Source organism: Hyla sarda, chromosome 8, assembly GCF_029499605.1.
Source record: "Hyla sarda isolate aHylSar1 chromosome 8, aHylSar1.hap1, whole genome shotgun sequence".
NCBI classification, from domain to species: domain Eukaryota; kingdom Metazoa; phylum Chordata; class Amphibia; order Anura; family Hylidae; genus Hyla; species Hyla sarda.
This window is the reverse complement of record NC_079196.1, coordinates 184,183,272-184,255,360: the sequence shown is the minus strand read 5'-3', so window position 1 is coordinate 184,255,360 and position 72,089 is coordinate 184,183,272. Positions and strand designations below refer to the sequence as shown.

At 44.1% G+C, this 72,089-nt stretch overlaps 1 protein-coding gene across 1 annotated transcript; it reads right to left on the bottom strand.

Annotated features, from left to right (window-relative positions):
• Positions 1 to 45,033: 45,033 nt before the first annotated feature.
• Positions 45,034 to 64,341, bottom strand: RMI2 (RecQ mediated genome instability 2). Its single transcript, XM_056534542.1, has 2 exons — positions 63,957 to 64,341; positions 45,034 to 45,433 (listed from the first exon to the last, which is right to left on the bottom strand). The coding sequence occupies exons 1-2, from the start codon at positions 64,231 to 64,233 to the stop codon at positions 45,279 to 45,281; spliced, it is 432 nt and encodes a 143-aa protein (XP_056390517.1). The 5' UTR covers positions 64,234 to 64,341; the 3' UTR covers positions 45,034 to 45,278.
• Positions 64,342 to 72,089: the final 7,748 nt, after the last annotated feature.

The window sequence follows — 72,089 nt, the reverse complement described above, 5'->3', positions numbered from 1 at the left end:
CAAATTTCAAACATTGTGTGGTTTATTATTTTTGAGAAGAATGTCTTTTGGTGGTCCACCATCCTGCATTATAGAGTCATCTGAACTGCTGTATATGCGCTTGTTTTAAAAAAACAGGTATTTTGTCAGACAATTTCAATAAAATTTTGCGTTTTTTTGGGGTGGATTGTGAAGCCCGGGTGTGTACTCGTGCATCAGCCAACTCCAGGCTGTGTCTTTCAGGCAATCTATGGGTTCCTGATGCCGCAGAGGTGGGGCCTGGGTGTGGGAATTAAACGTTTTTGGATTGCGGGTGCTACCAAAAAAGATGGACACACCCTAATCCGTTCAGTGGAGCGCGCCTGCGGCCCCGGACATCTGGGGGCATAACACACCTGTTATTGCTTGATCTCAGGAGAAGGGGGGTTCATCATCAGGAGAAGAGAGTTGCAGGTTGCCCTTGAGTCAGCAAGGCGGTAGCACAGTTGGCAGTCAGCATGGTGTGGCAGTAGTGGAAATTCTGGAGCCAAACGTGCCTGGGGGAGACCACCTGCTTGCGGCAGCTTACCTTTCCGGGAGTTATCGGGTTACCAGCACCGGTCGATGAAAGATAGACACGCTAATCCATTCAGTGGAGCGCGCCTGCGGCCCCGGAAATCTGAGGGCATAACACACTTGGTATTGCTCGATCTCGCAATTGATCGTGCAAAGGTAGGGGGTTATTAAAGCCTCTTGGGTACTGCTGAGGCCTACTCCTGACTGCTCCTGGTGTAATGTATGGGGTAATTAAAAACTCTTGGGTAGTGTTTTTTTTTTTAATTTACTGATAATTTTATCGGTAATAAAATTGAATTTTCCAGAATGCTAATCGTTACACAACGGAACGCTTGTTGCGTGTGATTTTTTAATGAAAATAAAAAAAAATAAAAAATACAGACAGGGATTAACTCTGCTTCATGATTTTGGGCAAAAAAAGTCCTTTGGTGATCTGATCTTTTGGAGACAGATGCGCTTACACACATATTGAATTAGTTTTTGTAAAAAAATTTAATATATTGTGTTGTTTTTTTGGGGGGGATTGTGAAGCACTGGTGTGTAGTGTACTAGTGCATCAGCCAACTGCACGCTGTGCCATTCAGCCACTATATGGTCTCCTCATGCTGCCAACACCTCCACGCTGTGCCATTCAGCCACTATATGGTGTCCTCATGCTGCCAACACCTCCACGCTGTGCCATTCAGCCACTATATGGTATCCTCATGCTGCCAACACCTCCACGCTGTGCCATTCAGCCACTATATTTTTTAATAGAAGTAATTTACAAATCTGTTTAACTTTCTGGCACCAGTTGATTTAAAAAAAAAAGTTTTTCACCGGTGTACCCCTTTAACCTCTTAAGGACCCAGGACGTACGGGGACGTCCCCGCACCCTGGGCTTTAAGGACCCAGGACTTCCCCGTACGTCCTGGCATTTTCTGGTCCCTGCCACGCGCCGGGCAGAGATCGGAAGCGAATGCCTGCTGAAATGCGAGGGGGGCCGAGGGGGGCCGCAAATCGCGAGGGAAATTGCCCTTGCGATCTGCGGCGATACCGGGCTGATCGGGTCTCTGGGACCTGACCGCCCGGTAATTTTGCATGATCCCGGTTGTCACAGACAGCAAGGACCATGCTGGAGTATAGGAGCGAGGTTGCAAGCCGGCCACCTCCTCCTATTCCCTGCGATCTGTCGGTTAGTTAACCGACCAATCGCAGGGGGGGCGGTTACTTCCTCCCGTCCTGCCCGGCCCCTGGAAGTCCAGAGAGGACGGGAGGAAGACCGGAGGACGTGGCGGGGGACGGGGGAGCGCTGGGGACCGGCCCCGATACTTACCTCGTCCCTGAAGACCCGGATCCCGGCAATGAAGACGGCGGCGGCGAAAGGTGAGTTCCTCTTCAGCCGCGGTCGGGCCCTTTACAGCAATGCATGTCGCCGTAAAGCGACATGCATTGCTGCATTGGGACCCTGTATACTACAACTCCCAGCATGCCCAGACAGCCCTTGGCGTTTGGGCATGCTGGGAGTTGCAGTTTTGCAACTTCTGGAGGTCCACAGTTTTGGACCACTGTGCCCTTCCAGATGTTGCAAAACTACACATCCTCAGCATGCCCTTACTGTCCAGGCATGCTGGGAGTTGCAGTTCTGTAACATCTGGCCCCTCAGATATTGCAGAACTACAACTCCCAGCATGCCTGGACAGTTTTGGCATACTGGGAGTTGTAGTTTTGCAACATCTGGAAGGGCACAGATTGGAAACCACTGTATTAGTGGTCTGCAAACTGTAGTCCTCCAGATGTTGCAAAACTACAACTCCAAGCATGCTGGGAGTTGTAGTTCGGCAACATCTGGCTCTAAAGATGTTGCCGAACTACTACTTCCAGCATGCCTGAGAATGTTTGGGAGTTGTGGTTTTGCAACAACTGGAGGCACCCTGGAAGGGGAAACATTGTCTGTTTCCTAACTCAGTGTTTCCCAACCCGTGTGCCTCCAGCTGTTGCAAAACTATAACTACCAGCATGCATTGATAGATTGTGCATGCTGGGAGTTGTAGTTTTGCAACAGCTGGAGGTCCCCCCCCCCCCCTGTGAATGTACAGGGTACATTCAAATGGGCAGGGGGCTTACAGTGAGTATCAGGCTGCAAGTTTGCAATGCAGCAAATTTTGCGCGGCACATATGGGGTATCGCCGTACTCGGGAGAAATTGCCTAACAAATTTTGGGGGGCTTTTTCTCCTTTCACCCCTTATGAAAAGGTGAAGTTGGGGTCTACACCAGCATGTTAGTGTAACTAACATGCTGGTGTTGCCCTATACTTTTCATTTTGACAAGAGGTAAAAGGGAAAAAAGCCCCCCAAAATTTGTAATGCAATTTCTCCCGACTACGGAGATACCCCATATGTGGGCGCAAAGTGCTCTGGGGGTGCACAACAAGGCCCAGAAGGGAGAGTGCACCATGTACATTTGAGGTGATTTGCACAGGGGTGGCTGATTGTTACAGCGGTTTTGACAAACGCAGAAAAAAAAAAAAAACACATGTGACCCAATTTCGGAAACTACACCCCTCACGGAATGTAATGAGGGGTGCAGTGAGAATTTACAACCCACTGGTGTCTGACAGATCTTTGGAACAGTGGGCTGTGCAAATTAAAAATTTTGTACAGCCCACTGTTCCAAAGATCTGACAGACACCAGTGGGGGGGGGGGGGGGTGGTGAATGCTCACTTTACGCCTTATTACGTTCCTCAAGGGGTCTAGTTTCCAAAATGGTATGCCATGTGGGGGTTATTTTGCTGTCCTGGCACCATAGGGGCTTCCTAAATGCGACATGCCCCCCGAGCAAAATTTGCTCTCAAAAAGCCAAATATGACTCCTTCTCTTCTGAGCATTGTAGTTCGCCCGTAGTGCACTTCAGGTCCACTTATGGGGTACCTCCATACTCAGAATAGATGGGGTTACAAATTTTGGGGGGTATTTTTTGCTATTAACCCTTGAAAAAATTTGAAATTTGGGGGGGAACACACATTTTAGTGATTATTTTTTTTTTTACGTCTGCAAAAGTTGTGAAACCCCTGTGGGGTATTATGGCTCACTTTATTTCTTGTTACGATCCTCAAGGGGTCTAGTTTCCAAAATGGTATGGCATGTGTTTTTTTTTTGCTATCCTGGCACCATAGGGGCTTCCTAAATGCGACATGCACCCGAGCAAGGTTTGCTCTCAAAAAGCCAAATGTGACTCCTTCTCTTCTGAGCATTGTAGTTCGCCCGTAGTACACTTCAGGTCAACTTATGGGTTACCTTCATACTCAGAAGAGATGGGGTTACACATTTTGGGGGGTATTTTCTGCTATTAACCCTTGCAAAAATGTGAAATTTGGGGGGAAACACACATTTTAGTGACATTTAATTTTTTTTTTTTTTTACATATGTAAAAGTCGTGAAACACCTATGGGGTTTTAAGGCTCACTTTATTAATTGTTACGTACCTCAAGGGGTCTAGTTTCCAAAATGGTATTCCATGTGGATTTTTTTTGCTGTTCTGGCACCATAGGGGCTTCGTAAATGTAACATGCCCCCCAAAAACCATTTCAGAAAAACGTACTCTCCAAAATTCCCTTTCTCGCTCCTTCGCTTCTGAGCCCTCTACTGCGCGCACCGAACACTTAACATAGACATATGAGGTATGTGCTTACTCGAGAGAAATTGGGCTACAAATATAAGTATAAATTTTCTCCTTTTACCCCTTGTAAAAATTCAAAAATTAGGTCTACAAGAACATGCGAGTGTAAAAAATGGAGATTATGAATTTTCTCCTTCACTTTGCTGCTATTCCTGTGAAACACCTAAAGGGTTAAAACGCTGACTGAATGTCATTTTGAATACTTTGGGGGGTGCAGTTTTTATAATGGGGTCATTTGTGGGGTATTTCTAATATGAAGACCCTTCGAATCCACTTCAAACCTGAACTGGTCCCTGAAAAATTGTGAGTTTGGAAATTTTGTGAAAAATTGGAAAATTGCTGCTGAACTTTGAAGCCCTCTGGTGTCTTCCAAAAGTAAAAACACGTAAATTTTATGATGCAAACATAAAGTGGACATATTGTATATGTGAATAAAAATTTTTGGGGGGGAATATCAATTTTCCTTACAAGCAGAGAGCTTCAAAGTTAGAAAAATGCTAAATTTTCAAATTTTTCATCACATTTTGGGATTTTTCACCAAGAAAGGATACCACAAAATTTTACCACTATGTTAAAGAAAAATATGACACCAAAAAACAATTTTGGAATCAGAATGATAACTAAAAGCATTCCAGAGTTATTAATGTTTAGAGTGACAGTGGTCAGATGTGCAAAAAATGGCCGGGTCCTAAGGTGTAAAATGGCTGGGTCCTTAAGGGGTTAAAGAGACAAGTTAGAGTTTAAAATGTGGGCCAGGTCATTTAGGTAAAAATTTAAAAAAAGTTTTCCACGGGAGTACCCCTTTAACCCCTTAAGGACGCAGGACGTAAATGTACGTCCTGGTGAGATGGTACTTAACGCACCAGGACGTACATTTACATCCTGTGCATAACCGCGGGCATCGGAGCGATGCCCGTGTCATGCGCGGCTGATCCCGGCTGCTGATCGCAGCCAGGGACCCGCCGGCAATGGCCGACGCCCGCGATCTCGCGGGCGTCCGCCATTAACCCCTCAGGTGCTGGGATCAATACAGATCCCGGCATCTGCGGCAGTGCGCGATTTGAATGAATGATCGGATCGCCCGCAGCGCTGCTGCGGGGATTCGATCATTCATAACGCCGCACGGAGGTCCCCTCTCCTGCCTCCGTCCGGCTCCTGGCGTCTCCTGCTCTGGTCTGTGATCAAGCAGACCAGAGCAGAAGATCACCGAAAACACTGATCTGTTCTATGTCCTATACATAGAACAGATCAGTATTAGCAATCATGGTATTGCTATGAATAGTCCCCTATGGGGACTATTCAAGTGTAAAAAAAAATGTAAAAAAATGTTAAAGTAAAAGTAAAAAAAAAAGTGAAAAATTCCCTCCCCCAATAAAAAAGTAAAACGTCCGTTTTTTCCTATTTTACCCCCAAAAAGCGTAATTTTTTTTTTATAGACATATTTGGTATCGCCGTGTGCGTAAATGTCGGAACTATTAAAATAAAATGTTAATGATCCCATACGGTGAATGGCGTGAACGAAAAAAAAAAAAGTCCAAAATTCCTACTTTTTTAATACATTTTATTTAAAAAAAAATTATAAAAAATGTATTAAAAGTTTTTTATATGCAAATGTGGTATCAAAAAAAAGTACAGATCATGGCGCAAAAAATGAGCCCCCATACCGCCGCTTATACTGAAAAATAAAAAAGTTAGAGGTCATCAAATTAAAGGGATTATAAACGTACTAATTTGGTTAAAAAGTTTGTGATTTTTTTTAAGCGCAACAATAATATAAAAGTATGTAATCATGGGTATCATTTTAATTGTATTGACCCTCAGAATAAAGAAGACACGTCATTTTTACCCTAAATTGTACGGCATGAAAATGAAACCTTCCAAAATTAGCAAAATTGCGTTTTTTCGTTTTAATTTCCCCACAAAAATAGTGTTTTTTGGTTGCGCCATACATTTTATGATATAATGAGGTATGTCATTACAAAGGACAACTGGTCGCGCAAAAAACAAGCCCTCATACTAGTCTGTGGATGAAAATATAAAAGAGTTATGATTTTTAGAAGGCGAGGAGGAAAAAATGAAAACGTAAAAATTAAATTGTCTGAGTCCTTAAGGCCAAAATGGGCTGAGTCCTTAAGGGGTTAATACAGCTAAAAGCTGTTTGGACATGCTGGGAGTTGTAGCTTTGCATGGGTCAGGGAACACTAGTCTAAACCTGTGGTCTCCAAATTGTGGCTGCCCGGGTTAGGAAACACTAGTCTAAATCAGTGGTCTTCAAATTGTGGCCCCAAGATTTTGCTAAACTACAACTACCAGCGTGCCCGGACAGCCGTTGGCTGTCCGGGCACGCTGGTAGTTGTAGTTTTGCAACATCTGGAAGCCTACAGTTTGTGGGGACCTCTGGTCAAGATGAACATGTGCCAGATTTCTCCTTTGTGAGTTTCTTTACATGATGATGGTAAATGTTATTTTTGAGGTGAGGTCTATCATGGTATCACAGATCAGATGGATAACGCTTCCATAGACTTCACAGCAGTAAGGAGAGACGTTAGACCTCCCATGTTTCGCTGTATGTTTTGATCCCGCCACAGAGATTATTTGGATGGGAGCTGGATTTCCAGTTCCTGAGAACTGTTCTACTAATGGACTTCTCGCGAACACTTCTAAGTGAGCCGTCAGTGTAAATGTTTACCGTAAAAACAGGGATTTATCTTTTTGATAAGGAATATAAAACAGTAAATCCGTCCACAGAAATAAATTCTCTCCTCCAACTGCTGATGCTTCAAACAAGGATTAGTCTGCATTCAAATGAGAAGAAAAAGTTTCAAAGGGTTTTGCAGTTTACCATTAAAGGGGTACTCAAGTGGAAAACATTTTTTTTTATTTTATTTTTTTTAAATCAACTGGTATCAGAAAGTTAACCAGATTTTTAAATTACTTCTATTTAAAAATCTTAATCATTCCAGTATTTATTTGCAGCTGTAAACTCCACAGGAAGTAGTTTTCTTTTTGAATTTCTTTTCAGTCTGACCACAGTGCTCTCTGCTGACACCTCTCAGGAACTGTCCAGAGCAGGAGAGGTTTGCTATGAGGATTTTCTCCTGCTCTGGACAGTTCCTGACAGGGACGGAGGTGTCAGCTGAGAGCACTGTGGTCAGACAGAAAATAAATTAAAAAAGAAAAGAACTGGTAAGTACTGGAAGGATTATGATTTTTAAATAGAAGCAATTTACAAATCTGTTTAACTTTCTGGCACCAGTTGATTTAAAAAATAAATTGTTTTCCTCTGAAGTACCCCTTTAACCTCTTAAGGACCCAGGACGTACGAGGATGTCCCCGCACCCTGGGCTTTAAGGACCCAGGACATCCTTGTACGTCCTGGCGTTTTCCGGTCCCTGCCGCGTGCCAGGCAGAGATCGGAAGCGGGTGCCTGCTGAAATGCTTCAGCAGGCATCCAGGGCATACGCCGAGGGGGGCCATGTCTGCCCCCCATGTCGGCGATCGTCGCAAATCGCGAGGTAAATCACCCTTGCGATCTGCGGCGATACCGGGCTGATCGGGTCTCTGGTACCCAACCGCCCGGTAATTTTGCATGATCCCGGTTGTCTCAGACAGCCAGGACCATGCTGAAGTATAGGAGCGAGGTGGCAAGCCTGCCACCTCCTCCTATCCCCTGCGATCCGTCGGTTAGCTAACCGACCAATCGCAGGGGGGGGGGCTGTTACTTCCTCCTGCCCGGCCACTGGAAGTCCGGAGAGAATGGGAGGAAGACCGGAGGACGCGGCGGGGGACGGGGGAGTGCTGGGGCCCGGCCCCGGAACTTACCTCGTCCCTGAAGACCCGGATCCCGGTGGCGGAGGCGGCAGGTGAGTTGACTTCGACGGCGTCGCTGGACCTTTGCAGCAGTCCAGACCGCCGTAAAGCGATCTGGACTGCTCCATCTGGTCCCCTTACACTACAACTCCCAGCATGCCCAGACAGCCCTTGGCATCTGGGCATGCTGGGAGTTGCAGTTTTGCAACATCTGGAGGTCCACAGTTTGGGACCACTGTGCCCTTCCAGATGTTGCAAAACTACACATCCTCAGCATGCCCTTACTGTCCAGGCATGCTGGGAGTTGTAGTTCTGTAACATCTGGCCCTTCAGATGTTGCAGAACTACAACTCCCAGCATGCCTGGACAGTTTTGGCATACTGGGAGTTGTAGTTTTGCAACATCTGGAAGGGCACAGATTGGGAACCACTGTATTAGTGGTCTGCAAACTGTAGTCCTCCAGATGTTGCAAAACTACAACTCCAAGCATGTTGGGAGTTGTAGTTCGGCAACATCTGGCTCTAAAGATGTTGCCGAACTACTACTTCCAGCATGCCTGAGAATGTTTGGGAGTTGTGGTTTTGCAACAACTGGAGGCACACTGGTTGGGAAACATTGTCTGTTTCCTAACTCAGTGTTTCCCAACCCGTGTGCCTCCGGCTGGTGCAAGACTATAACTACCAGCATGCACTGATAGACTGTGCATGCTGGGAGTTGTAGTATTGCAACAGCTGGAGGTCCCCCCCCTGTGAATGTACAGGGTACATTCACATGGGCAGGGGGCTTACAGTGAGTATCAGGCTGCAAGTTTGCGATGCAGCAAATTTTGTGCTGCAGCTCAAACTCGCAGCGGGAAACTCGCTGTAATCCCCCGCCCGTGTGACTGTATCCTAAAAACACTACACTACACTACACTAACACAAAATAAAAAGTAAAAAACACTACATATACACATACTCCTACACAGCCCCCCTCCCCTCCCCAATAAAAATGAAAAACGTCAGGTACGGCAGTGTTTCCAAAATGGAGCCTCCCGCTGTTGCAAAACAACAACTCCCAGTATTGCCGTACAGCCGTTGACTGTCCAAGCATGCTGGGAGTTTTGCAACAGTTGGAGGCACCCTGTTTGGGAATCACTGGCATAGAATACCCCTATGTCCACCCCTCTGCAAATTCCTAATTCAGGCCTCAAATGCGCATGGTGCTCTCTCACTTCGGAGCCCTGTCGTATTTCAAGGCAACAGTTTAGGGCCACATATGGGGCATTTCCATACTTGGGAGAAATTGCCTAACAAATTTTGGGGGGATTTTTCTCCTTTCACCCATTATGAAAAGGTGAAGTTGGGGTCTACACCAGCATGTTAGTGTAAAAAAATTAATTTTTTACACTAACATGCTGGTGTTGCCCTATACTTTTCATTTTGACAAGAGGTAAAAGGGAAAATAGCCCTCCAAAATTTGTAATGCAATTTCTCCCGACTACGGAGATACCCCATATGTGGGCGCAAAGTGCTCTGGGGGCGTACAACAAGGCCCAGAAGGGAGAGTGCGCCATGTACATTTGAGGTGATTTGCACAGGGGTGGCTGATTGTTACAGCGGTTTTGACAAACGCAAAAAAAAAACCCTCACGGAATGTAATGAGGGGTGCAGTGAGAATTTACACCCCACTGGGGTCTGACAGATCTTTGGAACAGTGGGCTGTGCAAATTAAAAATTTTGTACAGCCCACTGTTCCAAAGATCTGACAGACACCAGTGGGGGTAAATGCTCACTGTACCCCTTGTTAGGTTCCTCAAGGGATCTAGTTTCCAAAATGGTATGCCATGTGGGTATTTTTTGCTGTCCTGGCACCATAGGGGCTTCCTAAATGTGACATGCCCCCGAGCAAAATTTGCTCTCAAAAAGCCAAATATGACTCCTTCTCTTCTGAGCATTGTAGTTCGCCCGTAGTGCACTTCAGGTCAACTTATGGGGTACCTCCATACTCAGAAGAGATGGGGTTACAAATTTTGGGGGGTATTTTCTGCTATTAACCCTTGCATAAATGTGAAATTTGGGGGGAAACACACATTTTAGTGAAAATGTATTTTTATTCTTTTACATATGCAAAAGTCGTGAAACACCTGTGGGGTATTAAGGCTCACTTTATTCCTTGTTACATTCCTCAAGGGGTCTAGTTTCCAAAATGGTATGCCATGTGTTTTTTTTTTTTTTTGCTGTTCTGGCAAATGCAACATGCAACATGCCCCCCAAAAACCATTTCAGAAAAACGTACTCTCCAAAATCCCCTTGTCGCCCCTTCCCTTCTGAGCCCTCTGCTGCGCCCGCCGAACACTTTACATAGACATATGTGCTTACTCGAGAGAAATTGGGCTACAAATATAAGTATAAATTTTCTCCTTTTACCCCTTGTAAAAATGCAAAAATAAAGATTGTGAATTTTCTCCTTCACTTTGCTGCTATTCCTGTGAAACACCTAAAGGGTTAAAACGCTGACTGGATGTCATTTTGAATACTTTGGGGGGTGCAGTTTTTATAATGGGGTCATTTGTGGGGTATTTCTAAGATGAAGGCCCTTCAAATCCACTTCAAACCTGAACTGGTCCCTGAAAAATTGTGAGCTTGGATATTTTGTGAAAAATTGGAAAATTGCTGCTGAACTTTGAAGCCCTCTGGTGTCTTTCAAAAGTAAAAACACATCAATTTTATGATGCAAACATAAAGTGGACATATTGTATATGTGAATAAAAAATTTTTTTGGGGAATATCCATTTTCCTTATAAGCAGAGAGCTTCAAAGTTAGAAAAATGCTAAATTTACAAATTTTTCATCAAATTTTGGGATTTTTCACCAAGAAAGGATGCAAGTTACCTCAAAATGTTACCACTATGTTAAAGTAGAATATTTCACGAAAAAACAATCTTGGAATCAGAACGATAACTAAAAGCATTCCAGAGTTATTAATGTTTAAAGTGACAGTGGTAAGATGTGCAAAAATGGCCGGGTCCTAAGGTGTAAAATGGCTGGGTCCTTAAGGGGTTAAAGAGGTTCTCAGGCAGTAGAGTGTTTTTTTTTTAATATGACCATTCTGCCAGCTATAAAAAAAAAAAATTACTTGCCTCCCATGTTCCCCCGGTGTTCTTGTATCACTGTTCCAGCACCAATTCAATCCTCTTCACAGTCACAGTGTAGCACACTGAATCGCTGGCCGCAGTGGTGTCCTGTGGTGGCTAAGCGGCAATGTGAACCATTGAACTCCAGCACTAGGAAGAGGATCGCATCAGAGGCACCAGGTGAGTGTGGAAGGCAAGTACATTTTTATCTCTTTTTATAAGAATCATGGCTTATTAAAAAAGAAAAGAAAAAGACCACTAGGGGTCCCCATACCATCCAGAATATAATCCTGTCAGGCTAAAGCATCATCTTTGTCCCAGCGGAAGCACAGGCTGAGACGAAGTCCAGGAAGGAGGGGCGGGACTAGCACTCCTCTGTGCTCACGCCTGTCCTGTCTATCAGACTCCTGTCTGAAAACACAGGGAATAGGGTTACAGAGCAGCCTGCAGTGATTGGAAGAAGAGATCTTGCCCAGAATAGCAGATGCAGGGAGGAAGTAAATGCCGAGTAAGGATGGGCTTAGGACTTGCCTCAGACACGCCTCTTCCAGAGCAGTGGATGTCAGAATGAGTGAGCAGCAGAACAGAAGGATTTGTGAGCCAAATACTGAAGCTAGACACATAAAAAGGCATGAAAAGCACCTGCATGACATCGTAAGTAACATATATACAGTATAAGCATTATTATTTTCTGTTATATGACTGGTACGCAGGATATAAGAATGATAAAGAATGTTAAAGAACACAAATCAGACTAGTATGGTTTATGAAAAGTAGAGTGTGGCTCCTTGAGTGTGCAGGAAAGTAGAGTGTGGCTCCTTGAGTGTGCAGGAAAGTAGAGTGTGGCCCCGTTGAAGTGAAAGGTTTTATATTTCCATTGGTTCTGACAGGTGCATCCTCATGTCCCTCCTTAAAACTCTATCTTATTTACATTGTTTAGGCCAGTTCTAACAGATAAGTTACCGCTTAGATATGAGATCACACATCTTTGTAGAACATTAGCCTGACCTTTTAGACCATTTATGAACAGACTAAGAATTTGACTGTCTTACACAATTTACATTTGTTCCCCAGAAGGTGGCAGTGTTCACAAGTCTGGGCTCCATATACTAATGCAGCCAGATATTGTCTGAATTGCCCATAGCAACTAATTTGATGGTGTCTTGTCTTCCATTTTCCAATATGCTGTAACAAGAATACAGATTGGTAACTGACAGCAATGCTGTCCACCTTTGGAGAATACCAAGACATAATCTGACATAATCCCTGTTCACATTTAATTAAGGTTAAAGCATATTTCCTATTATTTGTAAGTTTTTTTTTTATAGGGATATGCCTCATATTCCACCCCACTCCCAACTCCCTTTTACATATATCAGTAATATATGTCGACAAATGTTTCTTAACCAGTGTGCCTCAAATTACTACAAAACTACAACTCCCAGCATGCTCAGACATCCATTGGCTGTCTGGGCATGCTGGTAGTTGTAGTTTTGCAACAGCTGGAGGCACCCTGGTTGGAAAACACTGGAGTATAGGAATCTTCATGTTCCAACAGCCTGCATCTCCATTACACTCTGCCCATTTTGAAGGGCCTCTATCTCTATAAAAATTTCTAAGAATTCCATTTTGTTCTTTCTGTGTGAACAGACACTAATTTCTTCAAATTATAATAGACCAATCCTGTGGCTTGACTACAATACTATGTGGACTATACGTGTGAACAATACAGTGCTACAGATGGGAGTGATGATGAAATGATGTGCTTATTTAATTGCAAGCAGTGATTAAAGGGGTACTCCAGAGGAAAAATAGGTTTTCAAATCAACTGGTGTCAGAAAGTTATACAGATTTGTAAATTACTTTTATTTAAAAATCTTAATCTTTCCAGTACTTATCAGCTGCTGTGAGCTCCACATAAAGTTCTTTTCTTTTTTAAATTATTTTCTGTCTAACCACAGTGCTCTATCCTGACACCTCTGTCTGTTTCAGGAACTGCCCAGATGTGCTATGGGGATTTGCTCCTATTCTGGACAGTTCAGGACATGGACAGAGGTGTCAGAAGAGAGCACTGTGGTCAGACAGAAAATAGATTTAAAAAGAAAATAACTTCTTGTGGAGCATACAGCAGCTGATCAGTACTGGAAGGATAAAGATTTTTATATAGAAGTAATTTACAAATCTGTTTAACCTTTCTGGCACCAGTTCATTAAAAAAAAATATATTGTTTACCACCGGAGTACCCCTTTAAGGAGTTAAAAAATCTTAATCCTCCCAATACTCATCAGCTGCTGTATACTACATAGAAAGTTGTGTATTTCTCTTCCTTTTGACCAATGTGCTCTCTGCTGACACCTCTGTCTGTGTCAGGAACTGTCTGGAGCAGGAGAGGTTTGCTATGGGGATTTTCTCCTTTCTCCTACAGTTCCTGACATGGACAGAGGTGTCAGCAGAGAGCACTTTGGTCAGAATGGAAAAAAAAACTTCACAACTTCCTCTGGAGCATAAGGCAGCTGATAAGTACTGGAATATGTCATTTACAAATCTTTCTGGTACCAGTTGATGTAAAAAAAAATTCTTTTCTCCGGAGTACCCCTTTAAATGGAGGCGACCTGAATGATATCAAGACAGTTACAGTTACAAATTGCCAAAGTGTAATAAGTTGGCACTTTAGTAGATGCGGGTGCACGTGGATCAAGTGTATCCAGTAGAGGTAAAGTAAATCCCAGCACTCTCAATTGCTTAAAACGAGAAATCTTTATTCAAGCATTCACTGCAGACAATTTAGGACTCCTGCTGGCCTGGCAGCAGTCCAACTGCATAGGTAACACACAGAACTGGCGCACTATTACATACATTAAAGTCACATATAATGTACGTCATCATTACTCCCACGTGGACCCGCTCCCGTTAACCAAAACAAAAACAAAAAACACATGGCTAACTCAATGAATGAGACGGTGCAGATGCAATACGGGAGGTGGCATCTCATGTCTGGCGCAGAGAGTTCAATGGTAAGAGAGAATCATACTACATAGCACATTACTGTAACAAACTAGATAGCTCATACTCTCGATTTAACCCTCTTGGTTCCAGAGTACCCAACTTGTGGATCCAATAGGCCTCTTTGCGTGCCAGGAGTTTTTTTTACATCACCACCCCGTCTGGGTGGAATCACTTCAATTACCTGAAATTTGAGTTGCGCATTACACCCTGTTCCAAACTATTATGCAAATTATATTTTTCTCATTTACCTAAATAATTGATGTAGATAATAGTTGGTAACATAAGAATTATGCTGACTGTTAAGAGTACAATTCAAATTTTATTGAACAAACCTCCTAATGATAACAGAATTTTTTTTTAAACATAAAAATTTCCAATGCATTGTTCCAAATTACGCACAGTAAGTTTCCAAACACTTTATAGGTTGTAAAGAACTGAAAATTGTTATTTGTTGTGTTTGCAGCATATTTACTGAAATTAAACTTCTACCAACATTTTAACTTTTTAAACAATGTAACAGGTCAATGTAACATAGGACCCCTTACTTGATAGCAGCTTAGCAAGTCTTGCATCCATTAAACTTGTGAGTTTTTGTACAGTTTCTGCTTGAATTTGTTTGCAAGATGTCAGAATCGCCTCCCAGAGCTGCTGTTTGGATGTAAACTGCCCCCCACCCTCATAGATCTTTTGCTTGAGGATGCTCAAAAGGTTTTTAATAGGATTGAGGTCAGGGGAGAATGGAGGCCACACCATGACTTTCTTTCCTTTCCTATGCAGAGGTATTCTCTGCAGCATGAGATGGTGCATTGTCATGCATGAAGATGATTTTATTACAGAAAGCATGGTTTTTCCTTCTGAACCAGGGAAGAAAGTGGTCAGTCAGAAACTCCACATTCTTTGCAGAGGTCATCTATACACCTTCAGAGACTCTAAAGGGGCCGACCAGCTCTCTTTCTATGTTTCCGGCCCAAAACATGACTCCACCACTGCCTTGCTGATGTCACAGCCTTGTTGGAACAGGGTGGCAGTCCACCAACCATCCACTACTCCCATCCATCTGGACCATCCAGGCTTGCACGGCACTCATCAGTGAACAGGACTGTGTGAAAAAAATGTTCATGTATTTTTCTGCCCAATGCAGACGTTTCTGCTTCTGAGCATTGGTTAGTGGTGGCCAAATAGAAGGTTTCTGCACAGTTGCAAGACTCTGTAGGACTCTACAACTTGATGCCCGAGGGACTCCAGAGGCACCAGCAGCTTTAAATATATGTTTTCTGCTGTGTAATGGTATTTTAGCAGCTGCTCTCTTGATCCGATGCATGGATCTTGCAGAAATCTTCCTCAATGTGCCTTTATCTGCACAAACCCGTCTGTGCTCTGAATCAGCCACAAAGCTCTTTTTAGTGCGATGATCACGCTTAAGTTTTCGTGAAATATCTAATGTTTTCATACCTCATCCAAGACATTGAACTATTTCACTCTTCGGCAGCAGAGAGATCCTTTTTCTTCCCCATATTGCTTGAAATTGGTGCTCTGCTTAATAATGTGGAACACCTAGAGAAGTGTGAATGTGTTATTTTATTACTCTTAAAAGGACATTGCTGCATTGAGCGCAATTCAAACAGGGGAAGGTAACAATTTTCTGTGTACTTAAAAACCTTTGTAATGTTTTATTATTGTTGCTACTCATGTCAGCCCGGATCAATTTATCTTAAATTTAGCGCTTTTATTGCAAATGAATGGGGCATTAAAAAAATTCCTCAATCCCAGGATAAGCTTTTTCCAAGATTTGCCAGTGACTTTTGACAATTCTATTAATCTTGTAGCTCAGGGGCTGGAAAGTTCTCACAAACGGAATCAGTTTTTGCTAAGATCTCGGTGTTCTATTGAGACTGTCTGCGGGACGTGGAGCCAGCGCACTTGGGGATACCCTCTCTCTCGCTCTGAACTTAGCATCAAGTTCTTTTAACCTAAGATGACTTGCTACAGGGTCCTTTACAATCCTGGAAACCTTTTGTCGCTGGGAAAATGGAATGGACCTTTTGACATAGTAATTATTCTTTGTCAGTGGGTTTCTCATACAAATCTGTCTTTAACCCCTTCAGGACCAAGCCCATTTTGTCCTTAAGGACCGGAGCGTTTTTTGCACATCTGACCACTGTCACTTTAAACATTAATAACTCTGGAATGCTTTTACTTATCATTCTGATTCAGAGATTGTTTTTTCATGACATATTCTACTTTAACATAGTGGTAAATTTTGGTCGATGCATCCTTTCTTGGTGAAAAATCCGTAAATTTGATGAAAAATGTGAAAATTTTGCATTTTTCTAACTTTGAAGCTTTCTGCTTGTAAGGAAAATGGATATTACGAATACATTTTTTTGTGTCACATATACAATATGTCTACTTTATGTTTGCATCATAAAATTGATGAGTTTTTACTTTTGGAAGACACCAGAGGGCTTCAAAGTTCGGTAGCAATTTTCCAATTTTCCACAAAATTTTCAAACTCGATATTTTTCAGGGACCAGTTCAGGTTTGAAGTGGATTTGAAGGGTCTTCATATTATAAATACCCCATAAATGACCCCATTATAAAAACTGCACCCCCCCCCCCCCCCCCCCCCCCGAAGTATTCAAAATGACATTCAGTAAGTGTTTTAACCCTTTAGGTGTCTCACAGGAAAAGCAGCAAAGTGAAGGAGAAAATTCAAAATCTTAATTTTTTACACTCGCATGTTCTTGTAGACCCAGTTTTTGAATTTTTACAAGGGGTAAAAGGAGAAAATTTATACTTGAATTTGTAGCCCAATTTCTCTTGAGTAAGTACATACCTCATATGTCTATGTAAATTGTTCGGCGGGCGCAGTAGAGGGCTCAGAAGCGAAGGAGCGACAAGGGGATTTTGGAGAGTACGTTTTTCTGAAATGGTTTTTGGGGGGCATGTTGCATTTAGGAAGCCCCTATGGTGCCAAAACAGCAAAAAAAAAAAAAAAAAAAACAGGGCATACCATTTTGGAAACTAGACCCCTTGAGGAACGTAACAAGGAATTAAGTGAGCCTTAATACCCCACAGGTGTTTCACAACTTTTGCATATGTAAAAAAAAAAAAATTCCACTAAAATGTGTGTTTCCCCCCAAATTTCACATTTTTGCAAGGGTTAATAGCAGAAAATACCCCCCAAAATGTGTAACCCCATCTCTAATGAGTATGGAGGTACCCCATAAGTTGACCTGAAGTGCACTACGGGCGAACTACAATGCTCAGAAGAGAAGGAGTCATATTTGGCTTTTTGAGAGCAAATTTTGCTCGGGGGGCATGAGCATTTAGGAAGCCCCTATGGTGCCCGGACAGCAAAAAAAAAAAAAAAACACTTGGCATACCATTTTGGAAACTAGACCCCTTGAGGCACGTAACAAGGGAAAAGTGAACCTTAATACCCCACAGGTGTTTCACGACTTTTGCATATGTAAAAAAAAAAAAAAAATTACACTAAAATGCTTGTTTTCCCCCAAATTTTAATTTTTTTTTACAAGGGATAATAGCAGAAAATACCCCCCGCCCCAAAATTTGTAACCCCATCTCTTCTGAGTATGGAAATACCCCACAAGTGGACGTGAAGTGCACGGGGGGCGAACTACAATGCTCAGAAGAGAAGGAGCATCATTGAGCTTTTGGAGAGAGAATTTGGCCATGTGCATTTACAAAGCCCCCCGTGGTGCCAGAACAGTGGACCCCCCCCCCCACATGTGACCCCATTTTTAAAACTACACCCCTCACGGAATGTAATGATGGGTGCAGGGAGAATTTACAAATTTACACCCCACTGGCATTTGACGGATCTTTGGAACAGTGGGCTGTGCAAATTAAAAATGTTATCTTTCAATTTCACAGACCCCTTTTTCAAAGATCTGTCAGACACCTGTGAGATGTAAATGCTCACTATACCCCTTGTTACATTCCGTGAGGGGTGTAGTTTCCAAAATGGGGTCACATGTGGGTATTTATTGTTTTGCACTTATGTCAGAACCGCTGTAAAATCAGCCATCCCTGTGCAAATCACCAATTTAGACCTCAAATGTACATGGTGCACTCTCCCTTCTGAGCCTTGTTGTGCGCCCACAGAGCACTTTGCACCCACATATGGGGTATCTCCGTACTCAGGAAAAAATTGCTTTACAAATTTTGGGGGCTTTTTTTTTCTTTTACCGTTTGTGTAGTGTTTTTAGGCTACATTCACACTGGCGGCGGATTACACTGAATCTCCCGCTAGGAGTTTGAGCTGCGGTGGAAAATTTGCCGCAGCTCAAGCTTGAAGCGGGGAACTCACTGTAATCCGCCGCCAGTGTGAATGTAACCTGTACATTCATATGGGAGGGGGGGGGGCAAAACTACAACTCCCAGCATGCACTGACAAAACGTGCATGCTGGGAGTTGTAGTTTTGCAACAGCTGGAGGTACACTGGTTGGAAAATACTGAGAGAACCTATTACCTAACTCGGTATTTTCCAAACAGTGTGCCTACAGCTGTTGTAGAACTACAACTCTCAGCATGTACTGATTGCCAAAGGGAATGCTGGGAGATGTGGTTTTGCAACAGCTGGAGGCACACAAGTACAACTCCCAGCATGCCGAGACAGCCTTTTGCTGTTCCTGAATGCTGGGAGTTGTAGTTTTGCAAGATTTAGAGGGGTTCAGGCTAGAGATCACTGACAGTGGTCCCTAAACTGTAGCCCTCCAGATATTGCAAAACTACAAATCTCAGCATGCTAAGACAGTAAACTGCTGTCTGGGCATGCTGGGAGTTGTAGTTTTGTAACATCTGGAGGGCTACAGTTTAGAGACCACTGTCAGAGATCTCTAGTCTGAACCCCATCTTGCAAAACTACAAATCCCAGCATGCCAACACAGCAAACAGCCGCCATACTCACCTCCACCGCCGCCATGATCACAGCCGCCGCCGTCATCTGAAGCTCCGCCGCCGGGTAAGTGACAACTGCCGCCGCCGCTACTACACGGTTCCCCCCGCTGTGCCCGGACACCGATGGGTGGGCATAGCGGGGGGGAACCGAACTTTAACCCCCCCGCCCCCAGTCTGCTATTGGTTGGTCGCTGCGCCGATCAATAGCAGGGATAGGAGGGGGTGGCACCCCTGCCACCTCACTCCTAACTCTTCACGGGGATCGAGGGTGTCTTGGACATCCCCGATACCCCTTATTTTATCGCGGCTCCCCCTGCAAACACCATAGATGCCGTGATCAGAGCTGATCACGGCATCTATGGGGTTAATGCTGCTGCTGCTGAGCAGGAGATCGCTTGGACGTATGCATACGTCCATTTACGCGAACGTGTAGTTCGCCTGGACGTATGCATACGTCCAATAGCGGGAAGGGGTTAAACATAAGCCCCGCCCCTGGCAAATGGGGGTGAGTAAGGGTTAAATTACCTATCCTATGTTTGTTGTTGACATATAAGTAACATGTGTGCCAAGTTTCATGTTAATATCTTTAGCGGTTTGGACGTGATGCTGGAACATACACACATACATACATACATACATACACACACACGTTGAGTTTTATATATATAGATTATCCCCATTTCACTGTATTTCACAATTAATGATGAAATCAATGTTTGGATGAAAGGCAGTGGATCTTTGTCCACTCTCAAGTATGTATCGCTGTCTGCCAGCTACCGCATAATTTCCTTTTGTATTTTATGGTATCCTTCACCACTATAGAACCGCCCTTATCTGCTGGTCATACTGTAACACTGCTGTCGGCAGACAGCGATTCCACAGCCTGTCTCTCTAGCACAGACATATTATTGAGTTAGCCATGTGTTTTTTGTTTTTGTTTTTGTTAATGGGAGCTGGTCTACATGGGAGTAATGATGACATATATTATATGTGACTTTGATGTATATAAAAGTGTGCTAGTTCCATGTGTTACCTATGCAGTTGATAAAGGCTTATGCCGGAACGCGTGCTGCTAAATTGTATGCAGTGAATGCTCGAGTAAAGAATTATCGTTTTCAGAAATTGAGAGTGCCGGGATTTACTTTACCTCTACTGGATACACTTGATCCACGTGCACCCGCATCTACTACAGTGACAACCTATTACACCTTGCATATATTTACAATTGGTCACTTGCGTGACCACTAATTCCTGGTTTTACTATCCACAATTGTATTAAGACTTAACTTTTATTCCCTCTTTATAATTAAAAATGCTCCACCACTTCACTTTCAAAAATGTGTACTTTTTGTGCAAGATATACTTGCTACAAGGAATATGGCGGTACTGTGGCTGCAGTCCACGTAATACCTTTACTAATCAGTGATGGTGGAGTATATTTAAAAACATTGACACCATCACCCGTCCAACGTTTCACCACATCAGTGACTTTGTCAAGGACTAGGGGTATTACACCTTGGACTGTTTATACTAAGGTACGAGCACGTAGGTGGCCTTAAGGTCTTCAATACTTTCATATAGTGAAGACGAATCATCGAGGATTATCTCCCAGACAACCACGTCAGCAGATTTCCTACTAACGCCTGCTAATGAATTAAAAAGACATGCTTTGGAAGGAGAATCTCAGTGACTTCTGTCATATGAGTGGCATTATATGACTTTAGCAGAATATCATCACACAGAGAGGATCCTTCAAGGACTTCGTGTGAATCTGATACCTACCCTCTTTTCAGAGGACATGGATTACTGTAAGGACTTTGAATGGATTTTTAATAAATTCTTAATTTGATAACATTGTACTTATTGTGGGTCGACTTCAGAAGGCTATACGTGATACTAAGAAAGAAATTTATACCATTAAATTACAGCTTCAAGACTCGCTAAAATCGGAGACTTTTGCTACTCTAAAAAATAATCTCAATAAACAACTGGAGGATCTGCGTAAAGACCTAGAGGAACGCAAAAGAAAGACATTTTTGTGGGACACAGAGGACTATTTGGCACATTGCGTATACCGATGGCGGAACTCTGACGCCTCTTCACGGCTCTTCCCTTGCAGAATCATGGCAGATATTCATCTTCAAATTCAAGCAAAGATTTTCCTAACCTCCCGCCAAGACAGACGCACTCCTTTTTTACACTGAAAAAGAGGATGCCAGGGAGGAGAGGCACCCGCCATCATCAGGGAATCTGGGCCTCCGGTGATCACAAGATCACAGGTAGGACTGAGTCAATAGTCACCAATATTTCCTTCAGATGTCTATCCTCGGTGGAAATAGCTGTGCTCCAAAATGGTCTAACTTTTAGTCCAGTAAATAAGATGGACGCATTCCAACCGGATATTGATTTGGAAAGACTGTTTCGTCTTGTTAGACTCAAAGCACAGTTTTCCACAGAAAGTCTTAAACATGATGTGGTTCCAACTTCTAAGTTAAGCGAGGATGTAATGACTTGGAAACATGCAATTTGAGATTACCAAATCGATTTAATCCACCAAATATATACCACCCTGTTAAAACTTTTGCATGTCTGGTTAGAAAGAATATAGAGAAAGTAAGGAAGGAAATTGATAGAGGTGAACATCATGCATTTAATAATAATATGTCTGTGCTAGAAAGACAGGCTGTGGAATCGCTCTCTGCCAACCAGCAGATAATGGTGGTTCTATAGTGGTGATGGATACCATAAAATACAAAAAGGAAATTATGCGGCAGCTGGCAGAAATGGGGGTTATTGAGGAAAAACTTGCCAGGTATTTACATAAAGAACATCCTATTATGCAGTTTTTTTTTATATTCTGCCAAAAATCCACATACGGTTGGTTGACCCCCTGGTCGCCCTCAATAGTGGCATCAGCAGAATCGGTCTTATCCCCTTTCTATAATTCTTGAGAAATCCTTGACACCGTTAGTAAAGATCATTCCCTCTTTCTTATTAGATACATCAGACTTCGTCCAGACATGAACTACAGTGACAGGGGTGACACAGGAGACGCTATTAGTCACCATAGATGTTGTTAGTTTGTATACATCAATCGATCACGACAAAGGAATTGCAGCCACTAAATGGTTACTTGACTATAGTGACTAAACAAAAATCGTTCTTGACTGAAATGCTGGACATAGTATTGCGCAGAATTGTTTTCTTTTTGAGGACTCTTTTTATCAACAATGTTCAGTGATGGGGGCGAACATGGCCCCCCCCCCCCTTATGCTAATGCATACATGGCACACTTTGAAAATCAATACCTCTATTCACATGAATTATGTCAGAACATGCCAAAATATGGTGGCGATATATAGACTATATTTTGTGCATATGGTAGGGACCAGGTTTGTTCCTACAGATGTTTTTGGAATATTTGAACACTGTCAGGAGTGAGCTACAATTTACATTGACATGTGAAGAGGAACGTGTTTTTTGGACACCTTATTAATGAAAGACAGAAAGGGAGGTTTACAGACTGATTTATATAAGAAACCCACAAACAAGAATAGTTTACTCCACTGGTTTACGCCCACCCACTGTCGGTCAAAAGGTCCATTCCATTTTACCAGCGACAAAGGGTTTCCAGGATTGTAAAGGAACCTGGAGCAAGGGATCTTAGGTTAAAAGAACTTGATGCTATGTTCAGAGAGAGAGAGGGTATCCCACAAGTGCTCTGGCTCCACGTCCCCGAAACAATTGCAATAGAACCCTGAGATCTCCGTAAAAACTGAGAACTTTTGTGAGAACGTACCGCCCCCTCAGCTATAAGATTGATAGAATTGTCAAAAGTCACTGGCAAATCTTGGAAAAAGCTTATCCTGGGATTGAGGAATTTTCTAATGCCCCATTGATTTGCAATAAAAGAGTGCAAAATTTAAAAGATAAATTGATTTGGGCTGATGTGGGTAGCTACATAAAAAAAAACAACAAAGGTTTTTAACCCCTTAAGGACCACAGGTTTTTCTGCTTTTGCAATTTTGTATTTTCCACCTAGAAACATAGAATCTGTTGGCAGATAAGAACCATTTGGCCCATCTAGTCTGCCCAATAATCTGAATACTATGAATATTCCCTCACATTCTAAAAATCATAACGCTTAAAATTTTGCACCTACAGACCCATATGAGGGCTTATGTTTTGTGCCACAAATTGTACTTTGTAATGCCATCAATCAAAAATATTTGTGGGGCAAAATTGGGGAAAAAAAGCCATTTTGTAAATTTTGGGGGCTGCCGATTCTACGCAGTGCACTTTTTGGTGAAAATGACACATCTTTATTCTGTAGGTCCATACGGTTACAAGGATACCTGATTTATATAGGTTTTATTCAATTTTACTACTTAAAAAAAAATAACTACATGCACCAAAATTTGTATGTGTAAAATTGTCATCTTCTGACCTCTATAACTTTATTTTTCTGCATACAGGGCGGTATGAGGGCTAATTTTTTTGCACCGTGATCTGAGTATGCCATTGACCGTGCAGTTTCTTTAACATTATATTTTTATAGTTCGGACATTTAAGCACGCGGCGATACCACATGTTTATATTTATTTTAAATAGGGGTTAAATCACATTTATTAATATTTTTATTTATTTATTTATTTTTACACATTTAAAGCCCCCATAGGGGACTATAACATGCAATCTTCTGATTGCATATACTTATCAATGCTATGCCATAGCATAGCATTGATCAGTGTTATCAGCGCTCCATTGCTCCAGCCTGGATCTCAGGCATGGAGCATTCGAGCGATGATCGGACGCGGAGGAGGAAGGTAGGGATCCTACTCGTGTATCCTCAGCTGATCGGGACACCCCAATGATCACGATCAGCCTGACTGAACTGCCGGGAAGCATCTATTTACATTTTAGATGCGGCAATCAACTTTGATTGCCGCGTTTTAAGAGTTAATGCCAGACATCTGCCTGAATGGCGAAGTCCGGCATTAGCCACGGGTCCTGGCTGCTAATAGCAGCCGGGATCGTGCGGGTATGATGTGAGCTCAGCTCCTGAGCTCGCTTCATAAATCTGTTATGCCGCAGTGCCGTTTATGAACAGCGTTCTGCGGCAAGGGGTTAAGTACACAGAAAACTGGTACCTTCCCCTGTTTGAATTGCGCTTAATGCAGCAATGTCCTTATTAAAATAAAATAACACATCCACACTCAAGTAAAACCTTTGCCATTAACAAAATCTTTAACCTGTTAAGGACCAATGATGTAACATTACGTCATGAGTCCGCTCCCAATCTATAACGCGGGGCCACGGCGTGGCCCCGCGTCATAGCGGGTCGGGCCCGTCCTCTAACAACGGCCGGGACCGCCGCGTCTAAAGTGAAAGTAAAACCATGCCGGTTAGCTCAGGGAGCTGTTCGGGATCGTCGTGGCGTAATCACGGCATCCCGAACAGCTGCAGGACACGAGGAGGGTCCCCTACCTTGCCTCCTGGTGTCCGATCGTCGAATGACTGCTGAGTGCCTGAGATCCAGGCATGAGATGTCAAGCGGCAAAATCATTAATCAATGGTTTCCTATAAGAAAGCATTGAACAATGTAAAAGATCAGTGTGTGCAGTGTTATAGGCCCCTATGGAAGCTATAACACTGCAAAAAAAAAGTGAAAAAAAAGTGAATAAAGATCATTTAACCCCTTCCCTATTGAAAGTTTGAATCACCCCCCTTTTCCCCTTTAAAAAAAAAAAGTGTAAAAAAAATAAACATATGTGGTATCCCCACGTGTGTAAATGTCCGAACTCTAAAAATATATCATTAATTAAACCACACGGACAATGGCGTACGCGCAAAAAAAAATTTCTAAGTCCAAAATAGTGTATTTTTGGTCACTTTTTATATCATGTAAAAATGAATAAAAAGCAATCAATAAGTCCGATCAATACAAAAATGGTACCGCAAAAAACTTCAGATCACAGCGCAAAAAATTTGTCCTCATACCGTCCCATACACGGAAAAATAAAAAAGTTATAGGGGTCAGAAGATGACAATTTTAAACGTATAAATTTTCCTGCATGTAGTTATGCTTTTTCCAGAAGTATGACAAAATCAAACCTATATAAGTAGGGTATCATTTTAACCGTATAGACCTACAGAATAAAGAGAATATGTCATTTTTACCGAAAAATTTACTGTGTAGAAATGGAAGCCCCCAAAAGTTACAAAATTGAGGGTTTTTTTTCCAATTTTGTCTCACAATGATTTTTTTCTCGTTTCGCTGTAGATTTTTGGGTAAAATGACTGATGTCATTACAAAATAGAATTGGTGGCGTAAAAAATAAGCCATCATATGGATTTTTATGTGCAAAATTGAAGGAGTTATGATTTCTTAAAGGTAAGGAGCAAAAAATGAAAATGCAAAAATGGAAAAAACCCCGGTCCTTAAGGGGATAAATGCCAAGCAAGAAATGTAGTCTACCTGATTAAATGTCCATGCGGTCTCCTATGCGTGGGGGAAACCACCCAGCGTATAGGAGACTGCATAAACTGACACAAATCCAGCATCTGTTGCAAAAACGTACTATTACCGATACCCTGTCACTTTCACAATAGATGACATTCTATTGCGCAACTTAAATTTCAGGTAAGTGATTCCACCAAGATGGGGTGATGATGTCAAGAAACTCCTGACTAGCAAAGAAGCCTATTGGATTCACAAGTTGGCTACTCTGGAACCAAGAGGGTTAAATTGAGAGTATGAGCTATCCAGTTTGTTACAGTAATGTGCTATGTAGTATGACTCTCTCTTACCATTGAACTCTCTGCGCCAGACATGAGATGCCACCTCCCGTATTGCATCTGCACCGTCTCATTCATTGAGTTAGCCCCGTTTTTTGTTTTTATTTTACGGGAGCAAGTCAATGTGGAAGTAATGATGACGTACATTATATGTGACTTTGATGTCTATAAAAGTGCGCCAGTTTTGTGTGTTACCTATGCAGGTGATAAAGGCTTATGCCGGAACGCGTGCTGCTAAATTATATGCAGTGAATGGTTGAATAAAGAATTCTCGTTTTCAGCAAGTGAGAGTGGCGGGATTTACTTTACCTTTACAGCTACAACTGGAACCTGCATTGCTATCATTGTGACATATGAGAGCCCAGGGTTCCCCAGACGTTCTCTTCAGGATTTGAAGATTCATCATGGCAGACATTTGTGCTAATGTCTCTTAGCTTACAATTAGTGTCAATAAACAGGAGGGCCACTTGGCTTGTGTATCTAGAAAGCTTGTATGGATTGGTTTTATGTATACACAACTGTTGTGTTCATACATGTGGTTATTTATAGTGAACTGAGAATATGTACAGCACCTAGTTCTCAGTAGCTTAGCGGTGAAAAACTTCCCTATCTCATGGGTATCTTCACATGTAACTCAGGAAATTTCTGTAACATCCTACTTACACCAAAATAAAAATGTTCTCTCATTGGGGTATCGGTGGACAAGAAATACAAAATAAATGTTATCTTAGATCAAACAATGTAAGACTGGAAATAAGCTGTTTAGAAAGCACTTTGCACAAGAAATATTTTTTTACTACTATATAATTAATTATATTATATATACATATACATATATATATACACACACTATATTAACACACACAAAGAAACTATATATATATATATATATATATATATATATATATATTACACACACACACATACACACTCCTCAAAAAAATAAAGGGAACACTAAGATAACACATCCTAGGATCCTAGGATATGGAGTCACACTCAAAATCAAAGTGGAAAACCACACTAAGGGCAACTTTGATGTAATGTCCTTAAAACAAGTAAAAATGAGGCTCAGTAGTGTGTTTGGCCTCCACCTGCCCGTATGACCTCCCTACAATGCCTGGGCCTGCTCCTGATGAGGTGGCGGATGGTCTCCTGAGGGATGTCCTCCCAGTCCTGGGCTAAAGCATCCGCCAACTCTTGGACAGTCTGTGGTGCAACGTGGCATTGGTGGATGGAGCAAGACAGAATGTCCCAGATGTGCTCAATTGGATTCAGGTCTGGGGGACGGGTGGGCCAGTCCATAGCATCAATGCTTTCCTCTTGCAGGAACTGCTGACACACTCCAGCCACATGAGGTCTAGCATTGTCTTGCATTAGGAGGAACCCAGGGCCAAGCGCACCAGCATATGGTCTCACAAAAGGGTCTGAGAATCTAATCTCGGTACCTTATGGCAGTCAGGCTACCTCTGGCAAGCATATGGAGGGCTATGCAGCCCCCCAAAGAAATGCCACCCCACACCATTACTGACCCACCACCAAACCGGTCATGCTGGTGGATGTTGCAGGCAGCAGAACGTTCTCCACGGCGTCTCCAGACTCTGTTACATGTGCTCAGTGTGAACCTGCTTTTATCTGTGAAGAGCACAGGGCGCCAGTGACCGTTTGTGTGGACACATGCACATCCGTTGCCTGCTGCAGGTCATTTTGCAGGGCTCTGGCAGTGCTCCTCCTTGCACAAAGGAGGAGGTAGCAGTCCTGCTGCTGGGTTGTTGCCCTCCTACGGCGTCCTCCACAGCTCCTGATGTACTGGCCTGTGTCCTGGTAGCACCTCCATGCTCTGGACACTACGCTGACAGACACAGCAAACCTTCTTGCCACAGCTCGCATTGATGTGCCATCCCGGATGAGCTGCACTAACTGAGCCCCTTGTGTGGATTGTAGACTTCGTCTCATGCTACCACTAGAGTGAAAGCACCACCAGTATTCAAAAGTGACCAAAACATCAGCCAGGAAGCATAGGAACTGAGAAGTGGTCTGTGGTGCCTGGCTGTGTGCTTCTCACAAGGACCCCTTTACAGCCACCTTGCTGTCTTCTGGGGAGAGCCTAGATCTGTTTCCTTTCCTTATAGGCAGACTTACCACACTTCTTCTGGCCTCATTAATTAAGCACCTAGTGAGCATCTCTGCTAGCTCACCTAGGATAAAGGACTGGGAAAAACACCCTTTCATTGCCCTCAAACCTGCCTCCATGCCACAATATTATATATTATAAATGTATATATATATATATTATTCAATTTAATTAATTATTTATGGATCATTGAGAGAGATTTTTCTACTTCCTTGTATTGGTATCCAGTCCACTTGCATTTGAAATCCACTAAATGTTCTTATTGTGTTTCCGGTGAAGATGATCAATGATGGCAAAATCTAATTCTGAGTCTGCAAAACTAAAAATGTTAACATTTGTTTAGGAAGAATTTTAAGGGTAGGTTAAACGTGCCATATTTTCCAATCCATTGATGTTACTGGGTAGCAAAATACGTGTCTGATTTTGCTAACCATTGACTTCAATGCGTAGGAAAATATGCAGCAAAATATGGCACATGTGACCCTACCCTAAAGCATGTTTAGTATTATTTGTAAGTTTTGTGTGGGGATATGTCACAAATTCTGAGTATTTTGACCCCACATATCGAACTCTACTTGTTCATTAATCAGTAATAAATGTCAGTATAGCAGTGTTTACCAACCAGTGTGCCTCAAGTTTTTGCAAAACTACAACTCCCAGCATGCCTGGACAGCCGTTGGCTGAGTTGTAATTTTGCAACAGCTGGAGGTACACTTGTTGGAAAACACTGGAGAATAGGAATCTTCATGTTCCAAAAGCCTGCAGCTCCATTGCTCTTTGCCCATTTGGAGGTGCCTCAATAAAAATGTCATTTTAGGGTAAGCTCTTGCAGGGTGGATAGGTTGCGAACTGTCTGCAGCAGAAATTTCTTAAATACTCAATACTTTAACATTTGTTTAGGAAAAAATGTTCACGCTGTCTTCTTCTAGCCCAACTACACATAGCCTGCATTGCCAATCATGTTCCATACTGTGCTACTACTGAGCACCAATGTATTCTATGTGTGGTCTGACTAGTGATGTGTACATTGGTAGAATTATTTCCTTGTCATGGGCATCTATGCCCCTATTGATGCACTCCATGATTTTATTTGCCTTGGCAGCTGCTGCCCGACACTGGTCACTACAGCTAAATTTACTATTAATTAAGACTTCCAAGTCCTTTTCCATGTCAGTCATCCCAAGTGTTCTCCCATTTAATACATAATCCCTCCCCATGTGCACTACCTTACATTGATCAGTTTTGAACCTCATTTGCCTCTTCCCCACCCAAGCCTCCAACCTATCAAGATCCATTTGTAACAGTGCACTGTCCTCTATAGTGTTTACCGCTTTACAGAGTTTTGTATCATCTGCAAAGATTGCTACTTTACTATTCCACCCCTCTACAAGGTCATTAATAAATATATTAAATAGGACAGGACCGAAGAATGACCCCTGTGGTACCCCCACTAGTAACAGTCACCCAATCAGAATAAGTACCATTAATAACCATCCTCTGTTTCCTATCACTGAGCCATTTACTTACCCACTTACACACATTCTGCCCCACCCCAATCCTTTTCATTTTATGCACCAACCTTTTATGTGGCACCGTATCAAATGCTTTGGTAAAATCCAGATATACGTCATCCAGTGATTGCCCCTGGTCCAGTCTGGAGCTCAACTCCTCATAAAAGCTGATCAGGCTAGTTTGACAGGACCGATCCCTCATAAATCCATGCAGATACGGGGTCATACATTTATTTTTATCAAGATACTCCAAAATAGCATCACTTAGAAAACCCTCAAACAATTTACATACAACGGAGGTTAAACTAACAGGCCTATAATTCCCGGGAGTCACCTTTTGACCCCTTTTTAAATACTGGAACCACATTTGCCATGCACCAGTCCTGGGGAACAGTCCCTGTTACTATAGAGTCCCTGAATATAAAAAATAGGGATATATATATATATATATATATATATATATATATATATATATATCCTAAGAGACCTTAGAGAGTCATACTAGACTTTTTAGGGCATGTTTGATTAGGACCGAGTTAATTCAGACTGAATCTGACCGCTGATTTTAAAGGAAAACTCAAGCCAAAAGTAACTTTTCCCATGGTACAGGCATCTGTGAGGTTCTGAGGTGGGCCGTGCACACCGGCATAATTGTGACGCTCAGCCCGCCTCCAAACCTCACTGCACACAGGGAAAGCTCCTAGCACACACTCAGTATATTTGCAGCAGCCCGGCAGATTTCTCAGTGTCAAATATGCTGCGTATGCGCTGTGTGTGACCTTACCCTATAAGGCTAAAAAAGAAAAGTTATTGAGACACTAAAAGGTGCAGTGATCCAGCTATATGAGCGGACAATGTTTTTCTTTTTCTAATTTTGGCCACATAGATATCAATATTATACAACTTTTTTTTTTTTGTAAGTAGAAAAAAAAATAAATTGGGGTTCATATTCAAAACTCTTCATGTCAAAATTTGCGTGTTTCGTGCAAAAATCAGATATTCAAAGTGTTTTACATGAAAATGATCCAAGGTTTACACTAATCACACCTGTTTTGCTAACATGGGCGTGGTTATGTAAATTTCATGTTTTACAAAAGGAGAAAATGGAGAGTCCACTTTACATAATAAAAAAAACTAAATCACAGGGCGTGGCCTGGACATGGCGCTGTGAGGACGCTGTTTGCTTGAGCTACCAGTCGGCACCACTCATACTCGGCACCAGGACGTGATCAACCCTGTACCTGTACGTCCTGAGTCCGCTCCCATTCTATAACACGGGGCCACAGCAGCGTCATAGCGGGTCAGGCCAGGCCTCTAACAACGGCCGGGACCCGTGGCTAATAGCACGCGGCACTGATCGCGGTGCCGCGCCCTATTAACCCTTTAGATGAAGTTCAAATTTGAATGCTGCGTCTAAAGTGAAAGTAAAACATTGCCGGCTAGCTCAGGGGGCTGTTCAGGATCACTGTGGTGAAATCGAGGCATCCAGAACAGCTGTAGGACAGCAGGAGGGTCCCTACCTGCCTCCTGGTGTCCAATCGCCGAATGACTGCTCATGCCTGAGATCCAGGCATGAGCAGTCAAGCGGCAGAATCCTTGATCAATGGTTTCCTATGAGAAACCATTGATCAATCTAAAAGATCAGTGTGTGCAGTGTTATAGCCCCCTATGGGAGCTATAACACTGCAAAAAAAAGTGAAAAAAAAAGTGAATAAAGATCATTTAACCCCTTCCCTAATAAAAGTTTGAATCACCCCCATTTTCCCATAAAAAAAAAACTGTGTAAATAAAAATAAACATATATGGTATCGCCGCATGCAGAAATGTCCGAATTATAAAAAATATATCATTAATTAAACTGCACGGTCAATGGTGTACGCGCAAAAAAATTCCAAGGTCCAAAATCGTGCATTTTTTGGTCACTTTTTATATCATGAAAAAATGACGATCAACAAGTCCGATCAATACAAAAAAGGGAACCTCTAAAAACTTCAGATCACAGCGCAAAAAATGAGCCCCCATCCCGCCCCATACACGGAAAAATAAAAAAGTTATAGGGGTCAGCAGATGACAATTTTAATCGTATAAATTTTCCTGCATGTAGTTATGATTTTTTCAGAAGTACGACAAAATCAAACCTATATAAGTAGGGTATCATTTTAATTGTATGGACCTACAGAATAAAGAGAAGGTGTAATTTTCACCAAAAAATTGACTGTGTAGGCCTCCCTTCACTTGATGCCTGACTACCCCACATCTCTCACCGCACTTGCCTGAACATGCCCTCCGTCGAACCGGGTGTCCTGGATATCCGAGCGCAGCTCCCCCATGAGGTGAGTTCACACTTTCTTTATCTCTTTTGTCTCTACTTCTCTACTTGCCTCTCTAGACCTCTGTACCATCTTTCACCAATCCTTCTTCCCCCACTTCCTCTGTCCCCCATGCCTATCCCTCCCCCCCCCCCCTATTACCTTTCCCTCCGGCAGCTCTTAATCTCCAGTCTGATTAATGTTTATGACATAAATAATCTGATGCAAGCCCCTACACGGCCAATAAGTATCCCTTTTTTGCTGGTTGCCATCTCTGCGCCATGCTTGTACGCTAACAATGATTGAGCTAAGTATTGTTGCACCACTTGTATTTACCTCGCCACTTGTTGATTGTATATCCACTGTTCTGGACTATTGTTTTACCTCCCATGTTTACAGAACGCTGGGGTCCTCCCCCCCATTTCTTGTTTCCACCTTTGTTTTGTATTGCATTAAAAACTAATAAACTTATACTTTGAAAAAATAAAATAAAGAAAGAAAAATGTACTGTGTAGAAACATAAGCCCCCAAAAGTAACAAAATGGTGTTTTTTCTTCAATTGTGTTGCACAATCATTTTTTTTTCCATTTTGCTGTAGATTTTTTGGGTAAAATGACTGATGTCATTACAAAGTAGAATTGGTGGTGCAAAAAATAAGCCATCATATGGAATTTTAGGTACAAAATTGAAAGAATTATGATTTTTTAAAGGTAAGGAGGCAAAAACGAAAGTGCAAAAACGGAAAAACCTTAAAGGGGTACTCCGCCCCTAGACATCTTATCCCCTATCCAAAGGATAGGGGATAAGATGTCAGATCGCCGGGGTCCCACTGCGAGGGACCCTGGGGATCGCTGCTGCGGCACACCGCTATCATTACTGCGCAGAGCGAGATCGCTCTGCACGTAATGACGGGCAATACAGGGGCCGGAGCATTGTTACGTCACGGCTCCGCCCCTCGTGACGTCTCGGCCCACCCCCATCAATACAAGACTTGCATTAAGGGGATGGGCCGTGATGTCATGAGGGGCGGAGCCATGACGTCACGCTGCTCCGGCCACTGTATCGCCCGTCATTACGCACAGAGCGAACTCGCTCTGTGCAGTAATGATGGCGGGGTGCCGCAGCGGCGATCTAACATCTTATCCCCTATCCTTTGGATAGGGGATACGATGCCAGGGGCGGAGTACCCCTTTAAGGGGTTAAATGGGCAGAACTGCCCGATCCTTAAAGAAGAAGGCCTCCTCAGGTCTCCCACCATCCCAGAGAGCCCTCTCCAGTTATTTTATGCACTTCCAGCCGGGGAGCAGCAGAACCCAGCAAGGCCGCAAGATGGCCGCTGCACCTCCGGGACGAACTGCTCCTTCCACAGCCCCTTCCACAGTGCGGGCTTCCACCCAGGACACTCCTACCTTCCCTCCACATGGCAAGTCCCCTCCGCCCACTCCTACTGGTGGACTGATCGCTCCAGACCGCACAGAGCCCCGTGCCAGTCCCCTGCATTTTCCTCCTCGCGGCAGGACGCAACTCCAGATAGCGGGTGGCGCTCTACAGCACCCGTGCTGTGCGCGGCTCCTGCTCTGCCAGCCAGTGCACCCGGCCATCTACAGCTCTGCCTCTCCTGCTGCCCTCATGGACACAGCACTCTCCGCCAACTCTGCTCATCGCGGCATGGAGGTAAGCTCCAGCCCGGCCAGTCTGGCTCTGCCTGACGCCACTGCCCTTGCGGCAGTTCAGCCCCAGACAGCCACATCTGAGGCACAGTGCTCCCTTGGTCCCCAGGCAGAATCCCCACCTGCCTCTGGCCTTGCTAGACTTGTTGATGGAAGAGGGCTTCTGCTGTCCTGCACCCTGCATGCTATCCCCCTCTGCTCGACTCTCTCCCCATTCCTCCCCAGGAACTGTGTGCTTGTTCTCCTCTTGCTGGGCCCCTGCTCCGCAGCCATATCCCCCCACATCCGCAGTGCTCCTTCTCCTACTGCTCCCCCATCCCCTCAGTTGTCTGTTGGCTCCTCCTGTGTGCCCTCACCCCCACAGTTGGATGTGCACCAGGGGGCTGCTAGCTCTCCCCCTCCCATGGTCCCCCCAAGCCTAGCGGGCACTCCTCCACTGTTCTAGCCACTGCTCACCTGAGGGCTTCTCCGGTCACCACTGACAACATGGTTGCCCCTAACATTGACACCTCTGTATCCTCACAAGAAAATCGTCCAGTGACCCCCTAGCGGATCTACTCTCCATGATGCTGTCACTAACCACAAAAGAGGACTTCTCCTCCTTAGCTAAACAAGTGGTTGCTGAATGCAAGCTCAAGTTTACCTCACTTCGTTATGACACATCAGCTTTGTCTGCCAGAGTAGATGCCGTGGAGCCCGCACACGACTCTACTTCCATCTCTGTCTAAGAGCTACAGAAAATTGTGCAACAGCATACGGACTAGCTATTCACACTGTAAAAACATCTGGACGATTTAGAAAATCGCAAGACGGAATAATATCCGTGTCTGAGTACGCATATCGAACTGGATCGAGCCCCAAGGGCCCTCCTTCTTCTGATGACCAGCGTCCACGGAATGTCATTTGCCGTGTCCACTTCTATGCCATCAAAGAGGAAACGACGCCACATTCTCTTTAAAGATGTTCCCGGTCCAGTTGTTCCCAGACCTCTCACAGCACACACTCGCCCAATGGGCCGCTCTTAAACCTGTCCTGAAGATTCTTTGTGATCGGGACATTCCCTATCGGTGAGGCTTACCCTTTGCCCTTATCATCTGGAAGAATGGCCACAGTGTTACTGTTTGCTCTCCTGATGACATACCCGGCTTCCTGCAAGAACTTGACATGCCAGCTGTTACCCTGCCTGACTGGCCATCCCTCTCCTCTGGTTCCCCCAAATGGCCACTGCAGCGGGCTCCCCTCCCACGCTCCAAGTCGCCTCACCTGGGACTCCCGCCACAGAGTTCTCGTGGCAGAGGCTCATCACCAGATGGAAGACAGAGCCTTCCACCTCCGCTTATGGGACTAAAGTATTTGATTGTGTTTACCCCTCGCTGTGGTACCCCGATTGTTTTTTGAGGATGTCCCTTACATAGTTGTTCCTATACTTACTGCTGTAGTGGGTTCCCCTGTCCAGATGTGTGATGCCACCTCCCTGCCCATGTGTCCCTGTCTCCCTCCCGGCCCCTGTCCTTACCTTCCTGCCCTGGTTGGTTTCCCTCCAACCGGATTTACTGGTTCTCGGGGTCCTCACTTGGTAGGGAGTATAGCCTCACGCAAGGGTCCCCCTCCTCTTAGTTAGCTCCTGGGTCCCTCTGCTTCTCTCCCCTCCTCCCCCCGCTCGACTTAGTCTCTCTCGAACTCTCTCTGTCCTGGTTACCTCCTTCCTCTCTGTCTCCTCGCTATGAGCCTTCTGGAGCTCGGTTCCCTGTTGCCTGTCCTACACTTTCCCCCAATAGGTTGGTTGCCCCACTGGGACTTTGTCTTAGGTAGTGCTACCCTTGTGGACACTTGTCCATGTTTAGTCCCTGCTGCGGCAGATTCTCAGGTGCCATTGCCTTTTGTGTGTTTGTTGTGGTCTCGTGTGTTCCTTCTCCTTGTTTTCTTTTCCCCCTCTTTTTGTTGTTGTACATTTCCTGTTTATCTCTTAGTCCCGTCTAGGTTTCTCTGCCTTTCCACCTCCTCTTGGTGTTCGGTCTAGTTCCCCCCCCCCCCCCCCCTTTCCTTCTCTCTTTCCCCCTGACCAGGAGATCTTCGACTGTTCCTGCACGCTCCTGGTGTCTGCCATACCGTCCAGCTCCTGCTCTGGGATGGCAGATCTGAACATCATGTCCTTAAACACTAAGGGGCTGAACAACCCCACCAAGAGGGCTCAGATTCTTCATCAATTCCACAGCCATAAAGGTACATGTGATTTGTTTTCAGGAAGCCCATTTCAAATCTGGCTTAATAACAATCTTTACCCTACCTGGTACTGCGCCAACAACCCTGATGCCCGTACCAAAGGGGTAGCCATTGCCATCCACAAGTCTCTAGCTCACCATGTCTTGGTTGTTCATGGTTACCCCACTGCCACATACCTGGTACTTGCGATCATACTGGGTGGGAAGGAATTCACTCTAGTTAACTCCTATGCCCCAATGGTAAGCCTAAATTTCTATCCACTTTAGTGAATGATATCTTACCCATGACACGAGGAACTGTTATCCTTTGCGGGGATCTCAATTTAACCCAGAACCCCACACTTGATAACTCCTCCATTCGGTCTAGTCTTTCCTACGCAACCATAAAAAAAGGTGAAGGAAACATACCGTGGTCGGACCACCGAACTATCTTTTGCTCTTTCTCTGTTCCCTTGACTCGTGGTCCTGGAGGTTGAAGGAATCATTGCCCCAGGACATGGTTTGTCTAGCGCATCTCACTCAGACTGTTTCCAACTTTGTATCTGATCATTGCTCAGATACTACCTCTCCCATGTTCCGCTGAGAAGCTCTCAAATACATCCTTCGAGGCACCCTGCTGGAGGTGTGGGGCTGCCGGGGGCACGATGACGCACATCTGGTGGAGTTGCCCAGCCCTGTCATCATTCTGGGATGCGGTCTTCCGGACTGTGCTGGAGGTTACAGGTTTCAGAATCCCCCATGACCCGGGTGCTGTCCTACTCTTCATGTTTCCCATGGCCATTTCCAGATTCAAGAAATCCCTGGTGCGCCACCTCCTTCAAGCAGCCAAGACTGTTATCCCATGCCACTGGTGCTCCCCTGAGGCCCCCACATTCAATGAATGAGTAACTGAAGTGGCCCAGACAACGTATGGAGGAGCTTCTTGCAGTCGCTCTGCAGGATGTCGACCAACTTACCGTGACATGGCTCCCTTGGATGGAGTTCTGCTTGTCCCCCACGCCCCTCCTCTTTATATTTCCTTCCCTCCCAATCTCCCCCCCCCCCCCCCCTCAGTGTCACACGGGCTGGTTTGCAGCGAGTTTCCTGCTTCAAGCTGAGCTGTGGCAAATTTTCCACCGCAGCTCAAACTCCTAGCGGGAAACTCACCGTAAACCCGTCCGTGTGACTGTACCCTAAAAACACTACACTACACAAAATAGTGGGTAAAACACTCCATATACACCTCCTTACACTTCCCCCCCCCCCATTAAAAATGAAAAATGTATCGTACAGCAGTGTTTCCAAAAACGGAGCCTCCAGCTGTTGCAAAACAACAACTCCCAGCATTTCCGGACAGCCATTGACTTTCCAGGCAGGCTGGGAGTTTAGCCACAGCTGGAGGCACCCTGTTTGGGAATCACTGGCATAGAATATTTTTGATAGCGGAGCCAATTGTAACGCTTGCATCCAAGTCCACAACTATGCAAATCCCTAATTTGGTCCTCAAATGCGCATGGCGCTCTCTCAATTCGGAGCCCTGTCATATTTCAAAGAAACACTTTAGGGCCACATATGGGGTATTTCTGTACTCAGGAGCATTTGCTTTACAAATTTGGGGGGGGGCTTTTTCTCATTTTACCCCATATGAAAAGGAAAAGTTGGGGTCCACACCAGCATGTTAGTGTAAATGTTTTTAATTTTTTACACTAACATGCTGGTGTTGCCCCATACTTTTCATTTTCACAAGAGTACGGAAATACCCCATATATGGACGTAAAATGCTCTGCTTGCGCACAACATGGCTCAGGAGTGAGCGCGCACTGTGTACATTTGAGGCCTAAATTGGTGATTTGCATCGGGGTGTCTGATTTTACAGCGGTTCTGACATAAACGCAAAAAAAATAAATATACACCACCACAATGGATTTGAAATTAAACAAACAAGATGATTAACTGCAGACTGTTCACTTTAATTTGAGGGTATTTACATTCAAATCAGGTAAACGGTGAAGGAATTACAAGTTTGTATATGTGCCTCCCACTTGTAATTGGACAATTGGCTTTTCAGCTGTTCAATGGCCAGGTGTGTTATTCCCTCATTATGCCAATTACAATGAGCAGATAAAAGGTCCAGAGTTCATTTCAAGTGCGCTATTTGCATTGGAATCTGTTGCTGTCAACTCTCAAGATGAGGTCCAAAGAACTGTCACTATCAGTGAAGCAAGCCCTCATTAGGCTGAAAAAACAAAACAAACCCATCAGAGAGAGATAGCCAAAACATTAGGCGTGACCAAAAGACCCAGAAGAACAAGGAAAACAACTGTGGTGGATGACTGAAGAATTCTTTCCCTGGTGAAGAAAATCCCCTTTACAACAGTTGGTCAGATCAAGAACACTCTCCAGGAGGTAGGTGTATGTGTGTCAAAGTCAACAATCAAGAGAAGACTTCACCAGAGTGAATACAGAGGGTTTACCACAAGATGTAAACCATTGGTGAGCCTCAAAAACAGATTAGAGTTTGTCAAACGACATCTAAAAAAATCCTTCACAGTTTCGGGCAGTATTATCTACTCATAGTCAGCAAAATGCTTCAGAACTCATTGGGCAGCGCTTCACAGTGCAATGACCCAAAGCATACTGCAAAAGCAACCAGAGTTTTTTAAGGAAAAGAAGTGGAATGTTATGCAATGGCCAAGTCAATTACCTGACCAGAATCCGATTGAGCATGCACTTCAATTGCTGAAGACAAAACTGAAGGGAAAATGCCCCAAGAACAAGCAAGAACTGAAGACAGTTGCAGTAGAGGCCTGGCAGAGTTTCACCAGGGATGAAACTCAGCATCTGGTGATGTTTATGCATTCCAGACTTCAGGCTGCAATTGACGGCAAAGGATTTGCAGCCAAGTATTAAAGTGAAAGTTTGATTTATGATTATTCTGTCCATTACTTTTTGTCCCTTAACAAGTGGGAGGCACATATGCAAACTGTTGCAATTCCTACACCGTTCACCTGATTTGGATGTAAATACCCTCAAATTAAAGCTAACAATCTGCAGCTAAAGCACATCTTTAGAATCAGAATGGTGTCAATGTCCCAATATTTATGGACCTGACTATATGTATACATATTTTTTTTTCTTTTTTCCTTGGTCACTGGACCTTCACTCACATTTAACCCCTGGTCATGTTTTATTTATAAAGTTATCACTTGTAAGGGCACCAATAATCATCGAATATTATGTGAGATGCTTCCTCAAGAATAATAAACTCTCACGTATTTTCGCAGCAGCACAACAGACATCATCACATGTGCTCTTCTGTAAGGGTAGGGTTACACACAGCGCATTATATTACATATTTTATTTCAGTCAAAACACATTAACATCTGTCTAAAAGATGAAAAGTTGACGTAAAACCTGCAGCTGCACCAACATGTGATTTAATCAGATTACACAGACATCTTGACAGTTTGGGTGTAACAATATTACTGTTCGTCGATATCTTATCTTTGGCATTTAAAAAAATAAAAATAAAAAAAATGATCTGACACCAGAGATAAACTCAAGAGAGTTATTGAAGGAACATGCAGATATGAACACATTTGTCTATTGTTAGTGGGGAAGGGCAGGGAAACAGCAGACAACAATGCAGAAGCCATGTATGTATCTTCTTGTCTTATGTGGCCACAATATACAAGGTGACTGAGGACAGAAGTGTGTATGACCTTTACTCATCACTGACAGCTTTAAAGGGGAACTCCCGTGAAAATCTTTTAAATTTTTTTTTATCAACTGGTACCAGAAAGTTAAACAGATTTGTAAATTACTTTAAATTTACTGTTAAATTCTTAATCCTTCCAGTACTTTTTAGGGGCTGTATATTACAGAGGAAATTATTTTCTTTTTGGATTTCTTTGATGTCATGACCACAGTGCTCTCTGCTGATCTCTGCTGTCCATTTTAGGAACTGTCCAGAGCAGCATATGTTTGCTATGGGGATTTTCTCCTGCTCTGGACAGTTCCTAAAATGGACAGCAGGGGTCAGCAGAGAGCACTGTGGTCATGACATCAGAGAAATTCAAAAAGAAAATAATTTCCTCTCTTAGTATATAGCCCCTAAAAAGTACTGGAAGAATTAAGAATTTTTAATAGAAGTAATTTACAAATCTGTTTAACTTTCTGGCACCTGTTGATTTTTTTTTTAAAAAATTCCACGGGAGTACCCCTTTAATATTGGTTTTGTAAAACATTTTATTCTTTAAAACAAAAACTGTGCAGTCTGTATTAAGCAATTTTAATCTCTAAATGACCCAGGAAATTTCATTTTTGTATTTTCTGTTTTTTTTTTTCTCCTCTCCTAAGAGCCATTTACAGAGTCATATGAGGGATTATTTTTTGTGAGACCAATTGTATTTTGTAATTACTAGTGTTGAGCAAATTTACAGCTCTGCCATTGATTGCTTAAGGCTAAGTTCCCACTTGTTTTTTTTTCTGGCAGTTTTTGGAATACTGCCACTGCAGTTCTTGAGCCAAAGCCAGAAATGTATTCCAAAGGAATAGGACATATAAAGGAAGGACTTACACTTCTCCTTCCTTATGGATCCACTTCTGACTTTGGCGCAAAAACTGCAGTGGCAGATATCCAAAAACTGCCAGAAAAAAACAAAAAAAAAACAAAGTGGAAACTTAGCCTGAGGCTAGGACTCCACTGAGATTTTTGCCCTGCGATTTTTGTGGCATAAAAGCGCCAGAAAAAACACCACAGTTTTCCCGTGTTTTTTCTGGCGTTTTTACCTTTGTGTGGAATTTGCCTTTTTTGCCCCCTTTTGCGTTTTTTTAATAAAATAGTTGGGTACCAAAAAAAAAAAAAAAAAAAAAGATGCAGTAAGGATGTAAAAATTTATTTAACTAAATGTTTAATAATTTTTTTTTATAAAGTATGTGTGTTTAACTTTTTTTTCTCATTTTTTATGTGGTACTACTACGCCCAGCATGGAACACACTGTTCCATGATGAGAGTAGTAGTACCTGTGCTATAGACATATCGCCCCGGGTGTCAGTCTGACACCCGATGCGATTGTTCATAATATAGCAGAGATGTGGCTGTATACAGTGCTCACATCTCTGCTCTATTCACATAACTCATTCATATTTTCCGTCCAGAGCTGTGATTGGCCGGATGGTGGCAGCCAATCACAGCTCTGAGGAAAAGATGAATGAATGAGTGGCCGGCCCAGAGTATAGTGCAGAGCAGGGATGCGAGCGATGTATACAGCCGTTCTGCATCTCTGCTATAGACAGGACGATCACAGCGGATGTCAGTAGTGATACCCGCTGTGATCTTTCCATAACTGCAGGTACTACAGCTCCCAACATGGAGCACACTCTGCTCCATGCTGGGAGCTGTAGTACCTGCATTAATAGACAGATCACAGCGAGTGTAACTTTTGACACCTACTGCGATCTGTCTATTAATGCAGGTTCTACAGTTAACAGCATGGAGCAGAGTGTACTCCATGTTGGGAGTAGTAGTACTTGTAGTTAAGGAAAGATCACTGCGGGTATCACTACTGACACCCGCTGCGATCCTCCTTTATAATGTATAGATGCAGCGGCCGCTCTTCTATGGTCCCCTGCACGGCCGTATATATACACATATTCCTAGAGCTGTGATAGGCTGGAACCTTCTGGGAAATATATGTGTATATATACGTCAGTGCAGGGGACCAGAGAAGAGTGGCCGCATCTGTACATTATACAAGAGGATCGCAACAAACCCAGGCGATCTGTCAATTAGTACAGGTACTACTACTCCCATCATGCAACAGTGTGTTCCATGCTGGGAGTAGTAGTACTACCTAAAAAAAATGTAAAAGAAAAAGTGAAAAACACACACACACACTACATTTTTATTATTGCCGGCTAGATTTTTTGTGCTTTACACGCCCACATAAATTGATCCCTGTTTAAAAATTTATAAATATTTAATAATAAAAAAGAAAGATTTTGTTAGATACAATTTTTTCCATCACTAATGTTATCTTTTTTGTTAATTTTTTTATGGTACCCTACGAAATTTTCATAAAAAAGGTATCTCCATAATTTTTTTGGATCGCTAAAGTCCAAAAAAGAAAAACTGCCTGCCTGCGTTTTTGCTCTCCCATAGACTTCTATGGGAGGAAAACGCCACGGTTTCAGGGCAAAAAACGCCAAACTAGGTTTTGTCGGGCGTTTTGAAAATCCAGCCTCTGAGCCCGAAATTGCTGAAAAACGCCAAAAGGATAAAAAAAAATGTCAAACTGAAAAACGCCAAGTGAATCTGGCATTTTGCAGTTCTCTATTGACTTGCAACTAACATCTGGACTTGGCGTTTTTTCGCTGAAAAAACGCTGTGCGGGAAAATTGGCGTTTTTTACGGCGTTTTTGCAAAAAAAAAAACTCAGTGGAGTTCCAGCCTTAGTCTTCTTAAATAAGAGCAGCTTTCAAAAGTGTTTTGGTTTACCATTATGGGGTAGATGGGTCTTTTTGATCCCAGTTCTGGTATATTTTATTTTCCAATATATGCCATTCAATAAAGTTAGAATTTAATAGTTTGGACAACTCTGCATGTGGGAATACCAAATATGATATTTTTTTATTTATGTAATCAGAAAAAGATAGGTGTTATTTTTATTATGTGAGGGTTTTCTTTATATTTAAAATGTACTGTGTTGATACATTAGATCAGTGTTCTATTGGTACAGTCTGTCCTAGGCCAGCTATATCACTATCATAGTCCCAGCAGACACGAAGGCCTAGTACAGGCATCAAGCTGCAGGGACAATGGTTTGGCTCCCCACGATCACGTCACGGGGAGTTAAACCGAACCACTTCACCACTATTGACGATTAGGATTGCCGTTTAACCCCTTGGGGATGGAGCCCATTATGACCCTAAGGACGGGAGCATTTTTTGCAAATCTGACCCGTATCACTTTATGCATTAATAACTCTGGGATGCTTTTACTTATAAATTTGATTCCAAGAGTTTTTTCGTTACATATTCTACTTTATGTTAGTGGTAAATTTTCGTCGATACTTGCATCATTTGCTGGTGAAATATTCCCAAATTTGAAAATTTAGCATTTTTCTAACTTTGAAGCTCTCTGCTTGTAATGAAAAGGGACATGTCAAATAAATTACATATTGATTCATATATACAATATGTTAAATTTATGTTGGCATCATAATGTTGACATGTTTTTACTTTTTGAAGACATCAGAGGGCTTCAAAGTATAGCAGCAATTTTCAAATTTTTCACAAATTTTTTAGGGACCAGTTAAGTTTAGAAGTGAATTTGAGGGTCTTTATGTGTGAAATCCCCTATAATGGACCCCATTATGAAAACTGCACCCCTCAAAGTTTTCAAAATGACATTCAGAAAGTTTGTTAACCCTTTAGGTGTTTCACAGGAATAGAAGCAAAATGGAGAAATATCAAAATCTCAATTTTTTACACTAACATGTTATTGTAGCCCCATTTTCTTTTTCATTTTTACAAGAGGTAAAAAGGCCCCCCAAAACTTGTAATTATTTTCTCTAAAGTAAGGAAATACCTCATATGTGGATGTAAAGTGCACTAGGGGGCTCAGAAGGGAAGGAGAAACAATGGCATTTTGGAGAGCGAATTTTGCTGAAATGGTTTTCGGGGGGTATGTCGCATTTAAGAAGCCCCAATGATGCCAGAACAGGAAAAAATAAAATAAAAAAAATAAAAAAAACACGTGGCAACACCCCTCAAGGGGTAAATTGAATCTTTATAACCCACAGGTGATTGATAAACTTTCATTAAAGTGGGACATGAAGATGAAAAATTTGATTTTTAACACAAATGCTGGTGTTACCCCAAACTTCATTTTCACAAGGAGGAATAGGAGAAAATGCCCCCCAAAATTTGTACTCCCATTTCTTCTGAGTAAGGAAATACCTCATATGTGGATGTAAAATTCTCTGTGGATGCACTAGAGAGCTCAGAAGGAAAGAAGAGACATTGGGCTTTGGAGAGCGAATTTTGCTGAAATGGTTTTTGGGGGGCATGTCTCGTTTAGGTAGCCCCCCATGATGCCAGAACATAAAAAAAACAAAAACATGGCATACAATTTTGGAAACTACACCCCTCAAGGAACACCCCACAGGTGATTGACAAACATTTTCTTTTTCAAAAAAAAATGCTGGTGTTACCCCAAATTTTTCATTTTCACAAGGGGTAATTAGAAGAAAAAGCCTCCCAAAATGTGTAACCCCATTTCTTCTGAGTATGAAAATACCTCATATGTGGATATAAAAGTACTCTGCGGGCGAACTACAATGCTTACAAGAGAGGGAGCGCCATTGGGCTTTTGGAGAGAGAATTTGGTTGGAATGGAAGTCGGGGGCCATGTGCGTTTACAAAGCCCCCATGGTGCCAGAACAGTGGACCCACGCACACACACACGACACCATTTTGGAAACTACACCTCAGATCACAGTGGTCTCCAAACTGTGGCCCTCCAGATGTTGCAAAATTAAAACTCCCAGCATGCTCAGACAGCCTTTGGCTGTCTGGGCATGCTGGGAGTTATACTTTTGCAACTTTTAGAAGGCCACAGTGAAGATTACTTACCAGCGATCGTCACTGCAGCTTCCTCCACCGCCACACTTTCCGGCCTGCCTCTTCCTGCTGCCGCTGCTCCGGTAAGCCAGCCATGCGTCCCCGACCCAGACTTCAATATGTGGGCAGAGCGGGGGAAATGAACTTTAATCCCCCCGCTCCCAACTGCCATTGGTCGGTCAGTCCTGACCAACCAATGGCAGGGGATAGGAGGAGGTGGCAACCCTGCCACCTCGCTCTTATCCTTTAGGATGGTCGGAGCTATTTCTGACAGCTCCGATCACTTATATTCTGGGTGATCGGGTCACCAGTGACCGTCCTTAAGTACCAGGATGTGAGAGTGTATGTCCTCCGTCCCCAACAGGTTAAATGCAGCTTAGACATCAGTATCTAAACTGTTAATAGCTTCCTCTGAGATTATTTCATGCTGGGGAGTAGTGGCCGTCTACGACAGCACCAAAAGGAGAATACCAAATAGCCAACTTATGGAAGAACCACAGTTGAAGTTATTTTATCCCGAAAGATCGATCCTTTACTGAAAGTTGGTCCAACTGACAATGCTTGGTGAAGGTGTAGACCTTTCCGCCTCAAAGACTGCAGTGGCTTTGGTAGATTATTCCCATATTTTTTCTAGAGACACCAGTTCCTGAATGGTAGAGCAGTCAAAATATTCTAGAGGCACCAGAACCTGAATGGTATAGAAGTAACAAAATGCTGTATGAGAATAGTGCAGTTCCCAAGGTTGGATCTAAACTGATACGTGCAAGCACTATACAAACACTGTTTTATTGCACTGTTTTTACAAATAGCAGAATATTAAAACAACCACTTAATTACTAGGACAATAAATACCACCACCAATGTCATATGATCATTTCCCACCAAAATGCACAGCTGGTAACGTTTTCAACAACGTGGCCTCAAGAGAAGTCTTTAAAGAGTAACTATGCCAGTGATGGTCCAATGTATTTGTACAACAGGTACACTAACTGTATTGGATGTTCATATGTAAATCCTCCACTTCATATTTCCACATTGTACGATTTACAGGATTTTCGGATAAATCGCTGATCTTCACAGCACGAATTATGGGCTCAGGGCTGCAGGATAATACAGAGCCCATCACCATCACATACTTCCCTGTGAACAAAAAGAGAGACCGTCATGTAGGTCCTAATCCAAAAAACAGTATATTGTAAATGTTAGAAGCCAGCTATTAAGTTTTAGGAGCTATTTTGACTTCTATTAGTTTTAGCAATTCTCAGTAAGCAGGAACATCATGCCAAATAGCAAGTGAGTAAAGGAAGAGAGGTGCAGTTGCCCATAGAAACCAGTGCACATCCTTTATCTATAAAAAAAAAAAAAAGCCTCTGAGAAATGAAAGAAAAAAAAATCTAATTTGTTACTCTGAGCAACTGCACCACTCTTCCTCTACACAGGTTTTGATTAATCTCCCCCTTTAATGGGCACTCATTAAAACTAATTTTGCTATTGCACTCCTTATGGTAAATAAAAAATATTTCTAATCTACTTTAAAAAAAAAAAAAAAATGAAGTTTTCTATGTATTATTTGTGTTTAAAAAAAGCTCAAGAGCTCATTTTCCCCATCTTATACAGACTTTGGACTAAAGCCCAAACACAGGAAGTGCATCCTGTAGTGCTGAGGGGGGGGGGGGGGGGGGAGGTGTCCAGTCTCATCCAATCATGGCTTCTCTCACACTTAGCTGCCATATGCTGTTGGTTGGACACACACACCCTCAGCACTCCAGGCTGCACTTCCTGTGTTTGGGCTTCGGTCCAAAGTCTGTGTATGAGATAGGGGTAAATGTGCTCTGGAGCTTTTTTTTAACCACAAATAAAACTTCATTTTTTTAAACAAAGTATATTAGAAATATTTTTTTATTTACCATAAAGGAGTGCAATAGCAAAAATTAGTTTTAATGAGAGTGCCCATTTAATTGCTACATGTAGGGTTCATATCACTATGTAGAGACCTGACTATGGGGAGATTGCCATATATAAGGAATGTCTTCACTGGTTCATTTTTTTCTTCCTCATCTTCAGAGCCATAATTCTTATTTTTCCATCCACAGAGCCATGTGAGGGCTTGTTTTTTGCACAACCAATTGTACTTTGTAATAACACCTTTAAATTTTACCATAAAATATACAGGCCAACCAAAATAATTTAATTTTTTTGTGGAGGGTAATTGAAAAGTAAACAAAATGTACTTTTTTAATTTAATTTAATTTTATTTTTATTTTATTTTTTTAACTGTGTGACAGTGTGGCAAGGAAAGGACTTGGATCATCAACATATTTCATTCATTTGGACATTTCCGCAATTGACCATACTAGATATGTTCATTTAATTTTTTTTATTTAACCCCTTCATGACCCAGCCCATTTTCACCTTCAGGACCTGGGCATTTTATTGAAAATCTCACCACTGTCACTTTAAACATTAATAACTCTGGAATGCTTTTACTTATCATTCTGATTCCGAGATTGTTTTTTCGTGACATATTCTACTTTATGTTATTGGTAAAATTTCACTGATATTTGCATCCTTTCTTGGTAAAAAATCTAAAAAATTCATGAAAATTTTGAAAATTTAGCATTTTTCTAACTTTGAAAGTCTCTGCTTGAAAGGAAAATGGATATTTCAAATAAATTACATATTGATTCACATATACAATATGTCTACTTTATGTTTGCATATAAAAATTGACAAGTTTTTACTTTTGGAAGACACCAGAGGGCTTCAAAGTTCCGCAGCAATTTTCCAATTTTTCTCAAGATTTTCAAAATCGTAATTTTTCAGGGCCCAGTTCAGGTTGGAAGTGGATTTTAAGGGTCTTCATATTAGAAATACCCTACAAATGACCCCATTATAAAAACTGCACCCCCCAAAGTATTCAAAATGACATTCACTAAGTGTTTTAACCCTTTAGGTGTTTCACAGGAATAGCAGCAAAGTGAAGGAGAAAATTCTAAATCTTCATTTTTTTACACTCGCATTTTCTTGTAGACCCAATTTTTGAATTTTTTACAAGGGGTAAAAGGAGAGAAATCACCCTAAAATTTGTAACCCAATTTCTCTCTAGTAAGCACATACCTCATATGTCTATGTAAAGTGTTCGGCGGGCGCAGTAGAGGGCTCAGAAGGGAAGGAGCGACAATGGGATTTTGGAGAGTGAGTTTTTCTGAAAGGGTTTTTGGGGGGCATGTCACCTTTAGGAAGCCCCTATGGTGCCAGAACAGTGGACCCCCCCCACATGTGACCCCATTTTGGAAACTATACCCCTCATGGAATTTAATAAGGGGTGCAGTGAGCATTTACACCCCACTGGCGTTTGACAGATATTTGAAACGGTGGACTGTGCAAATGAAAATTTTTATTTTTCATTTTCACAGACCACTGTTCCAAAAATCTGTCATACACCAGTGGGGTGTAAATGCTCACTGCACCCCTTATTACATTCCGTGAGGGGTGTAGTTTCCAAAATGGGGTCACATATGGATATTTATTGTTTTGCGTTTGTCAGAACTGCTGTAACAATCAGCCACCCCTGTGCAAATCGCCTCAAATGTACATGGTGCACTCTCCCTTGTGGGCCTTGTTGTGCGCCCCCAGAGCACTTTGCGCCCACATATGGGGTATCTCCGTAGTCGGGAGAAATTGCCTTATAAATTTAGAGAGTCTTTTTTCCCCTTTTACCTCTTGTGAAAATGAAAAGTATAGGGCAACACCAGCAGGTCAGTGTAAAAAATTTATTTTTTTACACTAACATGCTGGTGTAGACCCCAACTTAACCTTTTCATAAGGGGTTAAAGAAGAAAAAGCCCCCCAAAATTTGTAAGGCAATTTCTCCCGAGTACGGCGATACCCCATATGTGGCCCAAAACTGTTGCCCTGAAATACGACAGGGACCCAAAGTGAGAGAGCGCCATGCGCATTTGAGGCCTGAATTAGGGATTTGCATAGGGGTGGACATAGGGGTATTCTATGCCAATGATTCCCAAACAGGGTGCCTCCAGCTGTTGCAAAACTCCCAGCATGCCTGGACAGTCAATGGCTGTCCGGCAATACTGGGAGTTATTATTTTGCAACAGCTGGAGGCTCCGTTTTGGAAACAGTAGCGTACCAGACGTTTTTCATTTTTTTGGGGAGGGGGGGCTGTGTAGGGGTATGTGTATATGTAGTGTTTTTTTACTTTTTATTTTAGGTTAGTGTCAGTGTAGTGTAGTGTTTTTAGGGTACAGTCACATGGGCAGAGGTTTACAGCAAGTTTGCCGCTGGGAGTTTGAGCTGCAGCTCAAAATTTGCGCCATCTCAAACTTGCAGCACTCACTGTAAACCTCCGCCCATGTGAGTGTACCCTGTACATTCACATTGGGGGGAGGGGGAAAACATCCAGCTGTTGCAAACTCCGAGCATGCCCTTTGGCTGTCCGTGCATGCTGGGAGTTGTAGTTTTGCAACAGCTGGAGGCACACTGGTTTGGAAACACTAAGTTAAGTAATAAACTTTCAAGTGTTTTGCAACCAAACTTAGTGTTTCCAAACCAGTGTGCCTCCAGCTGTTGCAAAACTACAACTCCCAGCATGCATGGTCTGTCAGTGCATGCTGGGAGTTATAGTTTTGCAACAATTGCAACAGCTGGAGGCACTGAGGTAGGAAACGGACAATGTTTCCCAACTAGTGTGCCTCCAGTTGTTGCAAAACTACAACTCCCAGCATGCCCAGACTGCCCAGGCATGCTGGAAGTTGTAGTTCGGCAATATCTGAAGGATCAGATGTTGCCGAACTACAACTTCCAGCATGCTTGGGCAGTCTGGGCATACTGGGAGTTGTAGTTTTGCAACATCTGGAGGTCCACAGTTTGGAGACCACTGTATAATGGTCTCCAATCTGTGCTCTTCCAGATGTTGTTAGAGAACTACAACTCCCAGCATGACTGGACAGACTGAGCATGCTGGGAGTTGTAGTTTTGCAACATTTGGAAGAGCACAGATTGGAGACCATTATACAGTGGTTTCCAAACTGAGGACCTCCAGATGTTGCAAAACTACAACTCCCAGCATGCCCAGAAAGCCAAAGGCTGTCTGGGCATGCTGGGAGTTGCAGTTTTGAAACTCCCAGAGGCAGCAGTGAGATCGCTTTACGGCGATCTCACTGCTGCCAATGAAGATGCCGCACTGCTGCCGGAAACTCACCTCCGGGACGCAGCGCCGCCGGGACCGCCTGGAGGACGCCGGGACCGCTCGGGAAGCCGCATGGACGGGTAAGTGATGCTGGGGGACGGGTCAGGGACACTTAGCAGAGCGGTGTGTGTCCCGATCCCCGTGATCCGGACTCACACACCGCGCTGCTAAGTATTTTCATAGCGAAACGCTGCTATCAGCTAGTCAGATTTGACTAGCTGATAGCAGCGATCGCTGGGGGGGTGGGGTGGGGGATGAAACCCCCCGTGGTCGCACGGTAAGATGGCTGGCTATCAGCGATAGCCACCATCTTTCCGGGCGCTGCGGGATGCCGCGAGCAGCGGCAGAAATGTTCATGACGTACCTGTATGTCATGGGTCGGGAACACCTTGCCACCCATGACGTACAGGTATGTCATAGGTCGGGAAGGGGTTAAATTTTGTAAAATTGGAAAATATGATAAATTTTATTGGCGGGTGTTTTTTATTTTTTTATTCATTTTGCATTTTTTACTGGGAAACACTCTGGAAAGGACTATGAATATTTAAAATAATAAATATGAAAGCCCAGAATCCTGCTAAATTCACATTTTTGGCATACGGCAGCTGGATCTAGCGAGGAAATTTATAAACTGTCCGCTACCGTAACCCTGATGCATCCCATTCATTTAAATGAGCTGGCCAGAGTCAGATTGTGACTTCAGTCGGCTCATTTTTGCACCGTACCCGGTTTTGTTGCCGGACTGAAAAGCTTTGTTTTCTGCGAACAGGTCCACTTTAATGGTGGGACAACCCCTTTAAAAGAAGATCAATTGATATGAATGTGGCAAAATCTGCACACAGCTTGGCTTCTTTTATGCAAACAACCAATTTAGATAAAAAATATACAAACACAATATGCCTTCCTGGAATTGGCCTGAGTTCTTCTAACACAGTGTAAATAGTATGTAACATGTGGAATTTATGGTTTCCAGATAACTCATCAAAGACAAATCATGGCTTCTGCTAAACAGAAAGTGAAAACACATTTTTAAATGAGGTTAAATGTAAATGATGTCTCTTGAGAAAAGCCTGTATATGAATGTAGATAAAGTTGTTAGACCTTTCCCACTGCTGCACTACAGGAGAAATGTTAGGAAAAAACGTTTGGTGCTAATATTACAAGGTACCAATTTCCAAATCTGCCATGTGTCTCTTTATGTGGTAACAAATTTTGTGATGCTTTTACACCCAAGCGATTCAGATAAGGCTGCAGCAATTATAGTTATAATTGATGAAAATCAATACTGAAAATCATTCACACGGTTCATTGGCATTTCGATCAATTGTTCCCCCCTGACCTTTACATTTACCAGAGCCACCCGTGCGCGTTCCTCTATAGCAGGATGAATCTCCATCAGTGCAGCCAAGGGCCTCTATTGGTTTGTGGGAGCTTCTGGCACAAGACATGCAGCCTGCTACAAGGGGTCCGGCAAAGGTGGCTCTGCTCAATCTGGTAAATGCAAGTGTCGGCTCTCTGAGATTTAAAGGGCCAGTGCACCATTGATTGGTGCATGGCCCAATCAGTAACTGCACCTGCGCCTTTTGTATAAAAACCCACTTCCCCTTCCTGTCCTTGCCGGATCTTGTTGCCTTGTGCCCTGTGAAAGCGTTTAGTGTGTTCCCAAGCATGTGTACCCAGACCTTCTGCTGTTGCCCCAGACTATGACTCTTGCTGCCTGCCCTGACCTTCTGCTATGTCCGACCTTGCTCTTGCCTTGTCCCTGTGTACCGCGCCTGTCTCTGCTGTCAGCTGGGGTTGAGTCGCTATCGGGTGGAACGACTTGGGGGTTACCTGCCGCTGCAAGTCCATCCCGCTTTGCGGCGGGCTCTGGTGAAAACCAGTAACCCCTTACACTCCGTTCACCTGGTACGGCCCAGGTCATCACCCCACTGACACAGAGGATCCACCACCAGTGTCCTCGCTGCATACCAGTCCGGATCCTGACAGCAGGGCAGGAAGCAGCGCTTCCCAACAGGCGCGACGTCACTGACGCCTTGCTGGGCGCTTGCTTACGCCCTCAAATAGTCTATGCAGCGCTCCTGTGCGTAGATGATCTGCCAATAGCACTGCAGGCAGCTCCGGGGTCTGCTCCTCCCTGTTTAGCTGAGCATGTGCTACGCAGGGAGGAGGAGTAGACGAGCATCACCGGCCTGCCGTGCACGATATTACAGCTGAGACCCGGGACCGGTATTATAAGACCTCAGATCAGACTTACCCATCCGGAGGTTCAGCGCAGCAATGAGTGCGTGCAGTGCCTCCGGACAGGGTAACTGGGGCGGGCAGGGCCGTGCGCGAGGCCAGTGGAGCTGGCCAATGCGTGCAGCCCCAGCTATCAGCGTGCTCGCTCTCGCCTGTTTGATTGACAGGCGGGAGCGAGCACCGCAGTGACTGAATTTCAACTCATTGCCAGGCTTAAATGAGTCGAAATTCTGTAGTGACGTCACTGCCGAATGCATTCGGCCATTTGGAGGGCGACCCCTAGTGGCCGAATTTAAAAGTGATTTTAAACTGGTGTAAAAATCACTTTTTTAAATTAAAGTATATTAGAGATATGTTGTAGTACTTAAGTACTACAACATATCAATTTTTTTATTTCATGACAGTGCCCATTTAAAGAAGTTACAAGTCTGAGAGCCAGAAATCTTGCTTGTTTGTAGGTGACCAAATACAAATTTTCCACCATAATTTGCCAATAAATTCTTTAAAAAAAAATCAGACATGATGTTATGAATTTTTTTCCTCATTATGTCTCTCATAGTTGATGTATACCTATGAAGAAAATTAAAGGCCTCTTTCATCTTTTTAAGTGGGAGAACTTGCACAATTGGTGGCTGACTAAATACTTTTTTGCCCCAGTGTGTATGTATATGTGTGTATATGTGTGTATATGTGTGTATGTATATGTATATGTATATGTGTGTGTGTATATATGTATATATGTGTGTGTGTGTGTGTGTGTATATATGTATATGTACGTATGTGTGTGTGTGTGTATATGTACGTGTGTGTGTGTGTGTGTGTGTATATGTACGTATGTGTGTGTGTGTGTGTATATGTACGTATGTGTGTGTGTGTGTGTATATGTACGTATGTATGTGTGTGTGTATATGTACATGTATGCGTGTGTGTATAAGTACATGTATGCATGTGTGTATAAGTACATGTATGCGTGTGTGTATAAGTACGTGTACGCGTGTGTGTACATATACGTGTACGCGTGTGTACATATACATATATACACATATATATACATATATACATATATATACATATACACATATATATACATATATATATATATCTCTTCCACTTAAAAAGATGAGAGGCCTGTAATTTTCATCATAGGTATACCTCAACTATGAGCGACATAATGAGGGGAAAAAAAAAAATCCATAAAATCACGTTGTCTGATTTTTAAAGAATTTGCTAATTATGGTGTAAAATAAGTATTTGGTCACCTACAAACAAGCTCTCACAATTTCTAGCTCTCACAGACATCTAACTTTAAGAAACTCCTCTGTCCTCCACTCATCAACTGTATTAATGGCACCTGTTTGAACTTGTTATCAAAATAAAAAGAAGAGACACCTGTCCACAACCTGAAACAGTCACACTCCAAACTCCATTATGTCCAAGACAAAAGAGCTGTCGAAGGACACCAGAAACAAAAATTTTAGACCTGCACTAGGCTGGGAAGACTGAATCTGTAATAGGCAAGCAGCTTGGTGTGAAGAAATCAACTGTGGGAGCAATTATTAGAAAATGGAAGACATACAAGACCACTGAATCTCCCTCGATCTGGGGCTCCATGCAAGATCTCACCCCATGGTGTCAAAATGATCACAAGAACGGTGAGCAAAAATCCCAGAACCACGCGGGGGGACCTAGTGAATGACCTGCAGAGAGCTGAGACCAAAGTAACAAAAGCTACCATCAGTAACACACTATGCCGCCAGGGACTCAAATCATTCAGTGCCAGACGTACCCCCTGCTTAAGCCAGTAAATGTCCGGGCCCGTCTGAAGTTTGCTAGAGAACATTCGGATGATCCAGAAGAGTATTGGGAGAATGTCATATGGTCAGATGAATCCAAAATAGAACTTTTTGGTAAAAACTCAACTTGTCATGTTTGGAAGAGAAAGAATGCTGAGTTGCATCCAAAGAACACCATACCTACTGTAAAGCATGGGGTGGAAACATGCTTTGGGGCTGTTTTTTGCCAAGGGACCAGGACAACTGATACGTGTAAAGGAAAGAATGAATGGGGCTATGTATCATGAGATTTTGAGTGAAAACCTCCTTCCATCAGCAAGGGCATTGAAGATGAAAAGTGGCTGGTCCCAAACACACCACCAGGGCAACAAAGGAGTGGCTTTGCAAAAAAGCATTTCAAGGTCCTGGAGTGGCCTAGCCAGTCTCCAGATCTCAATCCCATAGAAAACCTTTGGAGGGAGTTGAAAATCCGTGTTGCCCAGCAACAGAACCAAAAACATCACTGCTCTAGAGGAGATCTGCATGGAGGAATGGGCCAAAAAATACCAGCAACAGTATGTGAAAACCTTGTGAAGATTTACAGAAAATGTTTGACCTCTTGTTACTGTAAAACAAATGGTATATAACAAAGTATTGAGATGAACTTTTGTTATTGACCAAATACTTATTTTCCACCATAATTTGCAAATAAATTCTTTAAAAATCAGACAGTGATTTTATGAATTTTTTTTTTCTCATTATGTCTAATAGTTGAGGTATACCTATGGCCTCTCAGATCTTTTTAAGTGGGAGAACTTGCACAATTGGTGGCTGACTAACTACTTTTTTGCCATACTGTATGCAACATGTGAGCATCGCCTTACCTATTAACTTTATCCAAATAGTCGAAAAAACAAACAGCCACGTAATCTAATATGAAAATCATCAATAGTTGCAGCCCTAGAATCAGAGTTTTTGTGACATTTTGTACTTTATAATAGTGTTACATTTTGGTTGATATAGTCTGTTTTTTTCTGAAAAACTCCAAATTTTGTTAACAATTGGAAAAAAAATTGCATGCATTTTAAATTCTCTGCTTGTTTAACAAATACTAATGTCACAAGTTTATTAATTTGCATCTACCAAGGGTGTGGAAATGTAAAAAAAAGGTCCATACAATGTATGATACTGTGGTGGCCTAGTACAGAAGTGGCCCTTCTGTACACTGTTTGGTCCATTCAGGTGGACTCAGTCCCAGTCCCCTGGCCCCACACACACACACACACACACACACACACACACACACACACCTCAGGACTCACACTATGGTTATATAAAGGGTTAATGTGTTGTATTTAAGGCTGCATTCACACCTCGCTTTCAGCCTACAGTACGGCAGGGGGAGGGGAAAACTGGGCCGCTCCTGTACCCCAGCCTGACCGGCGGTGAAATCCATTTACTTTAATGAGCCGACCGGAGTCAATTGGTGACTTCGGTCGGCTCATTTTTGGCCCGTATATCATTTTGTGATTAGACCTAAAACCGTAGTATACTACGGTTTTAGGTCCGGTCAGGTAACCGGATACAGGTAAAAAATGAGCCGGCCGAAGTCACCAATTGACTCTGGTCGGCTCATTAAAGTAAATGGATTTCAGTGCTGGTCAGGCTGGGGTATGGGAGCGCCCAGTTTTCCCCTCCCCCAGTCGGATCAGTCAACCATAGGCTGAAATGAGGTGTGAATGCAGTCCTGTTGTTAAGTCATGTAACCAGGGAAGGTGTCAGTGACCAGGTGACCTATAGGACCCCTCCAAAATGCTCCCTTATAAACCAAGGGAGGAGCTAGTGAGTTGAGTTGTTGCTGAGGAGCAGTACAGTCAAGACCTGAGAGTGTGTGGTGTCCTAAGGGAGACCAAGGCCTAACCAAATAGTCATGAAAGTCAAAACCTGGTAAGCAACCACAGGGGTGAAGTCTAGTCAGTCATAGTCAAGTCTGTCAAGCCTGCTAAAGTCAGCGTGGGATTGCATAATTAAGCCCAAGTCCACTACAAGTCCCAGCGAGCCTGCAAGTCTCCTAAAGTAACTGGTCATCTTCTTGGGTCTAACTGAGCTGTAAAGACTATAACCCGTCTGCCTCAGTAAAGCTGCCGTTGTTCCGTAAACTTGCGGCCATACCTCGGGTCGTGTAGAGGATAACTACGACCTGGCATCACGAACACGGGGTTAATGCCATCTGCTCCTAGGGTAATAACATCTGCCCTTTCATCGCACCCTCACCACAATACCCAATTTGTATAGGTTTTATTTTACTACTTAAAATTATAGCTTTTGGTACAAAAATAAAGTATGCTTAAAATTGTCCTACTCTGATCCCTATAACTTATATTTTTCCGAATACAGTGATTGAGGGATAATTATTTTTTGCGCCATAATCTGATGATCTTTGCAAATCCTGCAATTCTGTATTTTATTTATATTTTTTTTGTTTACGCCATTCAACGTACAGGATAAAGAATGTAATATTCAGACAATTACGAACACAGTGATACCAAATTTTGAATATGTTTACATATTTTTATACATGGAAAATAGGAAAAGGGGCGAAAAACATTTGATACGGAAGGAGTTAAATGGTAACTCATTAAAACAAATTTTTGCTATTGCACTCCTCATGGTAAATAAATAGTTCTAATATACTTGTTTAAAAAAAAAATAATAATAATTGTTTTCTATGTTTTATTTGTGCTTAAAAAAGCTCAAGAGCACATTTCCCCCCAATCTCAAAAACAGACTTTGGACCGAAGCCCAAACACAGGAAGTGTAGCCTGGAGTGCTGAGGGGGGGGGGGGGGGGGTGTCCAACCAACAGCATATGGCAGTTAAGTGTGAGAGGAGCTATGATTGGATGAGGCTGGACACACCCCCTCAGCACTCCAGGCTGCACTTCCTTTGTTTGGGCTTCAGTCCACAGTCTGTGTATAAGGCTGCTTTCACACTATAACATTTATCCGTTAAAAGATCCGTCCATTAGAAAAGTCTATGGGATTTTATGATTATCCGTTATGATCCGTTATAGTCCTTTATGAATAACGGCCGTGAGTTGTGACGGAAGAATTAACGGAACATGCAAAAAAATTTTCCGTCACAAGAAACGGATAAATTAATGGACATTATTTTTAACATTGAAGTCTATGGCCGACAGACGTTAGTAAGTACACCTGTTAATGCCTGTTATAACAGATGTTATTTTTACTGAGCATGCTCAGAAGAGGTGACATCAGCAGACTCCTGTAGTGCTGAGGGACTACTACTACTCCCATCATGGAACAGACTTGATTCCATGATGGGAGTAGTAATTCCTTGGCTGCGGGAGTCTGCAGACAGCTGGGGGATAAGATGTTTAGCGACGAAGTACCCCTTTAACGGCATCATGACTCATTAGTAAAAGAGTGACAAAAAAAAAACGCAATTTGACTTTTTTCTACGTGTATGCCATTGACTGGGCGGGTTTATTAACATATTTTTATAGTTTGGAGATTTATTTTTGTTTACATATTCCATTTTTTATTGGAAAAGAGGGGAAGGCGATTCAAAACTTTTATTAGGGAAGGGTTAATTCACATTTACTAAACTTTTGTGTTTAAAAAAAATTAAAATAAAGTCACTTATAGGGACCATCCTGGAGCATCGAGTCAATGATTGGATGGCAAGGAGGCAGGTAAGGGCTCTGCTGAGCTGCCGGGATAGATTTTTTTCCATTTTAGAGGTGGCGTCTAAGAGGTTAATGCCAGACATCCCCGTGATCGTGATGTCCAGTATTAGCCACGGCTCCACTGATCCACTATCTGCTGATAGCCGTCGGGACCACCCCATATGTGGCCCTTGGGTTTTGACTTTGTTTATACACAGACCTCAGAGATGAACAGAATCTAGTGGATTTGGGGCCTTCTTTTAGTTAGTTAGGAGATTTCATTAACTTTTTTTCCCCCCCACTATGGGGCTTTAAGGATTTCACACTACCCTAAAAAACCCCCTTTTTGTGTCCTTCATGTTAAAACTTCACTATAATAATAATTCAGCATTTATTGAAAACATTGATGCTTTGATGTCAGTGCCGTTTATATAAGTATACGGCGGTAGGACAGGGTATTCCCTCCAGGCTCCATCACAGGGACTTTCCATCAGGTCTATTGTTTTTAGTAATTCTACAATACTGAAGACATGAGATAAGCATCTGTCTGGAGGAAACCTTTTATCAGCATTATCCATGTGTGTATATATGTGCGAACCTCCTCTTAGACGTAAAGTAGGAATTAGTGTCTGAACTTGACCCCTTAGGGACCTTGCCATTTTTCGTTCTTTCACTTTTTCCTCCTCGCCCTTTAATAGTCGTAACTCCTATTTATTCCATCTACAGACCCCTACGAGGGTTTTGTTTTTTACGAGGACAATTGTACTTTGTAATGCCTTCCGGCATTTTTCATATGCTCCAAAAGAGAAAAAATATATATATTTGTAAAGGTGAAGAAAAAAAAAGATTTTTTTTTTTCACACACAGTTTACCATGCAATCAAACGTATGTTATCTTGATACCTAAGGTTGCCGTGATTACAAGAATACCCAATTTGTATATTTTTGTCATGTTTAGCAAATTAAAAAAAAATTCTTAAACATTTTAGAATTTTTTTTTTAATGAAACTTTTTGACGCTTACACCTTTAATTTTTTTTGTTTACTGAGCTGCATGAGGCTTCTTTTTGGTGATCTGTAGTAGTTTTTATCAAGTACCATTGTGTGATTGATCAGATTTTTTTACTCTACAGATTTTGCTATATACGTTATTTTTTTCTAGGGGCGCTGCAGTGAAAAGGGTTTAGTATAGTATGTTTGGATTGCCATTACTGTTAAGTGCTATTCATTGGCATAGCACTGATGAGTGATATTGGCAATCCATTTGTATAGTCCCAGAAGCAGAAAGTAGCAGGTAAGGAGAGCTCTGGCCGTTATGTTCACTCATCGGATCCCCTTAATCGCACTGCGGGTGGTACAATGAGTGTATCCAAGTAGCAGTCCGTATTGATCATAGATTCTGAAAGGGTTAATGGCTGGGATCACCATTATCACAGCCATTACTGGCCACATCCTGGCTGCTGATGGCAGCTGTCACCTGCCATCTATAAAGCCAGAGAAGCTGCTGGGCTTGCTTCAATGTTGGAATGCCACTTAGGATGTTGCAGATGACAGCCCCTCTATACAGGGCAGGCAGCAGCAGACGACAGGACCCTCTATACAGGACAGGCAGCAGCAGCAGATGACAGTCCCTCTATACAGGGCAGGCAGCAGCAGCAGATGACAGTCCCTCTATACAGGGCAGGCAGCAGCAGCAGATGACAGTGCCTCTATACAGGGCAGGCAGCAGCAGCAGATGACAGCCCCTCTATACAGGGCAGGCAGCAGCAGCAGATGACAGCCCCTCTATACAGGACAGGCAGCAGCAGATGGCAGCCCCTCTATACAGGGCAGGCAGCAGCAGACGGCAGACCCTCTATACAGGGCAGGCAGCAGCAGACGACAGCCCCTCTATACAGGGCAGGCAGCAGCAGACGACAGCCCCTCTATACAGGGCAGGCAGCAGCAGACGACAGCCCCTCTATACAGGGCAGGCAGCAGCAGACGACAGCCCCTCTATACAGGGCAGGCAGCAGCAGACGACAGCCCCTCTATACAGGGCAGGCAGCAGCAGACGACAGCCCCTCTATACAGGGCAGGCAGCAGCAGACGACGACAGCCCCTCTATACAGGGCAGGCAGCAGCAGCAGATGACAGACCCTCTATACAGGGCAGGCAGCTGTGGTGGCCCAGTAGGATGGTGTTGCCTCATACCTTTCCTGCCCTGTCAGGCAGAGACCCAGGGCCCCCTGTAGTTGTTTCCACCTGTTGTATATTAAAAGATGTGTTATGCCTTTAATAAAATGTACTAGGGATGCACCGATATATCGGGCGGCCGATACATATCGGCCGAAAATAGCTATTTCGGCAAAATGCTGAAACAACTAAAAATCTGCCGATAATGACCCACCTGCCCTGCCCGCCCACAGCACAAGTTACAAACACTGCCAGTGGCAGAGGCACTCATGGGGGGTGCAGGGGGGGGCCGGGCCGCAACATCTGGGGGGGGGGGGGGGGGGGTTTGCGCTCTCCGGGATAGGATTAGGAATACTTCTTTTTATGTGCCCGGGCCGGCTCCTGTGTGTGGCTGCAGGCGGGGGCCGGCCCGAGCATATAAAACCTAATACTGTATACTAAAAACCAGGGGGCCTCCAGCTGTTGTGAAACTACAACTCCCAGCAATGCCCGGACCGGCAAAGTCTGTCCGGGCATGCTGGGAGTTGTAGTTTCACAACAGCTGGAGGCCCCCTGGTTTTTAGGATACTGTATTAGTTTTTATATGCTCTGGCCGGCCCCCCGCCTGCAGCCGCACACGGGAGCCCGGGCACATAAAAAGAAGTATTCCTATCCCGGACATCCCTGTGTCCCGAAAAATCTTTTCGGGACATAAGGATGTCCGCCGGTCACTCACCATTCCCCCGGCGTCCTCCCGCGATCCTCCTTCGGTCCTTCGCTTCTCCGCCTCTATGGTCGTACGCACGGGACGTCACTGACGTCCCGTGCGTACAACCATAGAGACGCAGGAGGACCGCAGGATCGTCGCAGGAGAACGCAACGGGGCATGGTAAGTGACCGCGTCATCTTCTTCAGTGTTCCGGTCACCGCTCCTCCGGTCCCGGCACCTACTGCTATGGTCCATATGCCATAGCAGTAGATGTGACCCCGGGCCGGAGGAGCGGTGGACCGGATCACTGTGGGGGCAGCAATACAGACATGCAGCCTCCAGCCATACACTGTATATGGCTGGAGGCTGTATGTCTGTGGAGTGGGGGAACTGCTGACCTAATGTGGGTGGGAGCTGCCTACAAATGTGTGTGTGTGTTGGGGGGGGGGGGGGGAGCTGCCTAATATTGTGGGGAGCTGCCTAATATTGTGGGGGGGGAGCTGCCTAATATTGTGGGGGGGGGAGCTGCCTAATATTGTGGGGAGCTGCCTAATATTGTGGGGGGGGGGGAGCTGCCTAAATTGTGGGGGGGGGGGCTGCCTAATATTGTGGGGGGGGGGAGCTGCCTGATATTGTGGGGGGGGGCTGCCTGATATTATGGGGGGGGGAAGCTGCCTGATATTATGGGGGGGGGAAGCTGCCTAATATTGTGGGGGGGGGGGAGCTGCCTAATATTGTGGGGGGGGGGAGCTGCCTAATATTGTGGGGGGGGGAGCTGCCTAATATTGTGGGGGGGGGAGCTGCCTAATATTGTGGGGGGGGGAGCTGCCTAATATTGTGGGGGGGGGGAAGCTGCCTGATATTATGGGGGGGGGAGCTGCCTGATATTGTGGGGGGGGGGAAGCTGCCTGATATTGTGGGGGGGGGGAAGCTGCCTGATATTGTGGGGGGGGGGGGAGGGAAGCTGCCTGATATTGTGGGGGGGGGGGGGAGGGAGCTGCCTGATATTGTGGGGGGGGGGGGGGGGGGGAAGCTGCCCTGATATTGTGGGGGGGGGGGGAAGCTGCCTGATATTGTGGGGGGGGGGGAAGCTGCCTGATATTGTGGGGGAGGAGAGAAGCTGCCTGATATTGTGGGGGGGGGGGGAGAAGCTGCCTGATATTGTGGGGGGGGGGGGGAGAAGCTGCCTGATATTGTGGGGGGGGGGGGAGAAGCTGCCTGATATTGTGGGGGGGGGGGGGGAGAAGCTGCCTGATATTGTGGGGGGGGGGGGGGAGAAGCTGCCTGATATTGTGGGGGGAGCTGCCTAATATTGTGGGGGGAGCTGCCTAATATTGTGGGGGGAGCTGCCTAATATTGTGGGGGGAGCTGCCTAATATTGTGGGGGGAGCTGCCTAATATTGTTGGGGGGAGCTGCCTGATATTGTGGGGGGGGGGGGGGAGCTGCCTGATATTGTTGGGGGGAGCTGCCTGATATTGTGGGGGGGGAGCTGCCTACAAATGTGGGGGGAACGGCCTAATATTGTTGGGGGGAGCTGCCTAATATTGTGGGGGAAATGCTGACCTAATGTGAGGAACCTGCCTACTATTGTGGGGGAACTGCTGCCCTAATGTGGGGGGGGGGGGAGCTGCCTAATATTGTTGGGGGGAGCTGCCTAATATTGTGTGGGAACTGCCTAATATTGTTGGGGGAGCTGCCTAATATTGTGGGGGAAATGCTGACCTAATGTGAGGAACCTGCCCTACTATTGTGGGGGAACTGCTGCCCTAATGTGGGGGGGAGCTGCCTAATATTGTTGGGGGGAGCTGCCTAATATTGTTGGGGGGAGCTGCCTAATATTGTGTGGGAACTGCCTACTATTGTTGGGGGGAGCTGCCTACTATTGTGGGGGAAATGCTGACCTAATTTGGGAACCTGCCTACTGTTGTGGGGGAGCTGCCTACTATTGTGGGGGAGCTGCCTACTATTGTGGGGGAACTCCGACCTAATGTGGGGGGAGCTGGGAATCTAATGTGGGGGAATCTACTCTAATCTAATGAGCGGAGCGCTGCATTTTACCAGAAGATGGGGAGAAGTCATTTTCGGTATCGGCCGGACATTTTTTTTTGTTTCGGTTCTGAAATTTCCATTTCGGTGCACCTCTAAAATGTACCATGCGATTTTTACCCAGGAGGTAAGAGTGACCTATGGGCTCCTTGCTAGTCTCCCCCATATAAGTCCTGGGTGGAGCTTTTCTCTCTTGCTTCCTGCTGAGGTCCAGTACAGTCGTGCATTGTGTATGTGTATAGTGGAGGCCTCAAGTCAAGTGCAAGTAAGCTAAAGTCACTGTCCTGTCAGTCACAAGTCAGTCAAGTCATCTGTCTACCCAGTGTGGACTGCACTAAATTCTCCCGTCCAACTACAAGTCCCAGCAAGCCTGCGAGGCCTCTGTGTCACTGGTCACCTCCTTTGGCCCAGGCTGTTCTGCATAGACTTACAACTGTCTACCCTCAGTAAAGCTACCGTTGTCCGTAACCTGGCGTCGGTGTCGTGCCTTGCCCAGGATCCAGCGGTATACCTTCGGGTGGTTATAGGCTAAACCACGCCCTGGTGTAAAACACAAGGGGTTAATACCATCTGCTCCTAGGGTAACAACATCTGCCCTGCACCTCACACCCTGCCATACCACACAGTCAGCAGCAGGTGACAGCCCCTGTATACAGGACAGGCAGGCAGGCAGCAGGTGACAGCCCCTGTATACAGGCCAGGCAGGCAGGCAGCAGGTGACAGCCCCTGTATACAGGCCAGGCAGGCAGGCAGCAGGTGACAGCCCCTGTATACAGGCCAGGCAGGCAAGCAGCAGGTGACAGCCCCTGTATACAGGCCAGGCAGGCAAGCAGCAGGTGACAGCCCCTGTATACAGGCCAGGCAGGCAAGCAGCAGGTGACAGCCCCTGTATACAGGCCAGGCAGGCAGGCAGCAGGTGACAGCCCCTGTATACAGGCCAGGCAGGCAGGCAGCAGGTGACAGCCCCTGTATACAGGCCAGGCAGGCAGGCAGCAGGTGACAGCCCCTGTATACAGGCCAGGCAGGCAGGCAGCAGGTGACAGCCCCTGTATACAGGCCAGGCAGGCAGGCAGCAGGTGACAGCCCCTGTATACAGGCCAGGCAGCAGGCAGCAGGTGACAGCCCCTGTATACAGGGCCAGGCAGGCAGGCAGCAGGTGACAGCCCCTGTATACAGGCCAGGGCAGGCAGGCAGCAGGTGACAGCCCCTGTATACAGGCCAGGCAGGCAGGCAGCAGGTGACAGCCCCTGTATACAGGCCAGGCAGGCAGGCAGCAGGTGACAGCCCCTGTATACAGGCCAGGCAGGCAGGCAGCAGGTGACAGCCCCTGTATACAGCCAGGCAGGCAGGCAGCAGGTGACAGCCCCTGTATACAGGCCAGGCAGGCAGGCAGCAGGTGACAGCCCCTGTATACAGGCCAGGCAGGCAGGTGACAGCCCCTGTATACAGGCCAGGCAGCAGGTGACAGCCCCTGTATACAGGCCAGGCAGGCAGGTGACAGCCCCTGTATACAGGCCAGGCAGGCAGGTGACAGCCCCTGTATACAGGCCAGGCAGCAGGTGACAGCCCCTGTATACAGGCCAGGCAGGCAGGCAGCAGGTGACAGCCCCTGTATACAGGCCAGGCAGGCAGGCAGCAGGTGACAGCCCCTGTATACAGGCCAGGCAGGCAGGCAGCAGGTGACAGCCCCTGTATACAGGCCAGGCAGGCAGGCAGCAGGTGACAGCCCCTGTATACAGGCCAGGCAGGCAGGCAGCAAGGTGACAGCCCCTGTATACAGGGCGGGCAGGCAGGCAGCAGATGACACCCCCTCTATACAGAGCGGCTCACACTTTACGGTACCGCATACCTGGCTCTAGGCACGGCTTTCCCTTGGGCACCCTGTCCGCCCCGCACACTGTGAAGGTGTGGGTTTCGTCGGTCAGGCGCAGTGTGGTGCCCCGCTCCGGCCGCACCTGGAGGACGTTGCCCTGCATCCACACCACGCTGACCTCCAGCTCCCCGCCGCCAGACGACCTCTCCAACCAGAAGGACGGCGCCGCCCCCGGCCGTTTCTTACATTGCCTCAGCTGTGCCGCCAGCATCTTCACCGGTGGAGAACTGAACTGTCCGGCCACGTCCGCCATACGGAGCCCTATCCCCGCTTCAAATATCCGCGCTCTAGTAATAAGCGATGACAGACACAAGAGCGCGCCCTGCTGCTGATCATGTGTCTCCGATCACCGCGGCCGCCATCTTGGTGTAGACTCGTGTCTGTATTTTTCATCACGTTTTGTAGGTCCACAATGGCAGCTTGTGGGGAATACGACGCCGTACACTTGTTGTTCTAAGCACTATTCCACTCTTGTCCCTTGAAATGAATGAATCAATGGGGCTTTGTTATGTTATACATACATTGACTTTCCTAGGCATATACTTTTTTATGAGGTGGAGGAGTTGGGGGAAGCTAGTGGAAAAAAATAAAATAATATATAGATATATATATATATATATATATATATATATATATATGTGTATACGGTGTCCATTTTAGGACATCGTCAGTCGTACCTCCTTCCTCCGTCAGGCAAAACAGCGTACCGCCTCGGACCAATCGCCGTAAGTCGTCAGCCGCAACTACGTCCTCCGTCAGGCAAAACAGCGTCCCGCCTCCTCCCTCGGACCAATCGCCGTCAGTCGCCAGCCGCAACTACATCCTCCGTCAGGCAAAACAGCGTCCTGCCTCCTCCCTCGGAACAATCGCCATCAGTCGTCAGCCGCAACTCCGTCCTCATTCAGGCAAAACAGCATCCCGCCTTCACCGTTGGACCTATCGCCGTCAGTCCCAACTCCGTCCTCCCTCAGGCAAAACAGCGTCCCACCTCCTCCCTCGGACCAATCGCCATCAGTCGTCAGCCGCAACTCCGTCCTCCGTCAGGCGAAACGGCGTCCCGCCTCCTCCCTCACACCAATCGCGTTTATCCTTCAACCACAACTCCCTCATCAGAAAACCCCCCATCCAAAACTCCATCATGCCTCAAACGATTTTCTCTCACACGCAACTTCCTGCCGCATAGCAGTGCCGACGCTGCGCAGCACTGTATAGCAGAGCCGACATTGAATAGCATGTACAGCAGAACCCGTATAGCAGAGAGCCGACACTGACTCAGCTCTACTACACGACAGGAAGGTTTTTTTGCCTGAGGGATGAAAGAGTTTTGGATGAGAGACTTTAGGATGACAGAGTTTTGGATGAGAGACTTTTGAATGACGGAGATTGGTCCGAGGGAGGAGGCGGGACGCTCTTATGCCAGACGGAGGACAGAGGTACGGCTGACGACTGACGATGTCCTAAAATGGACACCATGTAAAGTCATGGCCGTAATGTTGGCACCCCTGAAATTTTTCAAGAAAATGAAGTATTTCTCAAAGGATTGCAGTAACACATGTTTTGCTATACACATGTTTATTCCATTTGTGTCAGACAGAGGAGGTCTTGGAGGTACCTGGAGGCAAGTCATCTCAAACACGGTGTGATTATCACACCCAGCGTTAAGGTAAATTACAACTTCTATCATATTTATATCTGCACTGGGTTTACAGCAGTATTCATTTTTACCAATTAACACCACTATCATTTTACTAGCGCTAACACCACCTTATAACAATACATATTTGACTAAAACCAAAAGCAATGGCACATCAGGGGGCCATTTAGGGGTGTAGATAGCTGCTTATACAGTACTTCCATTAGCGCCGGTATTTAATCTATCTCCTTATAATTTACAAATCTGTTTAACTTTCTGGAGCTAGTTGATATGTATAAAATAGTTTTTTCCTGGTTAACCCCTTTAATGGTGCAGTGCTTCCACTCAGTGGGGAGTCCATCCAGTGAGTTTAGGCACCTCAGGGTCACCACTCCCCGAGGCACAAATGTACCTCGGCTCTACACCCCCAACTCATGGCCAGACCTGGAGAAAACAGAGAACATCAGAACAGCCCTGGAACGCCCTGGTACCCCCTGCTCCTTCACGCAGCCATCCGTTCCTACCAGTGGACACAAAATTGTAGGCCCATATATGATTCTCACAGCATGTAACATTAAAGTGCCCCTATCACATGTGCTAGATAGGGTTGCCACCTTTTTTGCCAAAAAATACCTAATTAGCATAATTCGTTATATATGTGTAACATCACAGGATACACATATGCGGGGGAAATTTTATCCTATTCTGACCCCTTAATTTCTCCTTATATGGGCCTGTATAAGAGCTAATTGATCTTCTCCAAAATGCAGAGAAGAGGCATCCAAGTTATGATTTGTCAGGGTCTGAGTGATCAGAACCTCACCAATCCCTATAGTTAGCCGGGAGAAGCATGCAATTATGCACTCACCCCCCCCCCCCCCCCCCCCCCAGCTCACTGTGATCTCAATCTCGCTGCACAACACCAGCTCCATTGTTAGGCTATAGAGCTCAACTCATGCAGCAAGTCTGAGAAGGCAGTGAGCCAATAGTGGAAGCACATAACCACACACTTCTCACAATTTGATTTGGAGATTAACCTGCAAACCCCACACATTTTTTACCCTTCTCTGTGCAGTAAAAAGAACATTACATCTTTATTTTCCGGGTCAGAGATTAAAGCTGTATCCGTAATGCGTGTACCTTAGTATGGTGGCCCAGTATGGGATGGTGAGTCCTTGTACTTGTCAGGCAGAGTCTCTCCATGTCCCCAAGGCCCCCCCTTATGTGATATCCCCTATGTACATAAGTTGTATAATAAAATGTACTGTTTCTTTAATAGATGTTACCATGGGATTGTTACCCAGGAGGCACTAGTGACCAGGTGACCCCCCAAGTGACATATGGGCTCCTCGCACAGCCCCCCTATAAAAACAGGCGAGGTACTGCAATATCTCTTTTAAGCTCATTGCTATTCCTGCTGAGGTCCAGTGCAGTCGTCTCAGAGTTGGTCCAGAGCATTGGAGGCCTCAAGCCTAATGTCTGCAGCCACAAAGTCAGCTCAAGTAAGCTAAAGTCATCTTCATGTCAATTGTCAAGTCAAGTCTTCTATATAGTCACCCTGACCTGCACTAAAGTGTCTCTACATACTGCAAGTCCAAGCAAGTCTGCAAGATCCCCCTGTGTCACTGGTCACCTCCTTGGGATATTGGCTGTACTGCATAGACTGTCATCTGTCTACCCTCAGTAAAGCTATCGTTGTCCATAACTTGGTGTCAGTGTCTTCATTGCCCCCATGCCTAGCCCAGGAACAGCGGTATTACCTTTGGGTGGTTAAGGCTAAACCATGGCCTGGCATCACAACAAGAAGGGGTTAATTACATCTGCCCCTTGGGTTATAACAGCTACCCTGCATTGCACCCCACTGACACCACATTAGTTTATCCGGTTAAGGATAGCGAGAGCGCCGGGGGAGTATCAAACGCTTTGCACCTTGGATATTGGCCTAGAAGGCAGGGACTTTTGCCCAGGGCAAGCGTTACTTTAAATGCAGGGTGAAATAGTTGACATTGAAAAGAGTAAGGTGCTTTCCAGTGAATTAGTAATGTGTTCCATTTGTCAATAAATCACTTAGGTTTCATACTTGTAGGGTGTATTTAAATCTGCCCATGTAAATAACCCTTCCCTCAGATCACAATACACATCTTCTATTATAAGGAATAGATTCAATGTATCAGAAATTTTTTGATGGAGGTCACTTTGTAAATACTGGTACTCCTATGAACAAATTACTATGATAACAGAGATCCGGTGAAAGAAACCATTCACTCCAGTGCCAAAATCTAACCGGATGTACCACATTTTCTTATGCAGGACTGTTTTTTTTCCCCAAAGCACCAAATACCTTTCATCTCTGAAGGTCCTTTCTGGGTGGTCCAGCAGCCTATATGATAATATAATTTCCAGATAGATTGTAGTTTAGAGTAGAAGAATGACATAATAGTAGTCAATAGAGCCAAATGAGACATCCTCCTCTAATGACCTCTGATGGTGGATCCACCATTAGTTATAGAATTCTATTATTTGTCTAAAAGTGCCTATGTATTTTCTTGGCTGAACAGTTATCTCTTCTGACCTCCCATACACATAAACAGTAGACACAGCTAAACATTCATGCTTCCTCTATGAAAAGTAAAAAAAACACAGACCACCAGTGCCAGCGCCTCGTGTAATACCCAAGGGAGAAGCACGAAACACAAATAACGTCCCTGTAGATTAGTTGCTCACCTTATGTGAGTGATAAGTGTGCTTATCACCTCAAATCCAAGAAAAGGATACTTAAGTTGGAGGTAGCTGCTGTGTCTGGAGGATTGCAGGAAACCTGTCCTAAGAGAAATCCGTATGAAAAGAAGAAAAAAACCCTTATGACCTGGCGCTGCTGCCTCTGTCAGAGGGAGCTGTGCCAGGTCATAAGGGTTTTTCCTTCGTTTGATATGTGCCTTATGGGCAGGGGTAAGCCACATCCAGACAACTCTGGTGCCTGCTTATCACTTCAAGAACAGAAGGGTCAGGTAGTGAAAATCCATCCAAACCCTTCTCTTCACCAACAGATGATGGAGGAGAGTTGGTAGACCACCATACACCTTAGAAAGTCGGCCAAATGCAACATAACCTTAACTGCTATTGTGATAGTTTCATCCATGCATCCCACGCATGCCTTCACAGCTACATTCATCTATCTGTCTTATTGCATCATATTTATATACATTTTGCCCTTTCTGTTGTACACTATAGGTTTCCTATAAAGGGGTCCGCCCATTCAGCCCCAACCCCCCCCCCCCATTAGCCATTAGAGAGACACTATTTATTTTTCCTTTGTAACACAAAGCTTTTTTAAACTTTATTCTCAGGAAAGTACATCACAATACCAAAATGTTTGATTAAAGAGAAACAAATCAACCCCCCCCCCCCCCCCCCCCCTCTCCTATTTTCTTTCTTGGTTAGAGAGGCAGGGGCGGTATTTTAAGCCCCAGGTCACATAGTGGTAAGTACCGTAATTAATGTATGAAAGAATAAACACATAAATGTCCTGAAGATATATTCCATCGAAAACACTTACGTCAAGACTTTCTTTCGTTAAAACAAAAACAAAGGCATGAATTGTTTTTTTCTAGATTCTGCAAGATGTCTACGAAACATTGTAAATTAATGCAGGAGTTATTAAATGACAATCATGTGAAAAATACAGAGAAGAATGGACACAAACATGATGGCAGCCAAAGTGAAGGATTCTCATGCCCTGCTGGTAACCTTCAGTACCAGTATAGGATTTTATGCTGTAGTTATTGTACTCAGTTGGGTCAGTCCTGATGGAGTACAGAGGGGTGGTTATGGGACCCTACTTACACTCCCTAATCTCAATCTGGGAAACTAAGACACTTCCCCGATTAGATCATCTCCCCCGACATTACTAAAACCTGGAATTTGGGAATCCTAGGGTTTCACACTAATATGGATACATGTTTTACGATTGCAAGTCCAGCCCGATCATGGGTCTGATGACCCAAACTGTTAACAGTCACTTCTGGTCATCAAACCTGTGACTGGGCTGGACTAACAGCCATGAAACGGATGCAAAAATGAGTCTGTATTATGCCAGTGCGAACCCAACCTAATAAGAAGGACTTAGGGTATGTTCACAGAATGGAATTCCTGTCCACAATTCCAATGTGGAGATTTTGCAGCAGCAGAGTCCCATTGATATCAGAATTTACGTGCCATATGATTCTGCCGTGGAAATTCCAATTCCAGTGTCCACAGAAAGAATAGACATTTAGTCTATTTTTTCTGCAGAGTCCGCATGGAAATGCTCTGGTTTGCTCATATTTCTTTCTCGTGGGTGATATAAGCTTGGGCAATGCTTTGTCCGGAATATGAACTACAATATCTTAAGGAAAATTTTTAGATTTTCAAATGAGCAGGATTTCTATACATGGTTCTATTTACTGAATATTATGAAACTCCCAAACGAAGCGGTCATCTCTCTGCCAGTAACCCTCCTAGCAGTGTGTACTTAAAGGTAATTTCCAGCTCTAGTCACATGAATCAATTCAAATTTAAATGTTAATAAATTCAACAGAAAAAAATAAATATTTGTCTTCTGAATATACTCTGCTATAATAAGCCTTCACCCCGGTCAGTGGAATTTTATTACTATTTTTATAGTGCATTTTGGGTTTGGCCTCAAATTCACTGAAATATATTTTGTTGTTTGTATTGGAAGTAATACATTCCTCTTAAGATGTGTCTTTCTTCTTTTTTCCATTTTAGTGCTCAGTAACTACATATTGCAGACACTTTGGATTTGTAGTGAATATTTTTTTTTTACCAGTAACATTTTATTGAAGTATTAGATAATAGCATTGCCAAAAGAAAATAACCGAACAATAGCTCAGAGGAAGAAATGGCATTTACATTACGAGGGCTTAGTTTTGGCAAAAAAGAAAACAACTGTAGGATTTTAATGCGGTATTTTAGGTTCAGCAAATAAAAGTGATTCCCTTTATTGTTTTGTAATGTACTTTCTGTTTTCAAGATCTTTGCTTGCTGTTAGTCAATAGGTACTTTTTCATTTGCTGAGTAGAGATAAAAGTCTGTAAGTAGTAAGATAAAAATAAAACCTATATAAAGTGGGTATAATTGTAATCATATAGATTAACGGAATAAAGATAATGGCCCATATTTATGAATCAGCCTGAAACCCTAATTGTCTGTTTTTTCCCATAGCAACCAATCACAGTTCAGCTTTCACATCCTAACAAGTTGAGCTGTGATTGGTTGCTATGCGAAAAAACTGACAATTTGGGTTTTAGGCTGATTGATATATCTGGGAAAATGTGAAATTTTTACCGAAAAGTGTACGGTGTGGGAATGGAAGCCCTCAAAAGATACATAATAGCGTTTTGTTTTTCAGTTTCACCCTACAAAATTTTATTTTTGTTTTGTTAAAGATTTTGCAGTGAAATTAGTGATGTCATTAGAAAGTAAAATTGATGGTCGTAAAAAACAAGCCCTCGTATGGGTCTGTAGGTGAAAAATTTAAAGTGTTATGATCAGGGGTCAAGTCCTGGGGGGGGAAAGTGCAGGAACTCACCCAAGATTTCCACTGAAGGGCCGGTCCTGCAGAACTACTGCTAATGGGAATGGTGTTCCTGCTGTAGAAAAGGTGCAGGAACTTAGTTCCCATGCGTTCCTGCAGGACTTGAGCCCTGGTTATGATTATTAGAAGGTGAATATGAAAAAACGAAAGTGCAATATTGAAATATTCCTGCACCTCCAGGGGTTAAAAGTCATGTTGCATTAATACAGAAAGTATGTTGGAAAAGTGTAAAACATTAATATTCTGATACTGGAAAACCCCTTTCATTTTTGCATTTTCGTTTTTTCATCCTCACCTACTATATAACTTTTTTTTTTTTTTTTGCTGGGCCAATTGTTCTTTCTATTGACTCACTTATTTTACAATAAAATGCACCGCGCTGCATTTTACGCAATGCACCTGGTTATCTTTATTCTTTGGGTCAGTACAATTACAGCAATACCCAATACACAAGGCTAACTCAAATACGACATAAGTCTAATTTCCATTAAAGGGGTACTCTACCACAAACATCTTATCCCCTATCTAAAAGATTGGGGATAAGATGTTAGATCGCGGGGATCCCTGCAATCTCCAGTGCAGCACCCCGTCATTTGGTGCACGCTCCGTGCCCGATGACTGGTGATGCACCCGCCATGCCCCCTCCATTCACTTCTATGAGAGGAGGCGTTACGGCTATGATGTAACCGTCACGCCTCCTCCCATAGAAGTGAGTAGAGGGGGCGTGGTGTGACGTCATGATCGTGGAAGCTGCAAGTTTCCGCATTCCTGATGCCGCCACTGCTGGCGGTGGGACCCCCGTGATCTAACATCTTGTAAGGCACTTTTAGGTCCTCAAAGTTTCTTTTAAGTAAACCTGTAAAAGATAAGGGTTACATAA

Bases quoted from the DNA above. Each gene is read 5' to 3' on its own strand.
- RMI2 (XM_056534542.1), bottom strand. From the start codon at position 64,233: ATGGCGGACGTGGCCGGACAGTTCAGTTCTCCACCGGTGAAGATGCTG. The intron at 45,434-63,956 runs GTATGCGGTACC...TTTTGTTCACAG, and splicing joins AAAGCCGTGCCTAGAGCCAG to GGAAGTATGTGATGGTGATG.